Consider the following 71052-nt stretch of genomic DNA (forward strand, 5'->3'; position numbering starts at 1 on the left):
AAACAGAAGGCACTTTCTCGCGGCCGAACCGCGGCTGGCGGTGGGCGGGGCAGCGCCGAACGAGACGGCCACGAGGCCTGGGGCGGGGCAGAGGCGCCCTTCCCGCAGCCCTTTCTGCCTTGGCTGCGCCTTCAGGCCGAGGGCCCGGGTCGGGAGATGCGGGTTCCAGGGCTGGGGCGGGCATGGGCGGAGCCGGCATGCTACCTCCGCTTCTCGGGCGTCCCCTCCCCCCTCCCCGCCTGCCCCCTGCCCGGGCGCACCCGGGCAGGCTCTGTCCCCACCCTCGGTCCCTCGGTGCCCACGCGCTATAGCACGCCCTCCATGAAGGTGGTGTCCAGGTGCTGGATGAGCACGCGCAGAAAAGACATCTCCTTGCGAGTGTTCTCAAAGATGACGCGCGGGTCGTCCGAGCGGCAGCGCAGGCAGTTGGGCGCCATCACCATGGCCAGGTTGCTGACGTCCATCTTGGTGATGGCCACATTGGCGGGCTGCACGAACACCTGCGCGGGGAGCGGGGAGCTGCGGGTGGGCCGGGGCGGGGCGCGGAGGGGCGGGGCGCGGAGGGGCGGCACCGCCTACCTGGAGGAAACGGATGAGGTAGCACAGCACCAGGCGGTTGATGCGGGGCAGCGCGTGCACCACGGCCACGGCGGCCTCGGGGCTCTCGTAGTGCGCGATGCACTGCTCGTAGAACTCGTGGGGGATCAGGGGCTCCTCCAGCTCCCGGTACCACAGCTTCAGCAGCGACGCTGGGGACGCAGCGCGGGGGTTTCGTCTGGGCGGGGTGGTCGGGGACCCGCCCCACCAGCAGCAAGGGGCGAAAGCGGCCGTGTGTGCCGGGAGTGGGGGCGAGGGGCCAGGACCAGACGGGAGGTGTCCACCCAGCCGTGTGGGCTGCGCGGCCGGAGGCCAGCGGGCTCCTCCTGGTCCTGAGGGCCTGGACTGACCCCGAGCGCCGGGAACCAAGAGAGGCTGTGCAGCCACCGTGCGCAGGCAAGCGGAGGGAGGCGCCGCGGAGGCTGTCCAACGGCAGGGGGACGTCTGTGCTGGAAATGGACCAGAGGGCTGTCCCTTCACGACGGAAAGCAGGGAGGGCTGAACCGTCCGAGCTGCTCCTGCTGCTGAGGGGGCTGGGGGCTCACCTGGGACGTGGGGGTCCTCCAGGCCTGTAGGCACCTTCCACTGGTCCACCTGTAGCTTCAGGGCATTCACCTCATCAATGTCCCCAGGGACTCTGCCAAGCACAGGGCAGGTCTCAGGGAGGAGCTGGGCTTGCTCAGGGTCACGGCTGCCTGACCCCTCTCTGCCCAAATGGCCTCTTTCTTACCAGAGGGAGGTGTGGCTGGGGTCCCCTGTCCCAGGCCCCCATCCCTCATCCCTCTGCTGACTGCCTCCATGCAGATCCCTTCCTCAGAATGGTCCCTGAGGCCCAAACCCAGAAGCCTGTTTCCCCACCTGTCCCGGGTCCTGGGTAGGTGAGTCACGACAGCAGGTGACTGGCCATGTGCCACCCTCCATGGGACAGGGCCATCATCTCCACTCACAGGTTGAGAGCCGTTTGCTGGGGGTTGCTGCATCTTTCCAGGCCCTGCCCATGGTTGGCGTCCAAGTACCCTCTGGGCCCCTGCTGGCCATTTCTGCAAGGCCACTGTCCCTGGCTAGCTCTCCTGTCTGGGTTCCAGTGTGCTGGCATTCAGGAGGGACAGCTCTGCTGACCCACCTCCTGAAGATGGGGCCCTCCCCACCCTCCTGGCCGCAGAGCGCCCGGCCCTTCTATTTGCTCCAAGTTGCCCTCCCTGCCTGCATGCTGGCCTCTCAGGGGGCTTCTCTGGCTGCTCTGAGGCAGGGGCCCGGGGCCCAGTGGCCCCCGTCGGCCCAAGACACGTGGTGTAGACACCCAAGCCCCCACCCCCAGGGCGCAGGCTGCAGGGCACCTGAAGATGCCTTCCGTCTGGTCGCCGTTGAGCGCAAGCACCTCCTCCGACAGCCGCGTCTGCACCCAGGGCAGCTGCCGATCAGGGAAGCGCTCCTTCTGCATGCTCATCACCTCCTGCAGCGCACTGCCAAACATGGACGGGCTGAACACGGCGTTCTTGGCATGCCGGATCTCCTCCACGTTGGGCTTCTTCAGCCCCTGCAAAGGCGGCCCAGCTCTCTGTCCCAGTGTGGCCTGGCCCTCCCCCCACACACCCCTGCAAGGCCTGCCCCTGGCTCACCCGCCCTCTTTCCTCCTCTGTCCGCTCGTCCCTGTGAAGCCCAGGCCCGAGCCGGGGACCCCCAACTCCCTGGCCCGAGTCACCAGAGGGGCCTCCTGCTGGGCCACCTACAGCATCAGAAGCTCCAAGTGGCACCCCCCGCACTGTGAGCCGTTAACTGCCCCACCTGCCCCCTCCCCCAACCTGCAGCCCCGCCTCCCGATGGACTCTGTCTGGGCGTCACCGGCACAGGCTGCCCGCCCACCTCTGCCCAGCTGTTCTGGGAGAAGTTCGTACCTTCTTGGCCCCCGTCAGGGCTGCCTTCTGCAGCTTGTGGTAACAGTACTTGGCGTATGTGCTTATTGCCACCCCTGGAAAAGAATGGTGCCAGTTGGCTTGGCATGGATGGGTGCGAGCAGGGGCTGCAGGCCAACCAGTGACTGAGGAGGCAGCAAGAGGGGTGAGGAGAGGCGGCTCCTGCAAGAACCTGGGGCCCAGGCCTGGCCAGCCTCCTGCCTGCTGCATGCCCCGCCCGGGCAGTGGGTCCTTACACTCCTGGGCCGCCCTTCAGAACTACACTCATGTGAAGAGGCGAGGGGGCACTGCCCTCTCCTCCAGAGGAGCCAGGTTGAAGAAGGAAGCCCTCTGCCAGCCTACCCAACCCTCCCCCTGGCCAGGAAGGTCAGGCTGGGGATGAGGGCCATTCCCCCGGCGTAGTCGCAGGCAGGGCCTGGGGAGGCCCGAGAAGGGTAATCTCCATGTGCTGCACGCCTGCAGGCACTCAGCGCCCATCGCCTTGGGCCAGCACTGGAGGAGGGAGCTTGCGGGGAGCTGGACAGCAGGCCCGGCTCTCTTGCAGCCCGGCTTCCAGCCAGAGGCCCTGGGCAGCCCAGGGAGAGGCCTTAGCCCACAGGACCATATGCCTGCTTGGTCAAAGGCTGCCTGGGTGGGGGTCAGGGAGAGGGAGGCCCAGGGCCTGGCTCACTTGGGAAGGGCCTGAGTGTGGAGGGGATGCCCTGCGTCCTGAGCCTGGGTTTCGCTGGGAGGGCAATGCTGGGGAAGGACCACATGGTGACTCTGCCTGAGGGCTGAAGGTGACAGGAGGACTGGTCTTCTTTCTCAAGGGAGGGGGCTTTCTAAAACCTCACCCCTGAAAGCAGAAGTTCTAGCTGGTGGTCATGGAGGGTGGCGGGGCCAGCAATCCCAGGGCAAAGACCTCAGGCCACAGGTCTTTCCAGATACGGTATGCTGAGGTGGGGGGTGGGGGTGGGGGCTGGAGGCAAAGGGAGGAGGGGGGAGAGGGAGGGGGGAGGAGACCCCACCCAGGGAGGGTCTGAAATGTGTGGCGCCATCTTTCCTGGCCCAGGCCAAGGGAAGGAGCGGCAAGACAGGAGCCATCTGGGCGGGGCTGCCCCAGACCATGGTCAGACAGATGGGTCGACCGTGTGCCTCCAGGCTCAGGACAGGCCCGTTTCCTGTAAGGCTCTGCCTCTGCTGGGCCTCCCTGCCTGAGGGGTGCCTCTGGACCCCAGTCTCAAATACAAACAGTCTTTTTTAAAGGAAGCAGCTGTCTGAGGACACAGGGTTCCGTGAGCCTCAGTGTGAAGAACACAAACATGTCTCGTTCGTGAAAACCTTTTCATTTCTAGTTATCACAAAATACTTCTGTCGTTATAACTGGTATGGGGGTTCTGTTTTAGAGTAATCAAAATGAAAACAAACATTTCTTATAGGTGTTTAAACCGTGAAGAATCTGTTTCAGGTCCCTGGGGACCCACAGACCCGAACAGAGAATCCTAGCTGCAGCTACCCATCAGCCAGCTTGGGACACAGCACCTGGAACTTCCGCCACTGGCCCACGTGGGTTCAGCTCTTGGTTCAGGGAGAGTGGACGGTGCTCAAGCAAACGGAACCTGGGCTGCACCCTGAGCACCGGGGGGCCAGGGAGCGCTTGGCGGTACCTGCTCGCTCTCGCCATCCTGGGAGCGTGCCCGCCCCTCCTTTGGGTGACAGCCTCCTGTCCCTGGGCTTGGGGCCCGTGGGCAGACTCGCCCGGACCTCCTGTCACAGGGCTTCCTGGGGCCAAACCGGCCTCTCCAACAGGCTGTGATCTGAATATCCTTGGGCCACCACCTCTCACCTGGTGATTGTGGTGCAGCCTTTCCAGGCCTTATTTCCTGTCAGATAGGGACAGGTGTCCATGAAGGGCTGACCTCAGTCTGGCATGGAGTGAGCACTCAGTTGAGGGCTGCAGCTGCTGGAGTCCGAGCTTTTGTGGGCAGACCAGGGACTGAGGCCTCGTGTGCCTGGAGTCTCAGGGCTGGGGCACCTCTGCTGCCAGGGCACAGCCTCCTGGGCCAAGACTATGGGGTGTCTGCTGAGTGCCCGTGGCCAACCCAGGGAAACCCACCTGGTGCTGTGGGGGACTCTGAGTCCACTGCCCCGTTCTGGCCTTGCCAGGGCATGCTCCCACCAGCGGAGAGACAGCGGCCCCCAGAGCGACTGACAAAGCTGCCCTCCCAGAGCCTCTGCTGCTGTGCCAGGTGCCCAGGCCAAGAGCCTCGAAGGCCGCTGGGTGTGGCCAGGACCTGCCACCTCTTGGCACGGACTCTGCTGGGTCCCGGGGGAACTAGCCCCCTCCTCTGACCCCCTCGGGGCTCTAACCACCTCCGGCCCACAGGAGCCTGCACTCTGTGCCCTCAGCCCCCCCTCACTGCTGCATCAGGACTCCAGTGGATAGGCTCAGGCAGGAGCTCAAAGCTCCTTCCCCAAGGACAGGGGCCCAAGGGCGCCTGGGAAGCCTGGACTGCAGCTGACCCCCTTCTTCTGGTGAGGGTAGCATGTAGCCAGAGAGCTTCCCAGAGGAAGGGTGCCAAGGGTGAGTCTCACAGGAAGACGAGTGGGGCAAGTGTGGATGGCTGGGGCTCCTGGCCAGGAGAGCACAGCCTGGGGCTAACAGGGCTTCTCTGGAGCTTGGGTGGGGGTGGGCTCCTGAGCCAGGGCCCAGGAGAAGAGCAGGGATGGGCTGTGCTGGGGGCCCCAGGGGTGGCCCGGCTGGAGGTCAGGGCTGGGGAGCAGCTGCCCACGGGGCACCCCCTCACTCAGGGGTGCCTCCAGCAGGCCCCGCCCCACTGAGAACCCAGCATGCACGCTGGAAATTGTTCTGAGCACCGTGGAGGAAGGCGCAGGGCACGTGCAGCCTCTCCCAGGAGCCCTGTCGACGACCTGGGCTTCCAGCCCACTCAGGAGGAGACCTGACGGTTAGTGTCCCCCCACTGTCCCCCCAGCCCAGAAGTGGTTAGAGAGAGGAGGCCAGGCGGCCGAGGCCGGAGAGCAGAGCTGTGCAGACGCAGCGCACAGGGGCTGCGGGAGAGGCCCTACCATCCGGCTCCTCAACATAAGGCTTGGGTTTCTTTCTCAACTTGGACTTCTTCTTAGTGTTCCTTTCCAGGAGCGCTTTCATGTGCTGTGTCACTGGGGAGCAAACAAAGGGTGAGGCCACAGAACACAAAGAGGAACCCGTGCCCACACGGTCCCACTCGGGGCTGCCCCTGGGCAGCGGGGAGGGCACTGCCCCAGCCTGCTGGACTCCTTGGAGGGAGACGGGCTGATGTCCCACCAGAGGTGGAGGCGAGTGCTTGGCGGGGGTGGGTGTCTTGCTCAGTCCTGGGCACAGGGGTGGGTGTGCGGGCACACCTGGGTCGTGTGGCTGGGGAGGTGCCAGGAACGTGCCCCTGGGCAGTGGGGAGAGGATGTCGTCAGCTCATGACCCGCTGGCCGATAGAAAAGCAGGGGTAGGGAGCCCCCTGAGAGGGCCGCAGCCCAGCCACCTGGTTCCTACATGGCTGCGCTCCAGGGGCTGAGTGGGTGCTGAGCGAGAGAGGAGGGGCCTGGCTCCCCTCTCTGGCTGATCTGGGCACGACCCCAACACCCCGCACAAAATAACTCAGTGCTGTCAGTGCGGACCCTCCATCCCCCCATCCCGTGCTCTGGAAGGAAGTCGAGGCACACAGCCAACACTGAGGTGGGATTCACACTCCCCTCATGGTGGACCCTCTTACCTACATAAATTATTTGTAATTCTTTTTTCTTTCTTATTTTGGCTGCATTGCGCAGCATTCGGGGATCTTAGTTCCCCAACCAGGGATCAAACCCGCACCCCCTGCAGTGGAAGTGTGGAGTCTTAACCATTGGACCACCAGGGAAGTCCCATATTTGTAATTCTTCGGCATAGAAGAAGTCCCCTAACTCTAACCCTATATCTATCTAATCATCTATATCAGTATGGGCTTAGGGATATGCATTTTACATTGTCAGGTTACAATCCAATATGACTTTATTCTGTTGCTCAAAGTGCTCCAGCTTTGGCCCCGGGGAGCTCTGTGTCCTGTGACCCGTGTCCTGTGACACACCCCATCGTCTCCCTTCTGGCACATCCTCCCTTCTGGCACTGCATCTTGTACGTTCCCTACCCCAGCCTTAGAATCAGCTGTTTCTCCAAAGAGCTCTGGTTCCTTTTAATGGAAAATGGTAGAAACCAAGAGCTGCGGGTCAGGTGTCCTCAATGCTACTGGGGTGTCATTGCTTCTAGGCCCTAGGCTGACAGGGCAAGGAAAGATACACGTGTATACTAGGTTGAAGAGACTCCCTTCTCTTCCAAGTTTTTTTTGTTTTGTTTTGTTTTTGCGGTACGCGGGCCTCTCACTGTTGTGGCCTCTCCCGTTGTGGAGCACAGGCTCCGGACGCGCAGGCTCAGCGGCCATGGCTCACGGGCCCAGCCGCTCCACGGCATGTGGGATCTTCCTGGACCGGGGCACGAACCCGCGTCCCCTGCATCGGCAGGCAGACCCTCAACCACTGCGCCACCAGGGAAGCCCATATGGTTCATTGTTGTCCTATGCTCATGAGAGTACTATCTGTGCTTCTTTTTCAAATTTTTGGTAATGTCCTTTTCTAATTTTGATATAGAGAGAATTGGGAAATATTCCCTCCACTTCAATTTTCTGAGTTAGTTGCTATACAAACAATGAAATATTTGATAGAATTCACTAGTGAAGCCATTTGGGTCTGGAATTTTCTTTGTGGGAAAGTTTCATAAAGTACCAATTTCTTTAACAGATATATGATTTTTCTCGTTATCTATTTTTTATTGAGTGATCTTTGGTAGTTTGTGTCTTTCAAGGAATTTGTCCATTTCCTCTAAATTGTCATATTTACTGGCATAATGTTGTTCATAATATTTCCTTACTATCCTTTTAACATCTGTTGAATCTGTAATGATATTATCTCTCATTCTTGACATTGGTAATTTATGTCTTCTTTGTGTCCTGGTTAGCCTGGCTGGAGGTTTATTAACTTTGTTGATCTTCTCAAGTAATCAGCCTTTTGTTTCCTGTTTTTCCACATTGTTTTTTCTGTTTTCTCTTTCATTGAATCCTACTCTGATTATTATTTCCTTTCTTCTCCTTACTTTTTTTTTTTTTTTTTGCGGTACGCGGGCCTGTGGACTCTCCCGTTGCGGAGCACAGGCTCCAGAAGCGCAGGCTCAGCGGCCATGGCTCACGGGCCCAGCCGCTCCGCGGCATGTGGGATCTTCCCGGACCGGGGCACAAACCCGCGTCCCCTGCATCGGCAGGCGGACTCTCGACCACTGCGCCACCAGGGAAGCCCTGCTGCGCTTTTTAGGGTTTGCTACTTGCTTCGACTTGTCAGCTTCCCCACCACCTGCTTGGGATCCACATTCCTTGGTCTGCCAGGTCAGTTTCCAGCCACTTGTCCGTGTGCTTTTCAGCTTCCAAAGCATAGTTGTTCTTCCTCTTCCATTCTCTTTGTCCTGGTGGGGTTTTAGTATTTTTTATTGTGATAAATTATACGTAACATAAAATCTGCCACCTTAACCATTTTTTTTTTTTTTTTTAGATGTTGGGGGTAGGAGTTTTAGTAATTTATTTATTTATTTATTTATGGCTGTGTTGGGTCTTCGTTTCTGTGCGAGGGCTTTCTCTACTTGTGGCAAGCGGGGGCCACTCTTCATCGCGTTGCGCGGGCCTCTCACTATCACGGCCTCTCTTGTTGCGGAGCACAGGCTCCAGATGCGCACGCTCAGTAGCTGTGGCTCACGGGCCTAGTTGCTCCGTGGCATGTGGGATCCTCCCAGACCAGGGCTCGAACCCGTGTCCCCTGCATTAGCAGGCAGATTCTCAACCACTGCGCCACCAGGGAAGCCCCCATCTTAACCATTTTTAATTGTACAGTTCAGGGTATTAATTACATTCATATTACTGTGCAATCGTCACCACCATCCATCTCCAGCACTTCTTCATCTCCCAAAATGGGAAGTCTGTACGAATCAAACAACTCTCCATTTCTCCCTCCCCGTAACCCATGGCACCCACCATTCTGTATGAATTTGACTACTCTAGGGACCTCATACAGTTATTTGTCTGATTCATGCAGTATTTCTCTTTTTGGGTCTGTCTTATTTCACTCAGCATGTTTTCAGGATTCATCTATGTTGTAGCCTGTGCCAGAATTTCCTTCCCTATTAGGCTGAATAATTCCATTATGTGTACAGATGACATTTTATTTATCTATTCATCCATCAACGGACACCTGGGCTGCTTTCTACCTCTTGGCTATTGTGAATATGCTGCTATGAACATGGGTGTACAAATAGCTGTTCATGTTCCTGCTTTCAATTATTTTGGGTATATACCCACAAGTAGAATTGCTGAGTCCTATGATAATTCTATTTTTAATCTTTTGAGGAACTGCCATTCTGTTTTCCATAGTGGCTGCAGCATTTTACATTTCCTTGTGAGGTTTCTTTTTCTGCCTTTAAAAAAATTCCTTCACTGTTCTTTTATCATGAGTTCAAGGTGGAATGCAAGTAAATGCACATGTTCATCCTGCCATCTTCACCTGGAAGGCAGTGTCTTGCTACGAAGGCACATGTATCCCTCAGGGTCTGCAGCCTTCCAGTGTGCTCGTTGTGCAGCATCCCTGCGATGCCTGTGCTGATAGCATGCTTAGGGAAGTCCAGGGCAGAAAAGCTGTGGAGTCATCTGGGGGTGTGGCTGGTACAAAGGTGTGACCACGTGCGAGCCGAGGCTAAGCCAGGGGCTGGGGTCATGTGAATTGGGGTTCACTGTGTGGTACCTTGTTCCCTCAGAGTGGTGACCACACAGCAGATGTCACACACATGCCGGCAGATGAATCAAAAGCTTCTGAGGCCAAGGCAGGCAGTGTGGTTCAGGGTGAGGCCCCACACATGGGCGACAGCTCAGCTCTGCCCCCGCTGGTGCTCCCAGGATGGACTGCATTTCCTTTTTCTAAGCACAGGCTAGGTCCTTCTGGGCTGATGGGGCCTGCGGTCCTGACTGGCAGCCAGTACCCATGTTCTTGACAAGGGCCAGTGGGAGGGAGATCGAGGGCTCTCCTCTGGGCTCAGGGACGAGCAGGGCCTGGCAGAAGACGCCCACCCAGGAGTGGGCCTCAGGGCTGGAGACAGGGCTTTGGCTGGAGGGCAACCCTGTGCCACGGATGTGAGACCAGATCCCACACACACAGAACCCTGCTAGCGGGACCACACAGACCCAGCGTGGTCTGGGAGCAGAGACCACTGGGGCCTCAAAACCACGACTGCCAGGCTGAAGCTCGGTTGTCTCAATCTGGCTCCTATGGCACAGACACTAGGGCAAAAGGGCACCAACCTCCGCGCAAAACCGCAACGTCCTGCTGAACAACGTCCAGCTCTCCACGGACGCCCCAGCCAGAGAGGGCACAGCCTGGAGCCTCTGGCCTCTGTCCACTGCCCACTCACCTTTCACTCAGCAAGCACTCCTGGGGCCCCCGAGGGCTGCGTGCTGAGCAGCGGACACACACTTCCAAACCTCCAGCTCACGGCAGGGACGTTTCAAGACCTTTTTGGAAGAGGCTGAGGTGAACCATGAAGCCACTGGGGGCCCACCTGCTCCTGGGAAGGTCTGAGAAGACAGAGGCAGATCCAGGCTGCCCGCTTCATCCAGGGAGCCACCTGGGGAGACCCGTCTGCAGTGTTCGGTGATCCTGCTTCAAAAACTGCATGCCTGAGCAAAAATTTCATGGCTTCCAAGATCTGCCCCTAAACGGCTGGTGTGCTGGATGGTGCCTATGCTTCACACACCTCCCCCGGGCCCCCCACTGCCCTGCAGCCCTCGTCACTCTGTGCACAGGCCTCAGCCCCCCACACCTGGGCTGGGGCAAAGTCCTGGCTAGACCAGCATGGATGGCCACTCCCACTGAGCAACCTTTGGCACGGCAGACACTCACAAACACGGGGTGGCAGACGGCCCGCTGCACTGGTAGGTGCTGCCTGCGGCTCCACCCCCACGCTCACTCTGCCCAGCCCAAGGCGAGCACCGCCTGGCTGGCAGGACCGTGGGCCAGAGTCCTCCCCAAGGAAGGCCAAGCCAGGGCCCACATAGACCTGACACATGGCCTTCAGGAACCCCAAGCAGATGCGGCTCTGCGCTCGGCCCCAGGCAGCCGTCAGCAGGCTGCTGTCCATGATGGTCCCGACCTCTGAACGCCTGAGGCGGCTCAGGCCAGCTCCGCTCACAGCACCTCCACAGCCTGCTGGTCACCTCAGACCCAGCACTGGGCCAGGGCGCCCACGTTCCTCACCGCCCTTGGAAGCCCCCCTGCGATGGCCACAAGGCACAGTGTGAGCCTGGCCAGGGCGAATGCGCTAAGTGCACACAGGCTGACTGGCCTCCCTGCCCTCGTCAGGCAGGGTGACCGGGACGGTAGCCTCAGACTGGAGTGGATGCCGGCTGGCGGAGACATGGGTGCAATGGGTCCACAAGAAGACCCCCACCTGTCAGCCCGTGGCCAGGGAGGGACCCTGTGCCACAATTGCCTGTGGCTCTTCTCAGGGCCTCAGTGCCGAGAAGGGGCTGCCTGAGGACCCCACATCCCAGTGGAGGCCAAGGATGTGCCCCTCCGGGAGACGCTGTGTTTGTGTACCTGCTGCTGCCAGGTGCCCCCCAGCACAGACGGAAGCTCTAGCCGCAGCCTGTACTTGAGCTGGTGGCAGAGCCCAGGGGTCCTGTCTGGGTCTTACCTTTGGTGTCATTGACGGGGTCCATGTGCCGGTAGATGTAGCCCTCCAGGTAGGAGTGGAACTTGGGCGTGGGTGGGAAGAAGGCCAGGCAGATGGCCATGAGCTCCCAGCCGCGGGCCAGGCTCTCGAGGCGAAAGTTCTCGGTGGTCTGCCGGCAGAGCTGGATGTAGAGCTCGTCCCGCAGGCCCTGCACGCTCCAGCCCTTGGTGGCGATCTCCAGGGCCACGTGCAACGGGTCAGCCTTGGCGCGCCGGTCGCCCATGTACATCTGGATCAGCTTGAAGACCTCACAGGCCTCCTTCTTCACATGGCGGTCGCTGGTCACGATCATGGGCTTCTTGATGGACTCGCTGCTCCACGCCAGCATGTTGGCAATGGACACCTTCCGCCGGAAGAGGCCTTGTGTGTGTTTGTTGAAGTGCTTGGAGGCCCAGTTCTCGATGTCGGTCTCCGAGGATGGCTTGCGAAGCGTGAAGGTGGGGAACACACAGCTGGCACTGGGCATCACGCTCCGGGTCTGCCGGCTGCTCTCGAACTGGGCGCAGGTGCCGAGGTCCTCAGACTGGGGAGGACAGGGGGGCTGTGAGGGGGTGGGGCCCCCCGTGACCCAGCCAGGGGAGAGGTGTGGCCCCCCTACCCAAGCGGGCCCTGAAGCTGCGGGAGGAGAGAGGCCTGGGCGGGGTGGGGTGGGGTGAGGCCGGGCCTGGGCTTCCAGCTCTGCGCCTTGTACTGGTCTAACAGGGACCCAGAGAAGCCCTCCCTCTGACCTTTACCCTGCGGGCTTGGCCTCCGGGAGGTGCCTGCCCTGGTCCGGAGACCGAGGTTTGGGGGTGGCCAGCACAGGTCTGGGGGCAGGAGGGAGCCGCGCATGTGTCTCGTCAGCTTCTTGGGCTGCCTTAGCCCCGGGTGGGAGAGGGCCTGGGGACGCTGCCTCCCCAGGGCTCGCAGGGCTCTCCCCAGGCCGGGAGCTGGAGCGCGCGTGGATGCAGGAAGATGCTGCCTCCTACTGGCCTTGCTGCGGCCGTTTGGCTTCTGCTGGTTCAGATGGGAGGGGCAGCCCCACGAAGCAGCAGGAACCCCCAGAGGCGACATTTGACAGAGAAACACAGACGTCTCCGGGCCACAACGGCTGCACCCTTTTCCCCAACAAAGACAGCGTTCGTACTCTCAGGCATCGGGAAGAGTGATGCCATGCAGAGGGGCAGGGCCAGGCCTGAGAGGGCCGTGGGCTGCCGCCCTCCGCTCCCGTGATGCTGGGAAGGGAGGGCGTGGCCCCAAGCTGCACCCCCCACCCCCGCCACCAACAGCCTCCATGTACCTGCACTCAGATAACAGCCCCGCACCCAATACTCTTTGGGGGCTCCTGTCCCCTCTGTCTGGGAGGTGGGCTCTTGTCCCCAAACCCGTGCTGGCCTCCCCAACCCTTGGTCTTGAAAGCAGGGAAGGCACCTCCCTGGGCAGCGCCAGGAGTGGACCTCGGTCAGGCCCTTGGGAGCCCACGCGTCCTGCTGTCCAGGTCACATGCTGGGAGCCGGGTGCCCCAGGACGCAGCTGTTCACACTCCACTTACAACCTGCCCCCCCCGCCTCTTCCCATCTGTCCTGATGTCCTCCCGTGTGACAAGCCACAGACAGAGACGCCGCTCTGAGCTCTCCAGTCTGGAGGGACACTAAGTGCCCCGGGGGATGCTGGCCACCTAAGATGCCGTAGTTCTTGAGCATGTTTTCCCCACCAGGACTGGGGGTGGACATGAGGATCCTGACCCCGGGAGGCCCTGTGGCCGCTGCCAGCTCTGAGCAGAGGCCAGGGCAGACCCTCAGCCTTGGCTTCAGGCAGCAGACTGGTGTGAAAGGTCAGGGACCAGGAGGTGAGAACCAGGACACTAGGCCACACCAAGCCCTGGGCACCATGCTCCTTGCACGCAACCGGGACGGAAGGTGCACATGGATCCCGAGGGCCTGATGGATGTCCACGCCCAGCACTGAGCAGAGGAGACACCGCAGGCTGGGCTTCTGCTCTGGCTCCAGCTGCAGCGTGGGGTTCTGGGAGCCACCTGGGGCTTGCGGAATGTGTCCCGGCCCCAGGTTCTGAGCCACCCAAGGAGCGCCTGGCGCTCTACCTGCACAGCTCCTCACCTGAGAGCCATTCACAGGGGGAAGAACAGAGGCTCAGGGCTCAGTGGGCAGGTGGCGGCCTCTGTGGCCTGGAATCAGGACGTGGTCTCTAGCCCCCTGGTGACCTGGCAGCACTGCTGGGCCTTGCCAGCACCCGAGGTAAGAGACCCCCGTGCTGGCAGAGACCCGGGGGGCATCTACCGTCGGTCCCCATGCCTGCTGGGAACCGCGAAGCCACACCACCCCTGCCCGGGGACCCACCCGCGGCCTTGCCCCTACCTGAGAGGGGTGGAGGTAGGGCTCCGGGGAGGCCAGGCTGGTCTGCACGGAGACGCTCTTCTCGAGCAGGGCCTGGGGGAAGGCGAGCCTCTCCAAGGCGCCCCTCGGCCAGCGCCTGCTCTCCTGCTGGGCCAGCGCCTCATCCTCGCTGAAGGCGCGCACCACAGGCCCAGGCATGGGCAGCGGCACGGCCCCGTCGCTCTCGTAGCCCGAGCCGTCCTGCTGTGAGTCCCAGCTGCCCCTCTGCTTCATGTGCAAGTGGGCCTGCTGTGCCTCCCAGGCCAGCCGGGCCTGAGCCAGGAAGGGCTCGGCCTCGCCCCGGGTCCCGTCCCCCTCACGCGCCTCGCCCTCCGCACGCTTTGTGGGCGCCAGGCCGGGGCCGCACAGGGGCCGCTCCTCGGTCAGGGGCTGCTGGCTGAGCGGGTCGCGGTCCCCGGGGCCCTCGGTGGGCAGGGCGCTGGGGGTGTGGCACGCAGAGGGGTTCCTGCTCTTCCTCTTGCGTGTGCTGGGGGAGCAGCCCGTCGAGGACATGGTGTCCTGCTGGCTGGACCAGGACATGGCATCGTCCTGGGCCTGGGGCAGTGGCATGGGCGGCTGGGCGGACCGCAGCTCGGGCCCCTCCATGCTGCTGTAGTCCCCGGACGTGACCCCCAGGCGCTGGTCGCGCAGCAGGCAGGGGCTGGGCTGCAGGGAGAGGGAGCCGCCGCCGGGGTGGGGCGAGTACTTGTGCCTCGGGCCCGCGCGCAGCTTGGGGCTGGAGCCGGCCTGCTCCACGTACACCAGCTGGCGGACATACTCCTTGCCAGCCGGGCTGTACTCCAGGCTCAGGTAGCGCTCGGGGCACTTCTGCCTGGTGAGCACCAGCTGCTGGTAGGGCGACGCGGAGGCCTGCTTGGGTGGCTTGCGGCTGGGAGACCGCCGAGGCGAGCCGGCCTGATAGCCTCCGCCGGCCTCAAACTGCACATCCATGGGCGGCTCGTCATAGATGGGGGCCTGGTACTCCACGGGGGGCTCTTCGTAGAGCGGGGGCTCGTAGGCGTAACGCGGGGAGGACGGCTGCGAGTCGGCGGCGGGCTTGCGGGGCTGGGCCAGCAGTGGGGAGCAGCTCCCTAGCTCAGCCCTCTTCGGGAAGGGCGACGGCCTCCGCTCTGAGAAGAAGACAGGGCCGTCCTCGTCGGGGGTGAAGGTCTGTAGGCTGGGCGAGTGCTGTCCCCCGGAGGGTCTGCGGGAGCGACCCCTGGGCTGGCTGTCCAGGGGGTAGCCGTTGCCCTGGGGGGAGAGGAAGCTGGGCTCCCTGTCGGCAACTTTGATGAGCATGCGCTCCTTGGTGCCCGAGTTCCAGCGGAGCGAGGAGGTCCTGGTGGGGGCGGGGGGGGGGGCGGTGCAGCACAGGTTACCTGGGGAGGTCCTGGGGGGGCGCAGGTTACCTGGGGGAAGTCCTCGGGGGAACAGCTTACCGAGGAGGGGTGGAAATCTGACCCCTTTGCCAGCCTGGACCCGTTACCCACCTGCTGACCTCGTGCGTGTCTGAGGTCGGGGCACAGACGGACTGGTCACTTCTCACTGTCCTCTCCACACCCGCCCCCCGGGGGCTGCAGGCTGTGGGGGCCTGGTGCCTACTGGGGCTCCCAGTAGTGAGCTGTGCACTCTTCATTGCTGAGGCCCTGACCTCTGGTCAGTGCAGCCTGGAGTAAGCTGCCCTGCTGTCCTGGGAACTCCCCTCACACATTTCCCTGCAGCCTTCCCCTCTGGGGGCTCTCCTGATCCGGGAGCTTCCCCCAGACCCCAGCTGCTGCCCACGGCAACACTCCCTGCCAGGGCCCCTGTGAGTGTCTCTGCTCTGGTCCCACGCTAGAACCAGGCACAGAACCATTTCTGTAAGGAAGAGCCGGGAGGGGGACCCCCCAGAGCCTTCTCTGGCTTTGGAATCTATGAGTACTGCCCTGCAGGCCTCACTCCCGGGCTCAGCACCTGCCCGTGTTCCTAGCAGGGGTGGCCAACACATCCCTTGTGCACCAGCATCTCAGGCCCTGGATTGCAACCACAGAGGCTCCTGTGAACTCCAGAAAGGCTAACTGCCCTCCTCCGACTGCCCCCGCCCCACAGTCGCCACTCTGCACCTGGACAGAGATGATAAAACTGTCCCCCAGTTCCTGGGAAAGCCTGCATCAGGCTAAGGGAGAGCTGGGGAGCTGTGGGGCCCAAATCATGGCCCTGCCACCGAGCGTGGGGGGCCACCCAAGACGCTCAGCCTCTTCTGAGCCTCACTTGCCGGTGACATGAGTGACACTGCCCCTGGGGATACACGGACTTGACCACATGCCACATCTGCCCGCTGAAGGTCTGCACCACGTCCCACAGCTGTACCAGCCACAACGGGCTGGACCAAGTCCCAGAGAGATGAGTGGGGCTCACCTCTGCCACCTGCTCCCCCACCCCAAGAGACTCCTGGTTGCTTTAAAGATTTTCCTTTTACATTTTAAAATTATTTATTTATTTATTTATTTGTTGGCCGCATTGGGTCTTCGTTGCTGTGCGCGGGCTTTCTCTAGTTGCAGCGAGCCGGGGCTACTCTTCGTTGTGGTGTGTGGGCTTCTCGTTGTGGTGGCTTCTCTTGTTGCAGAGCACGGGCTCTAGGCACGCGGGCTTGGTAGTTGTGGCTCGTGGGCTCAGTAGCTGTGGCTCATGGGCTCTAGAGCGCAGGCTCAGTAGTTGTGGTGCACGGGCTTAGCTGCTCCGTGGCATGTGGGATCTTCCCGGACCAGGGCTCGAACCCATGTCCCCTGCATTGGCAGGAAGATTCTTAACCGCTGTGCCACCGGGGAAGTCTCTTTTTACATTTAGTATTTGGAACATGTGCTTCAGTGTTTGGGATTCACAGCACTTTTTCAATCTGTGGCCTGACGTCTTTTATGATTTTTGGAAACTCTTGACCGTATCGTTTCAATATTACTTTTATCCCCTTTCCTCTCTCTCCCTTCCTGGGAATCAACTGCAGTCCTCTTCACTGTGTTCCATATGGTTTCAGGCTGTATTCTGTATTTTCCATCCCCTGGCCTCTCCACACAGATGTGTTCTTCTGATCTACCTTCTAATTTACTAATTTTCATTATTTTTAAACATTTTAAAATAAGTTTTATTTATTTATTTATTTTTGGCTGCGTCCGGTCTTTGTTGCTGCGCGCAGACTTTCTCTAATTCCCTCGAGAGGGGGTTACTCTTCGTTGCTGTGCGCGGGCTTCTCATTGCTATGGCTTCTCTTGTTGTGGAGCACAGGCTCTAGGCGCGTGGGCTTCAGTTGTTGTGGCATGTGGGCTCAGTAGTTGTGGCTCATGGGCTCTAGAGCGGCAGGCTCAGTAGTTGTGGCGCACGGGCTTAGTTGCTCCGTGGCATGTGGGACCTTCCCGGACCAGGGCTCGAACCCGTGTCCCCCTCATTGGCAGGCGGATTCTCAACCACTGCACCACCAGGGACGCCCCTCATTTACTCATTTTCTATTCAGCTGTGTTTAAACTGTTCTTACACCCATCTACTGAGTTCTTAGTTTTTATTACTATATTTTTCAGTTCTAGAATATCTAATTCTTTTTTTTTACTGGTTCACAGCAAAACTGAGCAGAAAAGTGCAGAGATTTCCCAGGTATCCCCTGCCCCAACTCATGCACAGCCTCCCCAGTTATCAACGTCTCGCCATCGATGGTGTATTTGTTGTAACTGATGGACCAACACTGACACATTATAATCGACCACTTAGTTTACCTTAGGGTTCACTCTTGGTGTTGTACATTCTATGGGTTTGGACAAATGGATAATGACTTGTACCAACCATTATAGTATCATACAGAGCATTTTCATCACCCTAAAATCCCCTGTGCCCTGTCTGTTCATCTCTCCCCCCAACTCCCGCCCCATCCCTGGCAACCACTTATCTTTTTGTTGTCTCCATAGAAGCCAAATCTGAAGCCAAATCAATGAGCAAATCTTTGGCCTCTAAATAAGCCAATCTGAAAAGGCTACACACTACGATTCCAGAATGTCAGAGTCAGAATCACGCAATGTGCAGCCTTTTCAGGTTGGCTTTAGTTGATGTGCATTTAAGGTTCCTCCATGTCTTTCCATGGCTGATAGCTCACTTCTTTTTAGTGCTGAGTAACCCCTTGTCTGGATGGACCACAGTTTATTTCTCTGTTCACCTACTGAAGGACATCTTGGCTGCCTCCAAGTTTTGGCAACTGTGAATAAAGATGCTGTAAACATCTGTGGACAGGATTTGATGTGAACATAACATTTCAACTCCTTTCGGTAAATACCAAGGAGCACAACTGCCCAATCATTGGAGTATATTCCGTTTTATGAGAAACTGCCTGTCTTCCACAGTGGCTGCTCCGTCCTGCCTTCCCACCAGCAACGGACGCGAGTTCCTGCTGCTCCACACCCTCACCTGCGTCTGGCGTCCTAAGTGTCTGGAATAGGTGTGGAGTGGTATCTCGCTGTTGTTTTACTTTGCAGTTCCCTGATGACAGATGATATGGAGCAGCTTTCATATGCGTTATGTGCCATCGGTATATGTTCTCTGGTGAGGTGTCTGTTCAGGTGTTTGGCCTATTTTATTTTGATAAATGTATTTATTTATTTATGGCTGCATGGGCCCATTTTATTTATTTATTCATTCATTCATTCATTCATTTATGGCTGCGATGGCCCGTTTTATTTTATCTATTTATTTATTTATGGCTGCATTGGGTCTTCACTGCTGCATGCGAGCTTTCTCTAGTTGCAGCAGGCAGGGGCTACTCTCTTCACTGCAGTGCGCAGGCTGCTCATTGTGGTGGCTTCTCTTGTTGTGGAGCATGGGCTCTAGGCACCCGGGCTCAGTAGTTGTGGCTCGCGGGCTCTAGAACACAGGCTCAGTAATTGTGGCACACGGGCTTAGTTGTTCTGCGGCATGTGGGATCTTCCTGGACCAGGGCTTGAACCCATGTCCCCTGCACTGGCAGGTGGATTCTTAACCACTGCGCCACCAGGGAAGTCCCTTTGGCCCATTTTAAAATCAGGTTGTTTCCTTACTGCTGGGTTTTAAGAGTTCTTTGTATATTTCAGATAACAGTCCTTTATCATTTGTATCTTTTGCAAACATTTCCTCCCAGTCTATGGCTTGTCTGCTCATTCGCTTGACACTGTCTTTCGCAGAGCAGAAATTTTTAATTTTAATGAAGTCCGGCTTATCAATTGCTTCTTTCATGAATCATGCCTTGGATGTTGTACCTAAAAAGTCACTGCCAAACCCAAGGTCATCTGGGTTTTCTCCTCTGTTACCTTCTAGGAGTTAGTTTTGTGTTTTACATTTAGGTCTGTGATCCATTTTGAGTTAATTTCCATGAAGGGTGTAAGGAATGTGTCCAGATTCATTTTCTTGCCTGTGAACGTTCAGTTGTTCCAGCACCATCTGTTGAAGAGACCATCTTTGCTCCGTTGCATTGCCTTTGCCCCTTTGTCAAAGATTACTTGACTATATTTATGGGGGGGTCTATTGGTTGTTTCTCCAGTCTATTCTATTTATCTGTCTATTCTTTTACCAATACCACACTGTCTTTATAATGGTAGCTTTATAGTAAGTCTTGAACTCGGGTAGCACTATTCCTCCAACTTTGTTCTCCTTGAATATTGTGTTGGCTGTTCTGGATCTTTTGCCTCTCCATAGAAATGTTTTTTAACATCTTTATTGGAGTATAATTGCTTTACAATGGTGTGTTTTCCATAGAAATTTTATTATCACTTTGTCAATATCCACAGAATAACCTGATGGGATGCTGACTGAGATTGCACTGAATACATAGATCAAGTTGGGAAGAAGTGACATCTTACTCCATTTATTTAGTTCTTCCTTGATATCTTTCATCAGAATTTTATAGTTTTTCTCACATAGATTTTTCACATATTTTGTTAGATTTATACTTCTTTCATTTTGGGGGATCCTAATGTAAATGCTATTGATTTTAACTTCAAATTCCACTTGTTCATTGCTAGTATATAGGAAAGCAATTGACTTTTGTATATTTAGCTTATATCCTACAACCTTGCTATAATCACTTAGTTCTAGGAGTTTGTCAATTCTTTAGGATTTTCTACATAGATGATCATGTCATCTGTAGACAAAGACAGTTTTATTTTTTCCTTCCCAATCTGTATACCTTTTCTTTCTTTTTCTTGTGTTACTGCATTAGCAAGGACTTCCAATACGATGCTGAAAAGCAGAGGTCAGAAGGGAAACCCTTGTCTTGCTCCTGGTCTTAGTGGGAAAGCTTTGACTTCTCACTAAGTATGATGTTAGCTGTAAATTTTTTATAGATGTTCTTCAGCAGGTTAAGGAAGTTCCTCTCTAGTTCCTAGCTTACTGAGGGTTTTTTTTTTTTTTAATCATGAATGGGTGTTGGATTTTTGCCAAATGCTTTTTCTGCATCAGCTGATACGATCATGGATTTTTCTTCTTTGGCCTATTGATGTAATGGAGTATACTGATTCTCAAATGTTGAACCAACCTTGCATACCTAGGATAAATCCCATTTGGTCATGGTGTGTAATTCTTTCTATACAGTGGTGGATTTGATTTGCTAACATTTTGTTGAGGATTTTTATATCCATGTTCATGAGAGAGACTGGTCTGTAATTTTCTTTTCTTGTAATGTGTTTTTCTGATTTTGATATTAGGGTAATACTGACCTCATAGAATGAGTTAGGATGTATTCCCTCTGCTTCTACCCTTTGAAAGAGACTGCAGAGAACTGGTATAATTTCTTCCATAAATGTTTGGTAGAACTCACCAGTGAACCCCTCTGGGCCTGGTCCTTTCTGTTTTGGAAGATTATTAATTATTGATTCAACTTCTTTAACAGATGTAGACCTATTCAGATTGTCTATTTCTTGTTATATGAGTTTTGGCAGATTGTGTCTTTTAAAGAATTGGTTTATTTCACCTAGGTTATCAAGTCTGTGTGCACAGAGTTGTTCACAGCATCCCTGTATTTTCTTTCTTTTTTTTTGACCACGCAGCTTGCAGGATCCTAGTTCCCTGACCAAGGATCGAACCTGGGGCCCTCAGCAGTGAAGGCACGGAGTCCCAACCACTGGACCGCCAGTGAATTCCCTGTAGTTTCTGTTTAACGTCCAAGGAATCTGTAGTGATATCGCTTCTTTCATTCCTGATATTAATAATTTGTGTCCTTTCTCTCTTTTTCTTAGACTGGCTAGTGCTTATTGGTTTTATTCATCATTTCAAAGAACCAGGTTTTCATTTCATTGATTTTTTCCCATTAATTTCCTATTTCAATTTCATTGATTTCTGCTTTAATTTTTAATATCTATCTTTTCTTCTGCTTACTTTGTACTTACTTTGCTCATCTCCTAGTTTCCGAGAATGAAAACTTGGATGATTGATTTTAGATCTTTCTTCTTTTCTAATATATGCACTCACTGATATAAATTTCCCTCTAAGTACTGCCTTTATCACACCCCACAAATTTTAAGTTGTATTTTCATTTCTATTCAGTTCAAAATAGTTTAAAATTTCTCTTGGGATTTCTTCTTTGACCCATGTGTTATTCAGAAGTGTGTTGTTTAACCTGCAAGTATTTGGGGGTTTTCCAGCTATCTTTCTGTTACTGATTTCTAGTTTAATTCCATTGTGGTCTGAGAGCAGATACTGTATTATTTCTTTTCTTTTAAATTTGTTAAGCTGTGTTTTGTGGCCTAGAATGTGATCTATCTTGATGAAATTATTTGATTTGGAAAAACTGCCATTTAATATCTTGTACAAATGAATCATATTTATTAAAGTGAGTGTCTGATAACCCCAAAATATAGATCTCCAGTGGGTCTGTCTCTACTATCTGTTTTTGTTTCTAAGCAGTTCTGGCAATTTTAGACTGAAATTCTGGTGACTGTGTATGAAAAACTGTAGAGATAACTTGAGGCTCTGGTTTACTTTTGTTTCTAGCAGGCAGCTGGGATAAGGGCAGATCACCTGAATCCCATCTGGGACTGAGCTGACTGGAATTCGGGTGTCTATTCGAGGACTGGTCTACTTATGGCTCACCCTATGCCTTCGTGTAGCCTTTCAGGAGTCCCAGTAGAAACATGGAATGCTGCCAAGGTCCCCTCTGTGGTTCCTGAGGTGGTGACACGTATGCTGGGCTGCACTGACTCCCAGACCTTGGCCACACGTCCTGGCTCCTCGGATGCCTGCAGGAATATTTGGTCTATTTTGTTCTTGTTGTACAGGCTGGTCTCAGTTAACTGAATCCACCATCACAGAAAGGAGAAATCCCAAGCGTCTTGAGAAACCAGTTGTGTAGTCTGGTCCTCCGCCTTTGTCCTCTGACTGAGGCTGGGGCTTTCTGGATAAGGCCATGAGTCCTAATTACTGGGCGTGCGTGAGGCAGGACTTAGAGAACCCGGGTCAGCATGTGCGATCAGGGTGAGAGTGAGAGGCCTCGGGCCGGGCAGCCTGCTCCAGCATGACCAGGACCAAACCCTGCAGTCTGACCTCATTACCCAGGGGAGAAGTCAGACTGCAGCAGGGCTCCACTCCTGGTTGCTGGAGGCTGCTCCCAGCCTGCCCCCCAGGCCAAGCAGGCAGAGCCGAGGGCCAAGGGCAGCAGTTAGTGTGCCCGGGGCCAGCAGACCCAGAGAGCCAGCTCTGGAGTCGGAGAGATCTGTGGCTGAACTCCAGGCCTTTGTTCCCTGGCTGCAGCTGTGGGAAATCACCTCCCGGCTCCGTCCTGGTGTCCTCATCCGTTCCTATGAGGATTAAACAACACGATGTGCAGATGTGCATACGATAAAGTCCTTAGCTCAGTACTGGCACACAGGAAACACTCAGCAACTGGCAAGTGTTATTTTGCACATCTTTTCACCCCTCAGCAGGAGGGACCCCGCCCCTCTGCGGGGAGAGTGGCGGGGCTGTGGCTGCGGGATGAGGAGTGTGGGAGAGTGTGTCGTGTCGGCGGAGTCCAGAGCACAGTCTACTCCCGGGCCCAGAGCGCTTCCATCGAGTCAGGGCAGAGGCGGGAACTGGGCAGCAGGAAGGAAGGTGCCAGCAGACGGCACCCCTGGCTGGGGGCGGGTCACCCGCACAGGAGCCTCTGACTCCATCCCCAAGGCAGGCCCCAGGGTCACGGGCTCCCTGTCTTACCGGGAAACGTGGGCTGCCTGGGTCACAGAGCAGACACCGGCCTCAACCACCCACCCCGCGCAAGTGGCCTCACTTCCCGCCCCACAGGCCGGCCCCTCGCAGCCCCGCAGGGCCCCCCACCGCGCCCCCTCTAGCCTCCCGCCCGCCCGCCGGCCCCTCCATCTCCTCATGGCTCCTCAGACCAGGAGTCCCATGCTTCTCCCTCGACCCCTAATGCCCTGTGGGCTCTGCTCGGGCGGAGGCACCCAGGCGAGAGACACCGCCCCACGCCCTTGTTCCGAGAAGGCTTCCAGCCCCCGAGGGGAGAGGCGGCCTCCCATGACCAACCGGGGAAGTGCGGGAGCGGGCGGGCGGGGCCTCCGCTCAGCTCAGGGCGTCGCCTGTTCTCCAAGGAAGAAGGAGACGCCTCCTCAGGGAAGCGCTGCTCCAGCTGCTCCACATGCGGCACCCAGAACCGGGAAGGAGCAGCAGGGACGCGGGGCTGGGACGGCTGCCGCGTGGGTCTGGAGGGAAGCCTCTGCCCGAGACACGGGCGCAGCTCACGCGCAACGAGAAGAGACGTCAGAAAACCGGAGCCACGTGGTCCTCTGACCGCCCAGCAAACCGCAGGCCCCCGACATGCCCTGCGCCGGGCTGCACGGCCGCCTCCTCAACTGTCTCCCTGTCCTTCCCGCTCCGTCTGGCTGAGGGAGCTGCTCTCACACCCGGCCCAGGTGGCACCGGGATGGCAGGGCCAGGGCAGTGCCGGGCCACCACAGAGCAGGGGGCATGTGCATCCCGCAGGGCCCAAGGCCGTGACGCGCAGCCAGCAGGAGCAGGACCCACTGCACGGGAAGAAACGCGTCCGGGGACCTGCTCTGCCCCGGAGCTGGGGGTGAGGCCCTGCCCGTCAGCCACCGCACCCCTTTAACAAGGAAAACATGGGAGGCCACAAAACACATCTGTGGACACCACCACACCGCTGGCCCCACGCAGGCTCAGATCCCTTCCCACGTCAACGAGCCCGGTCACCACGTGCAAGCTCAATCTCTCAACTGAGCAAACTGCCAAAGGCCCCTCGCACCTTCAAATCCCCCCACAATGCACACTAATACTGCTGGCCTGTGCTGGGGGCACCCAGGCCACCAGGGGCCTAGCACCTGGCCCGGCCCCCCTCGGCTGCAGGGGAGGTGCTTCCTCCAGCCTGGACACACGAGCTGACCAAGGGATGGCCCCTGCCCAGACCGACGGCTGCTGTGCCCAGGGTCCTGAGGGTCGTATCCAGAAACCCCAACGCCCTGCGAGGCCAACCCAGGGCCGAGGGAGGCGAGCCTCCTCCCTTCCCTTCAGCTGGCACCAGTCTTCCCCATGTGGCCTGGGAAACACTCCGATGTGTGGCCCAGAGCTCCCAGGGAGACCACATGCTGAAGAGCCCCCGAGGGGTCTGGGGCCACTTTGCCCCGGCGCTGGTGGCCCTGACGACCTCTCCTCACGTTCTACTGGCTGGGGCAGGGCCCTGCGTGCTGTGCACGTCCAGCTTGCTGCTTCCTGCTGAGCCAGACTCTCTTCCAGCTCACCGAAGAGCTGCCAGGAAAACCACCCCCGGGTCAGGAGACAGGGCCAGGCCTGAGGCAGGGGCCCTACCTGCAGTGGAGAAGGTGGCCATCCGCACCGTAATCCTGGTAAATCTCATAGTCCTTCTCAAGAAGACCTCCTGACGGCGAGGAACTGAAACGCAGCAAAATGAAAAGGAGACGTGAACAAAAGTGCAACCATTTAGAAACACGATACATCAAAAATAACACGCCTTTCACTTTTCAGAATGTGGGTGCTGTCCTTTTAGTTTCCCATCCACAGCTCCTGCCCACAAAGTCGTCCCCTTCATCTGGTCTGAGTATTTCTTGTGCCCTCACCACCCCTCCTCGGTGCCTGGAACGTGGCCCGGATTGAATGGACTGGAGGCCCACCGCCCTCCTACAGGACAGCCCACTATGGCCCAAGTCCACCTCAGAGCTGGGGCTCTGGCCGATGAGCTGCGGCTGGGCCTGGGCCGGGGCTGGAACCCGAGGCAGGTGAGGCAGACACACTTCTGCTCACACAGGGCTCACACTCCGGGTGCAGTCCACTGCAGAACGAACCAGAACCTCAGGCCACTGTAGGACCAGACCAGAAACAGCTCCAGGGATGGCTCTCGGGCGGGGTGCATCTGAGCTGTGGACAGGAAAGAGGGCCGGCAAGGGGGCCGCGCTGGGCATAGCCTGGGAACAGGAAGTGGCCACTGTGCTGAGACGCAGAGGGTGGTGAGGAAGGGGACACGGAGGGGCTCGGGCCAGGCCACCAGGCCCCATGGGCTGGCCAGGCCAGGAAGCCTGCACGCCCCTTCAGGTCAGGGGGCAGCTAACTACAGCCTGTGGGCCACGTCCAGCCTGCTGCCTGTTTTTGTATAGCAGGTGAGCTAAGAATGGTTTCTATATTAAAATTGTTTTGTGTGTGAAATGTGAAAACTACATGAGATTCAAATCCCAGTGTCCGTCAGGAACACGACGTGGGAACACAGTCCCATTCGCTCATCTGCAACCGTGACGTGTGTGGCCACGGCAGAGACCACAGGAGGTGCCTGCATCACTCAGCGTGGCGCAGGCCCAGTGATGCAGCTGCACCTCATCGGCCTGAGCGCCACACGCACGGCCGACCCCTGACATTTCACCGATGCTTTTGCCACCCCACCTACCCACAATGCCACACCATGAAGAGAGCGGGCCTGTACTGTGATGCCTTTCAGGCGCGGTGGCACGCGGGCTCTTGGCTGCTGGGTCGGTAGGACACACAGCCCTGCTGGAAGCACTGCAATGTCCCAATGTGCCCAACAGTCAGAGTTCGAAATGGAAATCTCATCGCAGCAGAACTGCTTCACAAAATGAAAATGAAAAGGACCCTTACACCAAGTAAGCTCCCAAGTGGCTCATTTGTTAGCCAAGCAAGGAAAGCAAGGAATGCTGTTCACCAATGATGAGTTTATTAAACTGTGTTGACTGCAGCAGCTAAAGTTATGTGTCCAGAGAAAAGAAACCTGCTTCAGACTATCAGCCTCTCGGCACGGACAGAGTCAAGGACAGTGAGAGCAGCACCTGCGGCCAAGGACCAGAGGGTCCCTGGGATCGTGACGGCCGCACGTTCCTGACACCGCTCTGCAGCTGCTACTTCACGCAAGCAGTCAACACTGAGTTTGAAGTGACTGAGGAATTGACGTCTATGAATCATCTCTGTGGAGCAATTGCAGCTGAAATTACTGCCAAAGAAGCTGAGAAAACACCGAATTCAGTCCAACCTGAAGTGGAATCTGCTAAGATGTGTTAACAACTGATCATGCTAAAACACGCGTGTCAGAAGAGGCTGAGCTGAGAACCCACAGGCCCGCACAGGTGGGTGTTCACGGGTGCGCACCGCGCCCCTCAGCGGCAGGTGCCCTGCAGGACGCACCAAACGCGTCACGAGTCACGAGACAGCAGCATCGGCCGCGAACGTCCTCTGCTCTCCTGGACTTTGCCATCACCAGTTCCATGGGTTTCTGTCAGAAACAGAAGCGAAACATCCCAACTTGACCTACTACACAACAGTTTAACAGCTTGAAAGGGGAAAGTTTTACTGCAGTTTTTAAAAAAACTCACGACCTAGACTGAAATCTTCTGTTTGAGAAAAACCTCTACTCGACCACTATCATCCAACATTGAATATGAGGGTTTCTTTCAGATTTGAGAATGTTTCTCAATGAATTCAACCTAAAATTACAAGGCAAACAGAGCTTATATGAGATACCGAGACTGCAGTAGAGTCATCTTGACGACAGTGAATGTCTGAGTCACAAATAATATCAGCAGCTGTTTTATCATCTCCTTCCCATGCCACAAAAATTAAAACAAGAAGCAAGATCTCCGTTCCCACACAGTTTCGCAGCAGATATATTTTCTGAGCTCAAACCACTGGTGACCCTCAGAGGTACTGCAGGTTTAGTCCCAGACCACTACAGTAAAGCCAGTCACATGAATGTTCTGCTATCTCAGTGCAAACAAAAGTTACGTTTAGGGGCTTCCCTGGTGGCACAGTGGTTGGGAGTCCGCCTGCCGATGCAGGGGACACAGGTTCGTGCCCCGGTCCGGGAAGATCCCACATGCCGTGGAGCGGCTGGGCCCGTGAGCCATGGCCACTGAGCCTGCGCGTCCGGAGCCTGTGCTCCGCAACGGGAGAGGCCACAAGTGAGAGGCCCGCGTACTGCAAAAAAAAAAAAAAAAAAAAAAAAAAAGTTATGTTTACACTATACTGTAGTCCACGCAATAGCCCCCTGGGTTTTCTGACGAATCTGAACTCTAGGACTTAGATGATGGAAGAAAAGCCCACAACTAGCTGAGATGCTCTTAAATACAAAGAGGAGACAGGGCCGCTTCCGAGCACACACGAGGCTCGGGTGGTGCCGCAAGAGCAGGCTGACGGCGCTGCAGGGAGAGAAGGGGGCGTGTGGCGCGGGCGGACCGGGAGGAGATGGAACGAGGATCCTTCTGGCCACACACGAAGGTGGCGCCAGGCCGACCTAGGCCTCCACGTGGAAGAGAAAACTATAAAGTTAACACAAGACATATAAGCAAGTACCTCTGGGCCTAGGCCAAGAAAGAACTTTCTAAGCAAAACATTAAAAACAAACCACGGGCTTCCCTGGTGGCGCAGTGGTTGAGAGTCCGCCTGCCAATGCAGGGGACACGGGTTCAAGCCCTGGTCCAGGAAGATCCCACATGCCGCGGAGCAACTAAGCCCGTGCGCCACAACTACTGAGCCTGCGCTCTAGAGCCCGCGAGCCACAACTACTGAGCCCGCACTCTAGAGCCCACGAGCCACAACTACTGAGCCGGCACTCTAGAGCCCACGAGCCACAACTACTGAGCCTGCACGCCTAGAGCCCACGAGCCACAAGTACTGAGCCTGCATACTGCAACTCTGAAGCCCGCGTGCCTAGAGCCCGTGCTCCGCAACAAGAGAAGCCACTGCAACAAGAAGCCCACGCACCGCAACGAAGAGTAGTCCCTGCTCACCTCGCCGCAACCTGAGAAACCCGTGCACAGCAACAAAGACCCAACGCAGCCAAAAATAAACAAACAAATTTATTATAAAAAAAAGAAAAAGAAAACAAACCATAAGGCGAAAATAATGGCAAATCTGGTTGCGTCACAATCAAGGACACCAGGGACCAGTCAGCAGGCATGCGGGGGCGCTGCTCTGAGGAGCGAGCCCTGGGGTCCATGAGGGCTCCTGCACACTGAACAGTCAGCCAGCAGCTCCAGAAGAAAGTGTGCAAAAGGCACAAGCAGCCGATTCACATCTGCGAGATTCTGCCTGACCAGATCTGCTGGGTAAGCCCGGTCCCGGGCCGCCCTGCCGGTCACTCACCCCAAACGCTCCCACCTGGGCCCCGGGCACAGAGGACGAGGTGCAGGGCTGCCCCGGGCTGCAGGGTGCGCGCAGCTTAAGAGCAGTGTCCTGCGGCGGGGAGCATAGCCCACAGCCCACAGCCCCCCGGGCACAGGAACACGCTGGGCGGTGGATGCCCGCATGGAGCAGTTTGGGGACGAGGCAGGAAGAAGGATGACAGGAAGAGCCTGGGCCTGGAGGATACGAGGATGGTAAACCACATCCTCTCGCCGTATCAGGGATCCCCAGGAAGCACCCCCGCAGCCATCCCGCCAGACCAAGGACAGGTGCTGGAACGGGTGAAGCATGACCCTAACCCTACAGGTTACTGATGAGAAACACACCTAAAGCACATGGGAAAGGACTGCCGTTCAGAGGCAAATACTAACCATGGGGAAACTGGCCGACGCTGGTTCCAACGTACACTTCAAGGCAAAAAACATCAGCAGGTAAACAACGTAACGACAAAGGAAAAATGCATCAGGACACCTAACTGCAAATCTATATACAGCCGATCCACAGCTTCCACATACAGGCAGCAGCAATGCGAGACAGGAAGGAGGGACAGACCAAATCCACCGTCTGGGGAGACTTTACCTCTCGGAATGGATAGATCGGGTAGACAAAAAATGAGTAAGAAACTCAACTGACACAATTAACAGATCGGACCTAACAAACACACAGAGAACCCTGGACCTAACAGAGAACAGAAATTTCTGAAGTAGTCCTGAAATCATTTATAAAAATTCAGGATTTAGGCTACAAAGCAAGTCTCAAAAAAAAAAAATCATGCTTTCTGGCCAAAATGAAATTAAGTTCACAATCAAGAACAAGAATGGAGAGTGACTTACAGTTTTGGAAATTAAGACGTTTTCTAAATTACAAATGTGTCAAAAAAGCAATCATAATGAAAAGCAGAAAATATTTAAAATTGAACAATGAAAATTCTACATACCAAGAGTCGTGTAATAAAACTAAAGTAGTAATGCTGAGGGAAGCGTGACTTCAAAAGTTCATTTCAGAAGAAACAGTGAAAATAGATGAGTTGAGTTTCCAACAGTAAGTTAGTAAAAGGCTGAAAAAAAAATGTCCAATAAATAGAAGAGCAGTGACACAGAAGAGGCTCTTGAGAGCCGGAGCGGGGTCTCTGAGAGGACTGAGCACGTGGAGACCCTCCAGGAACCTGCACAAGGCCCGGCAGCAGGAGCAAAGGGCCTGTGTGGACAGACGTCCACGAAGGAAGGGGCACCAGGGCAGCCTAGGCCAGTGTGTCTGTGACTTAGGTCAGCAGGCCTCCATAAACTAGGATTTCAGACAGTAAATGCCTGGACATTCCTGCAAGCAGTAAAGAAAAGGAATCCACACAGGTCACAGGCCTGGCTGGTGAGCAAGTGCTCTTTGCCAGACACTCTAGGAACAGACAGTGTTTCAGAGGAAACACTCCCACTGTTGATAAAAAACCAGGACACACAGAACAAGGAGAAAAGTATAGGCCATTTTCACTTATCAACATGGAAAAAAAAGCCTAAATAAAATATCCGCAACCTGAATCTATTTGAAAAATTACACAGAGTATCCCAGGAACACATGAAATAGATGATTGTTTAAAAATGCTGATTGTAGTAGTGCCTGGGGCTGCTGAAACCAGCACCACAAAGTGGGCATCTTAGAAGAACAGACATTCACTCTCTCACGGTCCTGGAGGCTGGGAGCCCAGGATCAAGGTGCCAACAGGGCCGGCGCCTCCTGGATGCTTGGAGGTAATCTGTCCAGGCCCCCATCCAGCTTCCGGTGGGGCCAGCCATCCTTGGCGTCCCTCGGCTTGCGGCCACAGGGCTCCAGCCTCTGCCTCGGCCGTCAGGGTACTGTCCTGTGCATCTGTCTTCTTGCAAGGACGCCAGTCCTGCGGGACTAGGGCCCTGCCCACTCAGGGTGGCCCCATCTCAGCTTAACTTATGATGTCTGCAGCAGCCCTATTTCTCAGTAAGGCCACATTCACAGGTGCTGAGAATTAGGACTTCAGCATATCTTCTGGGGGACAAAATTCAACCCACAATAGACTAAGAAAATGTACTGGCTAAGGTTCCGCATCCATTCATGCTAAAAAGCCTAATAATAGAAAGGGATGCGGGGCTTCCCTGGTGGCACAGTGGTTGAGAGTCCGCCTGCCGATGCAGGGGACACGGGTTCGTGCCCCGGTCCGGGAAAATCCCACATGCCGCAGAGCGGCTGGGCCCATGAGCCACGGCCACTGGGCCTGCGCGTCCGGAGCCTGTGCTCCGCAACGGGAGAGGCCACAACAGTGAGAGGCCTGCGTACCGCAAAAAAAACAAAAAAAAACCCAAAACAAACAAACAAAAAAATAGAAAGGGATGCGGCAGCCCGATGGACAGTGTCACAGTGTCACACGGACAACAGGCCAGCAGCCTGAGCACAGGGACAAGCCCTCCCTGGTTCATCCTCACTGTGAAAGTGCTGACCAGCCTGGGACAGCTGGCCGGCGTCACCGCCAACCCAGGAGACAGACGGTGAAGTCTACTGAAACTAACAAGAGCTCAACAAAAGTGTGAAAACAGGACAAATAAAGATTCACGTCTGTAAACCAGTAACGATCACATGACTTTATACGGTACCTAAAAATAAACCTTAAAAAAACATGCAAGTCCTTGTGCAAAAAAGTGTAAAATGCACCACCTTCATCTATGGGATAAGGTGACATAATCAAGGTGCCTACTCCCCACAGATCCAACACAATTCTAACCCATGTCCGAACAGGGCTTCTTGTGGGAACCCGATCCCAAGCCGACCCCATGATCCGAGTCACCACGCTGCATCCAGGACACTTTTGGAAAGAAGACACTCCCACCCACAGAGAGCGGGCATGGGTGCTGGACACGGTGGTCAACAGAATCCTAGAGTCCAGTCCCTTCACCTGACTGCAGGATGAGCCAGCACCCATCACAACCCAAGGCAAACGGGAGGGTATCTGAGCCCAAACGCTGTCGGATCTGCTGGACAGGAGGAAGCAGCCAGCCTGAGCTCCATGAGGACACCAGAAGGGCCGAAGGCTGCTTTTAACTCGTTTGCTTCCTCCTTGGGGTTCATCCCGGGCTCCGGCTCCTGAGGACAACTCCCAAACTGCCTATCAGCCCACTCAGGCCCACCTGCCCAGGCCTCAGGCTCTGGCCCGAGCCCAGTGTGTGTCCAGCACCCACGCTGACCTGCCCCCACGCGTGTCCGGCTCCCCATGCTGTGCAGCAGCAGCACAGCCAGTCTCGAGTCCCAGAGCATCCGACCCTGCCCGTCTGCCCCCCGCACCCTCAGCACACGACGCCGCCGTCCCTGGCCTGGCACGTCATTCTCCAAGGAGCAAATGGACCCACCGTGTAAGTCGGCTTTCGACTGCTTTGTGATTTCCACTGTCCCCAAGTGAAACCCAGCCTGCCCGGCCCCTTTCCCACCACCCTGTCCCTGCCCAGCCTCCAATTCCAGATCCCCCCTGGTTTCTTTCTGGTAACTTCCAGCCTGTTTGGTTTTCTCCAGGCACATGTCATCCAGCCATTCCTTCTGGACTTGGTCCCTTGAGTGCTGGACCCTGGGGTCGACTCTGGTGCCTGGGACAGGGTCTGCTCAGTGCCAGCTCTGGGGTACAGGCACTCAGGGTGCAGCCTCTGGGGAATGGATACTTGGGGTTCAGGCCCTGGGGTATGGGCACTCGGGGTGGGCCACGAGAACTGGGGGAGACGTCCAGATGTGCGAGGCCAGCAGGAGGTGGGAGCCCTCACTGTTCGCCAGTCCCGGAGGGAAAACGGTCACCTCTGCACACAGCCACGGCGGCCGCGGGACAGGGCAGACACTTCCTGGGCTCTGCGTCGCTGCCGACCACCTCAGTCCTTCCTTTGTAAAACGGGGGGGAACCCCTCTCCTCCCTCCCAAGATGCGGGCGAGATCTGTCAAGCTTGGGCAGGGGTGCTCGGTGACAGATGGTACGGATCCCCACGGATCTGCGTCCCGGGAACGACAGGCTGGTCGGCCTCGGGGAGGCACCCCCTCCTCACACGTACTCTGCGGGGCCGGCTCTGGGGGCCCGAAGCCACGCTCGCACTTCCCCCAGCGGAAAGAACCAAGCAATTTTACAAGTAGCCAGGAAACCTCCAGCCCCAGGCAACAGGTCCGGAGAGCAGAGAACAGCCTCGCTGCCGGGCTCCGCCGCCGGCGGGGACGGGGAGCGCGGCCCTTCCTCCCCGCACAGGGTCCCACCCCGAGGAGGCAGGCTGCTGCAGCCCCCGCGGCCCCCGCACCCCCTGCGCCCGGCCCGGCCTCACCTGCCGCTCTCCTCCTTCACCGCCCCGAGCACGGCCTGCCGGCTGGCTCGCCCCACAGTCTCCTGCACCTTGTCGCCGGCGTCCAGCTCGGGCTCCAGGGACGAGCTGGTGCTGCCGTCATGGCTGACGCTGCTGCCCCTCCCAGGGCTGTTCTCAGCCGAGGCTCTGGGGGACTCGGTGTTCTGCTTCAGGGTCTGCAGCTTGGCCAGGGGGATGATGTCGCAGTCCTGCGGCCGGTGCCACACCGTGCGCTGCGTGGTGGCGTTGTAGTAGTAGAAGCGCGACGTGTTGGGGTCGAAGAGCTCCCACCACTGGTTCTCGCTGGTGCGCTTGATGCGCACGCCGGCCGGCGGATCCCACACGCACTCGCCCGTGACCAGGTTGGCGTACATGCGCTCGCGCGTGCGCGGCTCGATGATCTCCACCCACTCCAGCCTGGGGAGAGGGACGGCAGCGTTAGGGTGCGGATATCCTGCCCATCGGGCCACCCGCCCTGCGTCCCGTGTCTGCAGAATGGCTCATCCAGCACCAGACCCGTCCTCGTATCTGCCAGCCTCAAAAGCAAGAAATCTTGTCACTTATAAAACCGACGCATACCTAAATTCCATCCACTTCTGATTTTCTATATGCTCATTAGGGCCCAGCCCTGGAAGTGGTGGGGATCTTCCAACTGGCCCCTCTCTGCTGGTCCCACATTAGGGATGCCCTGGGTTCTGGCTCCCTGTCCTCAGAGGCCCTGGACCACGTGCACTGCACACACTCCTCCCAGCCAGGGGCCAGGTCCCTACAGGATGCCCTGGCTGCTCTTAGCAGCAGCCACTGCAGGCCACCACCACCCATCCACCTGCAGCAGAAGCGGACTCCACCATCACTGTGACGCCCCAGTCAAAAGCGGAGATGGTTCCCCCCCAGAGGCCCCCCGAGCACCCCCCACCCCAAGGAGAGGACTTCCATCCACGTAAGGCCTTTTTTTTTAAGAGTGTAAATTAAAGCTATTCAGAACAAGGCAATTATAATGCCGATGTGCTTGATATCAGGGTGTGCTCCAGCTGACAAGGAGCATTTTTTTTTTTTTTTTTTTTTTTGCAGTACGCGGGTCTCTCACTGTTGTGGCCTCTCCCGTTGTGGAGCACAGGCTCCGGACGCGCAGGCTCAGTGGCCATGGCTCACGGGCCCAGCCGCTCCACGGCATGTGGGATCTTCCCGGACCGGGTAACGAACCAGCGTCCCCTGCATCGGCAGGCGGACTCTCAACCACTGCGCCACCAGGGAAGCCCGACAAGGAGCATCTTTTATTCTGCTTCCAAGTTTCAGCAAACAACAATCTTTTAAATGCCATGGACTGCTCTGCAGTGTGGATGCACCGTGTCCACTGTTCCTGGACTCTGTGATGGGCCTGGTCCTCACCACCACTGGGATGGTCAGGAGCTTCCAGGGGTTCGGAGAGAAGGGGAGGCACCCTGCTCCTTGAGTGTTTCACTTGGGAGCATGGGTGGGCTTTGGCAGAGGGCTGAGGGGGCAGCCCTTCTCTGAGGACCTCAGAGAACCTTCTCTGAGGACCTCATCCTTCTACGGGGACCTCATCCCTACACTTTGAGGCCAGACGTGCTCGGGGTGGGGAGGAGAGAAGGCACAGTCCTGCAGGCGATGAGCCCGATCACTTAGTATACACACACACACACACACACACACACACACACCCCACCCCCACCCCCACCGCCCCTGCCCCGCAGCAGCCCTGCAGGTCTGGGTCCACAGTCATTTCTGGAAGCCGGCTGAGCCAAGGCAGGTTAGCATGGTGGGCAGGGCACAGCAGCTGGATAGTGTGGAGCCACAGAGAGGGCAGGAGATGAGAAGGGAGCAGGAAAGAGGGAGAGCCCCGAGGATCCTCAGGGCTGGAGGATGAAATGCGAAGTGGGACCGGCCTGTGGGGCTTGGCCACGTCTGAGCGGCCTCCCCCGCCCCGGTCATCCAGCCAGCGAGCCCCCTCTCTCTCCGAGCTGCACCCCTCCCGTCTCCCTCCACCTGCGGTCGGTCACACTGGGCAGCTCTCGGTGGGGGAGGGCGCTGGGGCTCCGTGCTTGCCCACGTGGGACCACTGCCTAACCTGTCATCCTGTAGAGGGGGGAACAGGGCTGGGTGGGCATCCCGGGACCAGACGGCTCGAGGGACAGAGGCCGTGAGACGGTGTCCTAGACGTAGAGGACAGGAGGCAGACCTGCCAGCCGTGCTGTAGGGCTGCAGCATCTCTGGGCTCCTCAGGCCTCACGTGGCCGCTGATCATAGCAACCCTGCAAGGCCAGCTTCTGCAGAAGGTGGGGCTGGAGCCCTGGCGTGTGCCCGCTGTCATCATCTGTCCCCAGACGCCCCTCCTGGGCCCAGCCTTCGCCGCCATCAACCTGCTGCTGGCGCCAAAATCTGCTCCCCAGCCACCTCGCGGCACTGAGTGGACCAGCCCCTGCCCTGCTTCTCTGCCTGGTGGGAGTGTGTGGCCCTCTCACCCCCTCCTGTCCTCTCGCCCCCTCCTGCCTGGATCCCCACGGCTGCCAGCTGGCCATTGTCCACACAGAAGACGGAGCAAACGTCTAACTTTGGGAACTGGGTACTTTTTGTGTGTGTGTGTGTGGTACGCGGGCCTCTCACTGCTGTGGCCTCTCCCGTTGCGGAGCACAGGCTCCGGACGCGCAGACTCAGCGGCCATGGCTCACGGGCCCCGCCGCTCCGCGGCATGTGGGATCCTCCCAGACCAGGGCACGAACCCGTGTCCCCTGCATCGGCAGGCGGACTCTCAACCACTGCGCCACCAGGGAAGCCCGGGAACTGGGTACTTTTAACCAGGAAGCTGAGGCCGCCTGCACTGCCCTAGGATGGAAGGCACCGCCAGCGCAGCTCAGCAGGCGCCCCGCATTCAGCCAGAGGATACAGGTGCCACCAGGCTTGGAGGCTGGTGGGCACTGCCCGAGGGCGCCCCCCACCCAGGGATGAAGGCGCCTGGAGACCAGGCCAGGAGCTGGGGGTCTTGCTCCCGTGAGGAAGGAAGCCCCAAGGTTCCAAGATTGCCCTCAGCTGACCGCCTGCTCTCCCCTCGGGCCGCGGCATGGGATCGGCTGGGACAAAAGGCAGACGCTACCCAAGGAAGGGCTGACCCAGCAGAGATGCTCAGAAAGCACTGGACCGAACACTCTGAGCCCCAGGGAAGCAATAACAATGCTTATTTTTGCTCTAAATACACTTTCAAATGAATTTAACGGCGATGATTCTCTCTGAATAAAGAACAGCATTTGTTCCCTTCTCAGCGCATCCCTGTGTGCAGGTGGGCAGGACCCCCCCTTTTCAGGAGAATGTCCTGGGCGCTCCCTACGGCACTGAGCCAAGTCCCCCGGGGACCCAGGGGCAGAGAATGTGCTGGAACCTGGAGCCTGGGGAGGGCCGGGAGCCCACACCTAGCACCCAGTCAGTGGGGGCTGCAGAGCCTAAGGATGCTTGGTCCCCGGGCGCGTGATGGAGGAATGGTGCTGAAACCACTCTGGGGCTTCCCTGCCAGTAGGAAGGGTCGGGACCTGTGGGTGACAGACTGATCACAGTGACCCACCCACACCATCGGAATGCAGTTCGAGGGAGATGTATTTGGCGACGATGTCTAACAGGAATTGGGTAGGAAAGAATGAGCCATTTGGGGAAAGAGCCGGAAGATTCAAGATGACAGCGGTTTCCTGGGTGTGACACCGGCCGCGGCCTCTCCCCGTGTGCCGGGCACGCTGCGCGACGACCTGCCTCTTTCCTCCAAGTCGTGGAGATGTTTGCTCGCAGACAATGGCCTGTTCAAATACTTACTTCCCGGAAGAGCCTCACGAGTGCCAAGTATGTCCCAGGCAATCTGCCAGGGGAAAGGGAGGCGAGTGTGACCAAGCACGGCCCCTGCACTGGGGATCCTGCAACAGGAGGGGCAGGACCGCTGACCAGGGAAGGGGCAGCCTCTCCAGCAGACGGTGCTGGGAGCTGAGGCCTCCGGGCAGGAGGGGGACGCCGGCCCCTAGCTCGCGCCACACACAGGAAGCTCACCCCTAGCAGTGACTAAGAACCCAGAGGCACTAAAAAAAGATCAGTAAATTGTAAAGTAAAAAAGAGTTGGTTTCTTTGGACACATCTGGTGAGAATATTAAATATTTGCAATATAAATTACAGATAAAAGGTTCATATACTTAATACATAAATTTTAACAAGAAAAAAACAAATATACTATAGGAAAATGGGCAAAAGATAAGAATAGACAATTGTTAAAGTGTGAAATGTCCCACTTCACCTGGCATCAGACATAAAACCCACGCCACACTGAGGCCCCCGGCCCCCGGGCACCACATCCAGGCCCGAGCTTCGTCCTGCGGGAGGCTGTGGGCAGACGGGGGCAGCATGCGGGGCCCCATGGAGGGCACGTGAGGGCACAACATCTCCAGCCCAGCAACCCCTACTCCAATTTCCCTGAAGACACACCACCAAGAAAACAAAATGACACAAGCACCAGGCTGTCACTGCAGCATCACTCCTAACTGCACACTAACTGGAAGCACGTACACTGAACATGGGACTGGTGGGCCACCACACCCAGGAGGCTGCAAAGGGGGCCACCTCTGGGGCCCGAGGTCCAGGGCACCCTTCCAAACAGAAACATAGGAGATAAACCAGAAAACCTCCTGCAAGAGGTAGGTGGGGGCACGGAGAAGGTCTGGGGGGTCCTTCTCTGAATATAAATACCTTTTGAATAGTTTTGTCTTTTGAAAGCATGTTAAGGGTCTACATGTTCAAAAAACAAAATTAGGGACTTCCCTGGCAGTCCAGGGGTTAAGACTCAGTGCTTGCACTGCCGGGGGCCCAGGTTCAATCCCTGGTTGGGGAACTAAGATCCCATAAGCCGAGTGGGCACAGCCAAAAACACCAAACCAAAACAAACCAAAACAAAATTAAATCAATAGGAATGGAAAGGGAGAGGAAAAAACCCTCAAACTGAAACAAATGGACGCAACTGTGTTTTGATGAACATCATAACCACAAGAGGGAAAAGAAAGCTAACCCAGCGTGCACACAGGACCAGGCTCCATTCCTGCTCCTGGGTGGAGGGTGCGTGTGGGCGTGCAAGTAAGTCCTGAACGTTTTTCTAGTATGCGTATGTATACACACACACACACACACACACACACACACACACACACACAACTCTGTAGCAGAATGGGCAAGCGACTTTGAAACCATCTTGGACATATTGTCAGCTGAACAAACGAGTCGCTGCCCTGCGGCTCTTGGAAACAGGGCTCTCCTGGAGGAGGAGAGGACTGTGGTACAGAAGGCGGCAAGAAGAAGCCCCAGAAAAGGGCTGGGACCGGAGATGTCCACGCAAACTCAGCATTTCTAGTCCTTCTGCTTAAAGGGTCAAGAAACACACACGTCGCAGGAGCCACGAGCACACGCGCTGGTCCTTAGGCCCTAGTCTTCCCTTGGGGAACAGGGCCCCTCAGAGAAACAGCTGACGGGGGTAAGGGGGAGGCAGCACGGGATGCACCTGGAGCCCGGGGAAGCCACCAGGAGTCACAGGGGCCAGCCTGCAGGAGTCTCACCGGCCCATGTGGTACAGCAGAGCTCCAAGTCATTAAGTGCGGGATGAACGACAAACCACGTAAAGCAGAACGGAAGTTGTGATTCCACAAGTGAGCACGGCGATGGGGAGGAGGGGCTCTTGCTCCCGAGGGACGGGGGGCACCGGCCGGCCGGTGTGGACCGGGTGCCGTGGCTGGGAAGCCACCCAGCTCCGCACCCACCCCAGGAAGGCCCAGGTCAAGGAAGAAACGGTGGAAGCCCCGAAACTGGCGAGGAGCACGGCAGCGAGGCCAACAGCCGTTGTCCCGAGAGCAGGTGGGCAGCAGGTGGGCAGCAGTGGCCGTGAACCTGCAGAAGGACGCACTCTGCTCAGAAATCATCAGAAAAACCAAACCGAGTGCTCCATCTTAACAAGGGGGACTTCCCTGGAAAAGTGTCTATGTCACAAAAGGCAGAGAAAGGAGGTGGAAATCTTCCAGCTTACAAAACACAAAGGAGACGTGCAGCAGACTCGGGGTGAGCGGTGCTGGAGGGGCCGGAAGCGCCACGAAGGACGGCAGGGAGCCAGCGGCCGAAGCCGGACCAGGTGGCACAGGAGGCGGGTGCTTCTCCTCGCACAGATTTACGCACGGCGCCTCCTGTCCTGGGAGATGTGAGCAAACACGGGGCTGGATGTGTGTGTCCCCCCAGATGACTCAGAACAGTGCTGTTTGTGGAAGGAGCAGCGGCCGCACGGCGGCACAGAGCCTGAATCTGGGTAAGGGGACCTGATGCTCAGAGCACTCCTCCTGTTCGTGCAACTTGTGGAATTATTCCCAAATAAAGCCATAAATTAGAAAAACGCAAGTGATCATCTGTGGCCGCCTGCCTCGGCGCAGATGCCCAGAGGGCGCCTAAGGGGCTGGGCCCAGCTGAGGGCTGGCAGGGCATCCACTGCCCGAGGAGAAGCCCTCCCTGCTCTGCAGCCCATTGGCGACAGGAGGTGGGGCTCCCCGGGGATGCCAGACTCAGAAGGCAGCACACAGTTCCTCGTGGAGGAGAGTGGGGCCAGGCCGCGTAAGCAGGCAGGACAGCACTGACAGGCCGAGGAAAAGTCTCCTGCTTCGCTGGCCCCCGGTGAGTCAGCCTCCTTACCTCGTGCTAGATCCTGAAATCCGAGACTCCTGCAGGCCAGCATGATGGCTCTCGCATTCGTAGTCCTGTGTCTGGGACATCGCAGCCTTCTCCTGAGGACCCAGGTGGACGGATGTCAGCAGGTCGGTGGGATGCCCTCAGCATCAGTCGGGAAGGCACCGCCCTGAGAGAGAGCAGAAGCCACATTATTACGCCTTTGGGTTTGGGGAAACAGTAACTCCCAGCCTAGCCCCTCATGGCCCAGGTCACCGGCGAGAATGAGGCACACTCATGCCTCAGCTGGTTTCTGAGCTTCCTGCGCCCAACCCTGAACCCCAGCCGGGATCCAGCCCCTGCCCAGCCTCCGCGGAGGGCATCCAGACCCCCTCGCCAGCTGGCCCTAGGCAAGCTGCCTGCCCCCTCTGAGAGCAGTGTTCTTGCCTGGTAAACAGGGACAGCACTACCCACCTGGTGCTACCGTGTCCACAAGTGAGAGGCACATGGCACGCCCTCGACTGGGCAACACTCAAGGGTGACGACCTATGCACACGCAAGGCCCCCAGATTTAGGACAGAGGGGGCTGTTCAAAAACAGTGCTGCATTGACACGATTTACACATGGGAAACAATGAACGTTGACCCCTACCTCATCCAATACATTAAACTCAATTCTAGGTAAACCGATGCTCTGAACATTAAAAGTAAGACAGTAAGACTTTTAGAAAAAATGGAGAAAATCTTTGTGGTTTTAGAGTAGGTGCACATAATCAGACACAAAAAGCCACTAACCACAAAAGAAACATTAACAAATTGGACTATAATATTAAGAACCTCTGCTTATAAATTTTTACCATTATGAATATTACTCAGCCATAAAAAAGAATGAAATAATGCCATTTGCAGCAACATGGATAGACCTAGAGGCTTTCATACTAAGCGAAGTAAGTCAGAAAGAGAAAGACAAATACCATATGATATTACTTGTATGTGGAATCTAAAATACGACACAAATGAACTTATTTACGACACAGAAACAGACTCACAGACGTAGAGAACAGACTTGTGTTGGCAAAGGGGGGGTGGGGGAGGGAAGGACTGGGAGTTTGGGATGAGCAGATGCAAACTAGTATATAATGAATGGACAAACAACGAGGTCCTACTGTAGAGCACAGGGAACTCTATTCAATATCCTGTGATAAACTGTAATGGAAAAGAATATGAAAAAGAATATATATATGTATAACTGAATCACTTTGCTGTACAGCAGAAATTAACACAACATTGTAAATCAACTAGACTTCGATAAAATTTTTTTTTTTTTTTTTTGTGGTACACAGGCCTCTCACTGCTGTGGCCTCTCCCGTTGCGGAGCACAGGCTCCGGACGCGCAGGCTCAGTGGCCATGGCTCATGGGCCCAGCCGCTCCACGGCATGTGGGATCTTCCCGGACTGGGGCACAAACCCGTGTCCCCTGCATCGGCAGGCGGACTCTCAACCACTGCGCCACCAGGGAAGCCCGATAAAATTTTTAAAAATAAATTTTTTCAAAAAAAATAAAAATAAATAAAAAAATTTTTTTTCCATTACAAGAAAAAAGACAAATCCAGGGTAGGAGATACCTGATGCATAGAATATGTATAATACATTACATAAATGTGTGTACATTATCTGATCTGACAAAGGACTATTTCCAGAACACATAAAAGATTCCTAGAGATAAATAAGAAAAAAACATAATCAATAGAAAAAAGGACAAAAAACTTGAAAGCACACTTAACAACAACAAAAATCTAAATGACTAATAAACACACAGAAGTGTGCTCCACCTCATCGGTCATCCGGAAATGCTAATTAAAAGCATAAACGGGACACGCGCGTGCCCACCGGAATGGCTAGCGTGGAACAGAAAACCTAGCCCACGCTGGCAAGAGTGTGGAGGCTCACCGGCTGCAGGACGCAGGTTAACACCCTCCAGCCGGGTTAGCAGCACCTCCTAGGCTGCACGTACCCCGAGGCCCTGTCATCCAGGGCTGCCACTTCCAGCGATAGGGGCCAGCAGAGGCCACATGTCCGCTCACCAAGACCTGCACATGGCATTTCCAGAAGCCGCAACGGGAAACTGCCAAATGTCCATCACAGCAGAAATGGCACACAGGAGTTGCCCCCGACAACCTGGGTGTGGCTCCCGGGGGGTGAGAGACAGGAGCCTGACACACTGGAGTCACCAGCACGATCCTCTTACGTTAAGTTCAACATCAGGCACACGAGCCTCTGAGGGCATGCATCAGAAGCAGCCACCTCTATGCCGGGTAGTGACAGGTGGGCCCAAGGGGCAGGGCCACTGTTGAGCAAGTGTTGGTTTATAAAAGCTCTCAGAGGGACTTCCCTGGTGGTCCAGTGGTAAAGAATCTGCCTTCCAATGCAGGGGATGCAGGTTCGATTCCTGGTCGGAGAACTAAGATCCCACATGCCATGGGGCAACTAAGCTCGCACGCCTCAACTAGAGAGCCTGCATGCTGCAAACTACAGAGCCCACGCACTCTGGAACCCACGTGCCACAACTACAGAGCCCACATGCCCTGGAGCCCACGTGCCACAACTAGAGAAGAGAAAAACCTGCATGCCACAACTAGAGAAGAGAGAAGCCTGTGCTCCACAACGAAAGATCCCGCATGCCGCAACTAAGACCTGATGCAGCCAAAAATAAATAAATAAAAGAAAAGAAAAAAAAGCTCTCGGAGTTCCATGCCATCGCTTTCACACCTTCTTGTACACAAGCCTCACTTCAGTAAAACGTCTGAAGAACTGCGGAGCAGCAGCAGCACCGCAGGGGACACCTGCCCCTTGTTCCCTGTCCTCATCCCAGCCGCTATCGGGACGAGGCCCTCTCTGGAAGAGGCCGGTCCACAGATCCTATCTGTGCTGATCAAGGCGGGGAGAAAACAGGTTCAGGGCAAGAGATGGGAACACAGCCAGCCAGGGGCCCAGGGGCAAGGGACGCTGCAGGCCAATCAGACACTTTCTCTAAGGCCCAGAAGGACTGTGACGCCCCATGTCCCACTCGACTCCACTCAGTTCCTGGGCTGGAGAACAGGCTCCCAGCCGCCTCCTTCCTACCACTGGAATGTCCACACAACTACCAGGAATGCTTAAGACCGGCAGGAATGCCATCTTAAAAAAATGAAACAAGTCTTTCTAATTGTCTAAGAGAAAATAGGTGACCTTCTTGTATGGCTTCAACATTAAAAACACAAAACTAAAACAGCACTGTTAGTGAAATTTTGGAAAAAGTAAAAGGTACCTACCATAACCTGAGAGCAACTCAAATCAATGTCTTCAACCTGTGCACCTCCTTTCACTCACCTGCCATCCTTCCCGGCTGGTCCACAGCAGCAAGCCTACCACCTCCAGTGCATCTGGCTGCCCTCCTCGTTTCAGTGCCAGCTAAGGCATCACCTCCTCCAGAAAGCCTTCTCCAATCTGGGATAGACACCTCATCTCGGTGACCCAAATGCCCTGGGTCTGAAATCAGGTAGTGTTGGCCCTCCAACTTTGCTCTTCATTTTTGAAGTTGTTTTAATTATTCTAGGCCCTCTGCATTTCCATATGAATTTCAGAATCAGCTTCTCAGTTTCTCCAGAATAGGCTGCTATGATTTTGCTTGCAGTTGCATTGAATCTACCCATCAACATGAAGAAAACTAACATCGTAACAATTCTGAGTCTTCAAATCTGTGAACAGGGCATATCTCTCCATTAGTTATTAGTTTCTCTCAGCAGTGTTTTGTAGTTTTTTTTTTAGTGCAGAGATCCTGTACATATTTAGTCAAATTTACCTGTATTTCATATTTTTGACACTAACAAAATATAAAACAATTTCCAGTTGTTCGTTACTAGTACAGAAGTATATCATTTGGTTTTGCATATTGGTAACCTTGCTAAACTCACTCATTAGCTCTAATTGCGCCCTCCCTTTCAAAAATTTCATTAGAATTTCTCTATATATGATCATGTCAATGGTGAACACAGACAATTTTACTTCTTCCTTTCCAATACGGATCGTTTTCTTTTTCTTCCTTCCCTGCCCTGGCTAGAACCTCCACCAAGATGCTGACTAGGATGGGTAAGAGCAGACACAGTTGCCTCATTCCTGATCTCAGGGGAAGCAGCCAGTGTATCACTATTAAGTATGATGTTGGACTTCCCCGGTGGCGCAGTGATTAAGAATCCGCCTGCCAATGCAGAGGGCATGGGCTCTAGCCGTGCTCTGGGAAGATCCCACATGCCGCGGAGCAGCTAAGCCCATGTGCCACAACTACTGAGCCTGTGCTCTAGAGCCCGTGTGCCACAACTACTGAAGCCCGCACACCTAGAGCCCGTGCTCCGCAACAAGAGAAGCCACCACAATGAGAAGCCCGCACACAGCAACTAAGAGTAGCCCCCACTCACCGCAACTAGAGAAAAGCCCACGTGCAGCAATGACGACCCAACGCAGCCAAAAATAAAACTTAATTAATTAATTTAATTTATTTTTTAAAAAGTGTGATGTTAACTGCAGATGTTTCATGAATGTCCTGTGTTGGGTTGAAGAAATTTCCTTGAATTCCTACTTTGCGGAGTTTTTTAAAAATCAGAAATGGATGTTGGATTTTGTAAATCGTTTTTACCATGTCTATTGAAATGATCACATGATTTTTCTTTTTTGGTTTCAGAATAGTTGAATTCCATTGATTAACTTTCTAATGTTAAACCAACCCTGTATTCCTTGGACAAATCCCAATTGGTCAGGATATATTATCACTTTTATGTACTGTTGTATCACGTATATATATTGTATATATTACATATTGTTAACAAAATAAAATTTTGTTAAGAATTTCTGCGCCTATGTTCATATAGAAGATTAGTCCGTACTTTATTCTTCTTGTGATGTCTGTCTGGTTTTGGTATCAAGATAATACTGGCAAAATAAAATGATTTGAGAAATATTCCCTCCTCTCAGTTTTCTGGGAGAGTCTGTGCAGAACTGTTATTATTTCTTCCTCAAATGTTTGGTAGAACACACCAGTGAAGCCATCTGGGCATGCATTTTTTTGAGTGAGCTTTAGTGGGTTTTGTCCTTCAACGAATTTGCCCCCTTCATACAAGCTGTCGAATGTATTGGCATAAAGTCGCTATAGTGTTTCCTATGTTATTTCCTATGTTCTCTTTTCAAGATCAATAGAATCTGCAGTGATGCCACCCTCTTTTGTTCCTGATATAGGCGATTTAGGTCTTTTCACTCTTTTACCTGATCAGTATGGTCAAAAGTTTGTCAATTTTATTGACCTTGTTTAAAAAAAGACAGTTTTTCACTTTATCAGTTTTCTCTATTATTTTTCTGCTTTGTTTGATTAATTTCTGCTTCGATCTGTTACTGCCTTTCTTTGCATTCGTTTGGATTCAATTTGCTCTTTTTCTAATTTAAGGTAGAAGTTGAGTTCAGTGATTTGCGACCTTTTAAAATTTTAATCCAATTTAGGCATTTAGTGTTATAAAATTTCCTTTAGAGTACAGCTATCACGATATCCCACAAATTTTGATATGCTATATTTTCATTTTCACCCAGTTCAAAAGCTCATTTCCCTTTTGACTTCTCCTTTGACTCGTGGATTATACAGAAGTATGTTATTTACTTTCCCAATAGCTGGTGATTTTCCAGATTTTTTTTTTAATATTTATTTATTTGGTTGCGCTGGGTCTTAGTTGCAGCAGGCAGGCTCCTTAGTGTGGCACACGAACTCTTAGTTGCGGCATGCATGTGGGATCTAGTTCCCTGACCAGGGATCGAACCCAGGCCCCCTACATTGGGAGTGCGGAGTCTTATCCACTGTGCCACCAGGGAAGTCCCAGATATTTTTATAATTTCTAATTTAATACCGTTTTTGTCAAAAAAGTTATGGTGCAGAAAAATGGTCTATCTTGGTAAATATTTCATATGCACTGGAAAAACCATGTTGTTGGGTGGAATGCTCTATATATGTCAATCAGGTCAAGTTGATTGATTGTGCCAACACTAATTTTCTGTCTACCTGTTCATCAGTTACTGAGGAAAGGGTACTGAGAGCTCCAACTATAATTGTGGCTTTGCCTATTTCTTTTTGCAGTTCTCTAAGTTTTTGCTTCACATGTTTCATAGCTCTGTTATTAAGTACACAAAATTTATAGTATCTTCTTGAGGAATTAACCTCCTTATCATTATGAAATATCTTTACCTGGTAGTTTTCTTTGCTCTGGAATGAGTACATTTGATATTATTACAGCAGGTCCAGCTTTCTTTCCATTAGCATTAGAATTGTATCTCTTTTGTCTTTCTTTTACTAACCTATTTGTCTCTTGATATTTAAAGTGGGTTTATTGGGTAAGCCAGCATATAATTGGGTCATGCTTTTTTATGCAATCTGACAATTTCTGTTGTTTAATTGGGGTGTTTAAACCATCTATATTTGTGATTGCTGACAAGGTTATGTTGAAATCTACCGTTTCCTGTTTTTGATTTCTCCCATCTGTTCTTTGTTCCCCCTTTTCCTCTTTTTCTGCCTTCTTTTGAATTATTTTATGTGATTCAATTTTATCTCCACTGTTGACTTATCAGCTGTATGTAGTTCATTGTCTTGCTATTTTAGTAGCTGCTTTTGGGCTTGTAGCATCCATATTTAATTGATCGTAGTCTGCCTTCAAGTGAAATTACATTTCCTCAAGCATGAGTTTTGCCGTTTCTCCTGGCCTTTGTGCCATTTTTGTCATACATTTTATTCTATTTATGTTACAATCCCCCAACTCTGCTAAATTGTTATTATTTTTAGTTAAATAATTGTTTTAAAGAGATGCCGTTTAAAGAGAATTAAATAATAAGAAAGTGTCATATATTTAGTCATGTAGGTACGTTTCCAGGACTCTCCATTCTTTCACATAGATCCAGATTTCCATCTGGTTTCATTTTCCTGCAGCCTGAAGAATTTCCTATAACATTTCTTGCTGTGAAAGTCTTCAGCTTTTGTATGTTTGAAGTATCTTTATTTCATCTTCATTTTAGAGATACTTGCCCTGGTGTTGGCTCCTAGGCTGACAGTTTTCATTCAGCACTTGCACACGGTGCTCCACTGTCTCCTCATTTGCACTGTTTCCAAAGAGAAATCTGCCATCGTCCATATCTTTGTTCCTCTGTGTGTAATTATGTCTTTTTTTCTGGCTGCTTTTAAGACCTTTCTCTCCATCTCTGACTTGGAGCAATTTGACTATGATGTGTCTGGGCATGTTCCTTGTGCTCAGAGTTTAAGATTGTTTGATCTAGGTTTATAGTTTTCATAAAATTTGGAGGTTTTTCAGCTATCATTTCTTCAAGTAGTTTTTGTCCCTCCCTCCCTCTTTGGGAACTCCAATTACACAAATCTTAGCCTCTGCCCACTGCCCCACAGCTCAGTCATGCTCGTTTTTTTTGCATTGCTTACTTAAGAGTACTTTTCCTCTCCTTGTTTTAGTTTGGATAGTTCTTACTGCTTTGTCTTCAGGTTCACTAATCTTTTCTTCTGCAACATCTAAACTGCTGTTAATCCCATCCAGTGTGTTTTGCATTCAGACATTTTAATGTCAAACCTAGAAGTTTAATTTGGATCTTTAGTTCAGTGTCTTTACTTCACCAGGTCTCTACTTAAGGTCTCAAGTATTTCCTTGAGCTTTCTGAACATACAGAATGTAGTTATAATAACTGCTTTAATGACCTTGTCTGCTAAATCTAACATCTGAGTCAGTTTTGCATCCGTTTCAACTGAATTTTCACTGCCTAATGAGTTGTATTTTCCTGTTTCTTTCTATGCCTGGTAATTTTGATTGGATGCCAGACACTGTGAATTTTACCCTTTTGTAAGCTGTATATTTTTGTATTCCTATAAATATTTTTGAGCTTTGTTTGGGGATACAGTTACTTGGAAACAGTGTGAAACTTTTGGTTCTTGTTTCTAAGATTATTCAGGGGCACATAGCAGCATTTATTCCAGGGCTAGCTGTTCTCCACTGAGTAGTCTGCCCAGTGCCCTGTGAATTATGAAGGTTTTCAGTCTGCCTGATGACAAGGCACTCTTCACAGTGTTGTGACAGCTCTGGGTACTGTTCCCTTTAATCCTTCTGAGTGACTCTTTCCCTGGCCTCTGGTGGTTTCCCCACACCCACACACTGATCGACACTCTGCTGGAAACTAAGAGAGACCCTCTGCGCATCTCCAAGTTCTCTCTGTTTGCTGCTCTCTGCTCTCTGGCGCTCTTGCCTGCAAACTCTAGTCCCCTTGGTTGCCCTGGACTCTAAGCTCCAGCTCCTTTACGGAGGGAATCTGCCAGGCTCTGCATCCTTACACCTCCCTGAATGCCGTAAGAGCTGCAGAAACCATCAGGCTCATCTTGTTTGATTCTCATCCCGTAAGCATCACTGTACTTTGTTGCCTCATACCCAAAGTTTAGAAAACCAAGGTTTCACAACTATTGCCCAGCTTTTTATTAGTTTCGAGTGGGAGGGCTAATCTGATCCCTGTTACTCCATCTTGTGTGTAGGTGGACTGTAGTACAGTCACACACGTAAGTCATTATAACTGTGATATGCCATCTGTCTCCCCACTAGAGGGTGAGGGTAAGCCCCTTGAGGGCAGAGATGATGGTTTGTTTTCTTATATCCTTGATACATAGTAACCAATCAAACATTTACTGAATAAACACACTCCTTAATCACCTGGAATTTATTTTGGCATACTGTACAATTAAGGACCTCAAATGTTTGTTCTGTTACATACTGTATGACTCCAAGTATTAAGACAGTTTGGACAAGGCAAAACTATATTGCTGGTAAAAAGATCATGGATGCCAGTGGTCCAGGAGGGAGGATGGTTGAATGGGGGAACACAGGGGATTTTCTACGGTGGCGAAACGGTTCTGTGTAACACTGCCATTGCGGATACCTGACAATATGCACTTCTCAAACCCAAAGAACTTTACAGCAAAAAGACTGAACCTTAATGTACACAAATTTAAAAGAAAATAATTCAGGAAGTCAGAAGTTCTCAGGGTGGGGCTTCCCTGGTGGCGCAGTAGGTAAGAATCTGGCTGCCAATGCAGGGGAACACAGGTTCGAGCCCTGGTCCGGGAAGATGCCACAAGCCGCGGAGCAACTAAGCCTGTGCACCACAACTACTGAGCCTGAGCTCTGGAGCCTGCAAGCCACAACTACTGAGACCACGTGCCACAACTACTGAAGCCCGCACACCTAGAGCCCGTGCTCCGCAACAAGAGAAGCCACCGCAATGAGAAGCCCGCGCACAGCAACGAAGTGTAGCCCCCGCTTGCCGCAAGTAGAGAAAGCCTACGCACAGCAACGAAGACCCAATGCAGCCAAAAATAAATAAATTAAATAAATAACTTAAAAAAAACAGATCCTGGAGGATCTCGTAGAGTCAGAAAGTAAGGAAGACTTAAGACAAAAACAAAACCCCACGATGAAGTGGTCTGCCAAAGGGACAATGGTGCTCAATAAAAGAGCTCCGAATGACCTAAAGCTGGAACATTTTGAGGGAAAAAAAAAAAGTCATTCCGATTATACTTTATAACTTTTATAAAGTAGAAAAGGATATCCCTAAGTCCATACTGATATAAACAAATGAGCACATAAGGAAGTAAAATGGGGAGAAGAGACAAATATCCCCTGAAACCACTGATCTATGCGGACGCTCAGCCCTTACGGAGCCTCCTCCCGTGGGTGCCCCGGCCCGGCCCGGCCCCAGGGGCTCCCGGAGGGCCCCCCTCACCCGCCTGTGCACAGCCCCCCCCAGCCTGAGCAGAGGGCGGCGGTCCACGCTGTACAGAGGGTTCCGTTTGGGCACCAGGTCCTGGGCCGTGCTGCCCAATTCTTCCCAAACGTGACTCTCAAGGTGCAAAGCCAGCCCCTCCACCCCAGGGGGTCTCGTGCCCCCCAGGACGCCCCGCTGCCCGGCGCCTCGCGGTGCCTCTCTGACCCTCGTCCAACTGCCTTCCGTCTGCCCCTCTCCGTGCCGCACGGCATGTTCTCTGCAAGCAGCTGTCCTGGGGACTTGCTCTTCCCGCTGTCTGCCGTTACTCGTGGGGCTCTCACGTCTGTCACAGCCCTTGTCCCCCAGCTCCTTTCTCAGCTCTGCCAGCGCCCTCTCCCCGCATCCTGTCCCCTGGAGCCCCCTCCTCCTGTGCATAGCTGAGCTCCGCTGCTGCACCCGGGGCTGCCTTCTCCTCCTTTCGGTGTCTACGTGAGGGTCCCATGCTGGCTCCTGATCACTGCTTGTCTATAAACGAGGGCGGGGACAGGACTGAGCCGGGGAGCTCCCACCAGCTGTGTTGCTCCAGAATGCTCGACTGCCAAGTTTCCTTACAGGTTCTGCTCTGGAAATGAGTTTCTGGTCTTAGGACATTTTTTGGTTGCAAGTGACAGAAACCCAACTCAAACTTAAGACGAGCAGCCGGCACCCGTGCCCAGTAGGGCTGTCCGGTTTCTAGGAAGCCCCGGACCGCTCTCCCCTATACTCTGCTCAGGCTGGCTCTCTCAAGAGCCACCAGCGACACCCCCAAACACGGCCAGAAGTTTCTTCCCTCTGGCTCCAGCAAGAGCCTCCTGGCTTCTGAGTGAGCACGGGGACCTCAGTCTTGACTGCTGCTGCGAGGGGGCAGGTGGGAAGGCGGCTCCATGGGCATCCGAAGGCCCTCCTACAAAAGCTCCTTCGGGTGCCTGTCTGCCTGCCTGCCAGGTGACTCACTGGGAAGCCTCTTAGCCCCCACAGTACGGGGGACACGGCCCAAGGCACTGCCAGAGGCCGGCATGTCCACAGGGAGCGCCGTTTCCCCTCTCTTCTTCCCCATCTCACCGCTAAAGAGTCTGGATCTTGTAGAAAATGCAGCTGGAGCACCTGGGCCTTCCTCCTTCAGCTCCTCTCTCACCGGATGCCCACCCACATCCGGTTTACCCCAAGGCCCACCCAAACCACAGACCCCATTCTGCCAAGTAAATGTTGTCAACGGTGCCCCCAAAATCCTCTTTGTTGGGCGAAAACTCAGCCCTGCTCAAGGCTCTGGCTTTCGCGCCTCTTCCCTGTCTGGCCGACATCCCCCTCTGGCTGTGGCTATTCCTTAGATTCACTGTAGATGAAATCCTGTTCCCTATCTTTCATTCTCTTTGTCCATTTCAGTGAGTTTTAGGGAGGAAAGAAGAATAAACAAGCCTCCACTCAGCCCTCATTTCCAGAAGGCCTACGTTCCATTCTCCATGCTGTTTTTAATACGTTTTCCAAGTTCTCAACAATGAGCCCATCTCAGTTTCGTGTGGGCTGGCAGCACAAGGCCCCGCTCTCCCAGCTCAGCCAACAGGCCGGGCTGGCATTTCCGCCTCCACACCTCCCTCTGCAGCTGTTCTCACTGACCTCCACCACCCCCCAAATGCACGGGCCACGCTGTTATGCTGAAAATTGTGGCCCAACCCGTCAGCAGGTCATGGAATCAACCTGTAGGTCAGAAGCAGCTTTTCAGACCTTTCTGGGAAAGGATGTCGGACCGTACCCCACGCAGGAAGGACACTGCTGTTTGGAGTCAACTGGGCGCAACGCAAAGCGAATCTCGGAGGCTGGTGCTGCCACTCTGGGGACAGCACGTGGCTTCTGCCTGGCCAAGGGGTCGCATGACAGGCAATCAGGACACACAGACCCTGCTCTGCTCGCCCGCGGTGTGCGTCCCCAACCCCTCACCTTCTCGGGCTTTCCTCACCAACAAAACCGCACCACAGCCCCCGCAGGACCGTTTAGAGAGAACAAAATCTCTGTCACATGTTCACGAGCCAAGGCGGGGACACAAGCTGGCCTGTGACAGGAACAGCCCGACACCAGCGTCCTGTTCGGGTTCCCCAAACCTTCCAGGCGCACAGCGCCCTGGCTCCCAGAGGAGGACGGCGCGACAGGGCTGTCGTTCTGCACGACGCCAACGCCAGCCCTCCCGTCACCACCAACGCCCACGGGGCAGCCAGTCCCGACCCCTCCCAGGCTGAGCCCCCAGCCCCCAGCTGCCTCAGCCCCACAAGACGACGCGGGGGCTTCGGCGAGGGGGCGGGGGTGCAGGGCAGGGACGGGGCTTCCAGGCAGAGGATGTTTCCTTATCACTTCAACCTCCTGTGACTGTTTAAAAACACACCGAATTAGAACAGTGCCTTCTGCTCCTCAGCCCAGCACCCAGACCTCTGCTCCGGGAATCAACAGCGCTCAGGCAGTGAAAGGCCTGGCTCCTTCAAATGCAAGTCGGTGGAAGCGTGGACTCTTCTCACACTCACTCCGGGGGCCACGTGGGGCCGTGCGCAGCCCCGCCCAGGAGAAGACAGAGCGTCCCTGAGGAAAAGGAAACTCCTGAAAACGCTGTGGGACGGCTGGAAGCACAGAGAAGACCCGGCAACAGGCCGTCTGCCCAGGACTCGGTGGTTTCCTAGGGTGCTTCTCACCCACCCGGCGGGCCAAGGTGGCGCCGGGGCAGGTGGTCAGGCTTCCCGTGGGTCTGCGTGTGGAGACGCGGACGCCTGGCGTTTCCCTGCCCCGCTCTCCTGCTCAGTCTCGCGCTTCGGGCCTTCCCCAGTTACGGATCTGGATGTTTTGCCTGTTCCCACGGGTGATTTAACGGGAGGCTGCGAAAGGAATCTCCCGGCAGGGTCGGCCGGGCCGCCCTCACCCTGTCCTGGCCGGCTCCCCAAAATGCTCCATGCACACCCCTCACCTGAAGGAGGTCTGCTCCCTTGAAAGGCTCCTCAAAGACCCCCGGCGCCCCGCGCCCCCGGCGCCCCCTTCGGTGAGCCGGAGGCCGGCTCTGCCCCGGGGCCCGGCTGCCCTAGCGCAAGAGGACGAGGAGCCCCTGGACCCAGCACCTGGGTTCCGCGGCCCCGCCTCCTGAAGAGCACCTGGCGCAAGGGGAAGTAAAGACTCCGAAAAACTCACAAACGGTTCACTAGGATGTGACGACGGCCGCCCTTTGCCGAGACTGCTGCGCTCTCAGCAGCCGCACCGCCCACCGACCTCACGGCGTGGTCGCTCGGCGCCCTTCACCCGCTGCGCGGGCAGGTCAGCTCGTCCTTGTCCCACAGACCCGGCCGGTGCTGAGGCCGGAGCTGCGGAGGGGCAGCCGGACCGCCGCTCGCTCCTCCCCGCCCCCACTGCAGGAACGCTCCGGTCACACGTGGGCGAGAAGGTTCTTGATTCCAACCTCCTACGCGAGTTCTGGAACAGAAACGCTCTGTGCCGGCTCCTGATGGGGTCTGCTTGGAGCACGAGCCCCAGGAAGCTGCAACCTGCAGGCCGGGGGCCGAGGGGGACGCTCTGCCCGGTGCCACCTGTGTGGCGCGGTGTGTGAGCCTTAGGAGCTGTGAGCACGGCGCCCACCGCCCGCCGGAGCGACAGCCTGAGGCCTGATGGGGCCCGGGACGCCCGCCTCCGTGCTCCCCCGGGGCGCTGAGACGGCAAGGGGCCACGGCAAGGGCAGGATATCCCAAGACCCCTGCAGCCCACAGCCACTGTTGGTACCCTTGGCGGGCAGGGCTGGGCGCTGGGACACTGAACAGCACCCTCCACCCACTGGTGTGTCCAGACAGACAGGAGCCGCCTCCGCCCCGCCCCGCCCCGCCCTGCTGTGCTCCCCACCTCCACGCAAGGTGGTAGGGGCCAGCCAGCCTGCACGACCTCGCGGTCCTGCCTGCCACGGCCTGAGTCGCTCCCATAAGCCGACTGCCTCCCTGAGCACCTCCCCGCCCCCAAGGCTGAAAGGCCAGCAGATATTTCTGGAATGCAAAGCTGGCCAATTCCCACCAGCAGACAGACCACGCGGCTGAACACAGCCCAGCAAAGAGGTGGCCCAGCCAGGAGGTGGAGCCCTTCTCAGGCGGCAGGGGAGGAGGGGGCCTGCGTCCACGGGGAGATGCTGACCGGCAAGGAGTCCCAAGGTCGGCAAGGTCACGTCTCAGGAACAGGAGTAAAATGTGGTTTCCGCCACAGAAGCAACAGCAACACCTCCCTCCCACGACCCAGCAAGCAGGGAGGAGGGAGCGGAGCAGGGGGGAGGGTGATGCGTGGTTCCCAGTCATTCTCATAGCTCTCGGGCCCAGGGGAGCGGAGGCACTGGGTGACCACAGGCTCCGTCAGGACTCACCCAAAGCGTGGGACAAAATATGAACCAAACACAGGGGAAAGGAAAACAAAGTGGAAACCTTTTATCTATCCGACGGAAAACCATCAGGAAACACAGATCTGGGCCCCTGCGCACCTGCAGATGGTGCCAGCAGTCACAGTAACAGACCCCACGGGTTCCACAGGGCCCTGTGCAGGAGGCCTGGGGCAAGCCCTTCTGTCAGACAGCGTCTGAGGGGGCTTCCCCTTCCTGGGGGGGCGGAGGGGGATGTCCCATCCAGTTCCTCGCTGAAGGTTCCAGAAAACCACTGATAAACATGAGGAACATTTCATCAACTCAGACCATCAGAGACTCCTTTCTGCCAAGTGCCAGTAGCAGAAGAGAGACCGTGCCTTCCTGGCAGGGCCAAGCCTGCCAGGCCACTGGGAGAGCTGGGACCCGACCCGTCGCGCAGGGGACACGCCCCCCACCAACACACACACAGGAGGCTTGCCCCAGGACCTACTGGGAGTAAAGACTTCAGAGAACACTGCCATTTCTGTCACAATAATGAAATAGACAGCTTTGACCAACCCTCTTAAGAGAGAACAAACACACTATTATGACAGTTTTAAACTACTGAAAAAAATTTTTAACCCATTGATGAGATAGGAAGAAAGTTCGGAACCTCAGAGGGCAAAAGCTAAGTAAAACCAGCAACAGGGGAAATCAAGGCACCCCTCTGCTGTCTGCATCTGAGGGCCTGGCTGATCTTGAGCACTTGTACTGCTTAGAAGACGCAGGGGAGCGAACAGAAAGCCTTGGATGTGCCCAGGTGTTGACCCTCTCGGAGACACCCCCAAGGCTGAGGCCCCGAAGGCATCAGGTAAACGAGGGCCACTAGGAAACCCAGCCCTCCCACCCTGAGGAAGCAGGAGCTGCGGGGGGAGAGGGAGAGGTCAGCCCATACCTGGGATGGAACTCAATAGACTCATAGTGTTCTAAGAGCACTGGATTGTTTGGAGGAGAGTACAAATATCAATTAATTTAGATTTTGATAAATGAATTCTGTGTGTTAAAATATCCAGGGCAGCCACTATGGAAGCCAAGTGAATGAATTCCAATCTAGTTGAGGAGAAAAAAAGAAATAAAAAAAGATCGACCCAAAAGAAATTAAGGGCTTCCCTGGTAGCGCAGTGTTTAAGAATCCGCCTGCCAGTGCAGGGGACATGGGTTCGAGCCCTGGTCTGGGAAGATCCCACATGCCGCGGAGCAACTAAGCAAGCAAGAACTGTCTTCTCCGATCCCCCCCGCAGCCTAGGCACCCGTCCTCACCGGGCCTGGCCTCTCCAGGCACTCAGCTGCCAGTACACAGAGCTGGGGGAGCCCACAGACGGGCACACGTGGAGCGGGGCGTCCTCCAGGGGCGCTGCAGTGGAGCCGATTAGTATGGAAAGTGAACAGGTGCCTCCAGCCCAGCCGCTAAGGGCAAGCCCAGGATCCCGGCAAACAGAGGCGGCCGGTGGGCACAGGGTGGGCTCGGCGCTCTGCATCTTCCACCCACAGGCAGCCCCGGGGCACCGCCGCTTTGGGACCGCCCTCCCTTCTGTGAGAGCTTTTTCCTGGTTCCCGTTTCTTCTTTTTCCTGAAAAAGGGCAGGTGGGAGCTAAGGTTTTGAAAATGTGTGCGTCTGAAAACGACTTTATCCTACCTGGACAGCTGATGGGCTATCTGGCTGGGTCAGAGTTCACTGCGTCAGGTTTGCAGGTGCCTCCGAGGTCCCCGGCCCCTGCTGGCCAGCAGCCCCTCGGCTCCTCACCCTGATCCTGGGCTGCTGAAGCTCCTGCACCAGCTGCAGCGGCCTCTACCGGTCTTTCTATTTCCTACTGTTTGTGTCTTTCTGTTCTCCTTTTGGATGGTTACCCTCGCTTCTTTCACTGCACCTTTCACTCTGCCCTGCCTCCCGTACTCTGCCCCCATCCCCTGCTGCACAGCACTGCCTGCTCTCTGGGATGTAAGTCCTCTCACCTCAGAGACGTTGATGATGCTTCTCCACTTCCTTCTGGAAGCTCAGCTCCAAATCTGGGCCTGGTCGGGGCGGTACACTGGCCCACTGGATGGGCGCCAGAGTAGGCCTTTCTGGCTGGACTCTCCCCGCCAAAAGCTGGTGCAGAGGGAAAGGCCTGGCCGCCAAAGTCCTGGGCAGGTACCTGCATCCTCACCGGTGCCAGAGTCCCCGCTCCCGTGACCTCTGTCTCCTCTCCCAGGAGGAAAGATTTCACACGCCTCCTGGGACAGGGAGAGGCAGTTGTCAACTCCAGGCAGCGAGGGAGAGGATCTAAGTACACAACTACTTCTCAAACAGCCCTGGGAGAACCTCCATGGTGCCCCACGGGCTTCCTCCCAAGTCTGTCCTAAGTGCCACCAGCATTTGGAACGCTCACCTCAAGTCCTAGGATTCTTCTTCTTTTTTTTTTTTTTAACCTCCTTTCTCCTCTAATAACCAAAAGCAGGTGTGAAGTGCCTCTCTGCCCATCCTACGTTTCCACAGGGCACTCACATGCACCCCACGGCTCCTGGACCACACCATGGCTGCTACTTGAGGCTGAACCTCCTCCAGCGTCCAGTCCCCATGGATCTTCCCCAGCACCCGCACTGCTCTGCGCACACCAGCCTCCACGTGTCCCTCTGGGAGATGGGCAGGCGCCGACCAAGTGAAGCCCTACTGCCCAGGGATGGTCAGCGATTTGCACCCACACCCTTTACCATCCAAGCACAGGCTCCAAACTCAAGGAAAGGTGGGAGCCCCCAGGAAGCCTGCCCTGCCCGTGGCACTGGCTTGAGTGCTGCCTCCCCCATGAGTGTCCCAGGGATGCTCAGCTCTGCCCAGCTCTGAGCTCATGCTGAATCCTGACCTGCAGTGACCAAGACAACAGCACCACGTGGGTGACAAGAGAGCCCCTTGCGAGGCTGTGACCCCATGAAGCCCTGCAAGGCCCCCCTGCCCGAGGCGAGACTGCCAGGGTCATGCAGACATGGGACAGGAGAGTTTGGCCAGTTATAAAAGAAGGGTTTATTCTGGATGATGTGATAGCTGCCAGGGTTCAACCATCAGGAGCATTTGCTAACAGAATAATTCAAAATGTGAAGCATTTAAATTGCACTAGTTTTAAAAGTCGTAAGTGCAACGTGGGCCAGACAGACCTCCCGCAGTCACCACCCCTCACCACTGGGACCGAGGCGCCGGCTCCCACTGTGGCCCACACATAAAGGGCAGCGGTTCCACACTGTGAAGACCAGTCGGGGCCACGTCCAGCACAGGGACCAACACCCCAGATCTTAAGCAGTGTTTCCTCTGCTTGTTCCATATGAACGCCACGGGCAGCACGGCTCTGCCCCTGGTCTTCCCAGAGTGAGGCTTGGAACTGAGCGTCTCGGGCAGGACGCTGTCATGACACAGCCAGAGCAGGTGAAGGCTCGGGCTCCCGCTCCAGGACCACCCTGCACCAGCACAGACCACGTGGCCAAGCCCCTGCGCTGGGGCAGACAGGGCTCGAGACGGGGGCTGCAGCTCCCACGGCAAAAGCCTTGAGGAGAGAGCAAGGGGCCAGGCAGCTGGTGGAATCCACACAGAGGCTGCAGGGCTGTGACACCTCACCAGGCCCCTCGGCACCCGCTGACCCAAGTCCTCTGCGCCGCCGGCCACATGGCTTTCTCTGCCTCAGCGGGCACTACTTCAGGGGCATCACAGGTGAGAAGACCTGATGGTCACATGCATCTCTGTTTTAAGATGCCCACCTGACACTCTCCATCCAGTGATGGAAGGGCATTCAGCAGGCAAAGCTCATGCTGAGGACAACCAGAAAACTGAGTCTAGAAAAAAGGTTTAAAGAAATCTACTTGGAGGCAAGGAAATGCTACACAGTAGCCAGGACCCAAGGGGCCAAGGCCCCGGCTGACCCTGGGGGAAGGGAGCCTACTCTGGGGACCTGGGGGGCGGGGGGGAGGTGCTGAGACTGGGCATCTGGCTGAGGCGGCGGGCAGGCAGGCAGCGAGTGGCAGCATGGCCGGCAGCACCCTAGGGGTCCCTCTGGGCCGGGCCCACAGCGTCCCTGGGACTTCTGCAACAAGGCGTTAACTTCAAATATCCGTGACCAATGGATTCATGAAAACAGACGACAAGACCAAAGAAGTGGAATCCACAGAAAGGGCTCACGTGGAAAACACAAAAACTGAAACTGAGAACTCCACTGTTGGGTTCGTGGACAGATGGACACTGCAGACGCAGCTCGGGGAGCTGGAAAAAGAGCCAACAGATGGTCCAACCGCAACTACAGAGAGGAAAAGGGTGGAAAAACTGAAGAGACAGACACACGGAAACCGTGAGAAGGGGCGCCACGCGTGTTCCCATGGCCAGAAGCAATATGCAAAAAGGTGACGGCCGGGAATGTCCCCAAACTGACCAAAGACATCAAGCGACCAACTCAAGGAGTGCTGCGGGCACCTGAGAGTCTCGGTTACATCGAGACGGCGCTGCCCCACCCACTGCCATTTCCTTAGCTGAGATTTCCAGTCTCCTATTTCTAAGGTGGCCAGTTATCTAGGAAGATGCCAAGTACTGCAGCCGCTCCCAGAACCCACCCTCCCCATCGCCACCTGCCCAGCCCACTGGCACCGTCCCGCCCTGTCCCCATCCCACGTGGACCCACAGCGCCGCCCTGGGTCCCTCTCTCCCACCTCGCCTAACACCTGGTTCTTCACCCAAAATAGAAAGTTACTTTTCTCTCCCCATTACTACCACACCAACCCCAAACCTCCAAAACACCAGCAAATTTGAGTGAAGAATCAGCAGTAGTACCGGGAAAGGGGCGGGAACATGTAAAGGAAACAAGGGAGAAACTGGCAATGAGGTCACCTGGGCGGCTCGAGCTGTTCCCGCCTCTGGGGTGAGGGAGGAGCACAGGAAAAAACCGGTCCGGCCCCTGGCACTCCTAACGTCGCCTGCAATGCAGGTGCCATAATGCAGGTGCCATAATGCTGATGCCTGAAGGCTCCTGAACGGCTGGGGCGGCAACCGCGACGCAGAACTGTGGAAACACGCGGGCGCTCAGCCTCGCCCCGCTCCGGCAAGAGGAACACGCTCCGAGGCAGGGTCCACCGCTGGGCGCTGCCTTCGCCAGGGGCCGCCCTTCACCGCACACAGTAAAGAGCATCCTGGTCGTTTCCAGAACCGGGAGGACAGGGCGCGTCAGTGGGCAGGGCACCACACTGGAGGTCACCTGCCATCGGATCCTGAACTTACTGCTTCCCAGACCTCTAGACTCCAGAACCGCTACTGAGAAGTGCAAAGTCATTCGGATGCTCAATCCTCTGTCTCTCTCTCTCTGAAAGCCCTGCGAGGCTTCCATCTGTCCGAGCCTTCCATCTGTCTGGAGAGCTGCGGAGTGTCGAGTCCCTTCGACAGGGTTCCCAGACTTCAGTACCCTTCTCTGTTCTCCCACCCCAAATCTGGGTCCTGCTTCATCTGCCACCCCTGCTGTTGCTGTGTAGTCTCTCTCTGAACCCTACAAAGTATAATTATTTCATGCAAACACGTTTATTATTTGTTAACCATTCCATTTTGCAACTCGTGCTTTCTCTGATGATTCTTTGTTTCTCTGAAAACAGCATTCCACCCTGCTCTGGGAGACCACCCTGCCGGAGGCCAGCGCCTCGGGTCGCTCCCACCGTCCTCCCGGCGCCGTGACCGCTGAGCAGCGGCAATCGGGGCCCGTCCGCACCCTGGAAGAGCTCTTACTTCTGGGTGCTTTAAACGCTGTCTTGGTCTTTGGTGTTTTGGAGCGTTGCTGTGACGTTTCTCAACACGGACATTATTTATCCTCTTTGAAATAAATGACTTTTCCATCATCACGTCTGTCATTAGTTCCGGCCAACAGCTCTTCCAACGTTGTCTCTTCTCCATTCTAAGCTCGCCTTTGGGGCCAGCATCAAATGTACCTGAAGCTCCTGCATCCTGTCGTCGCCCCTCAATCACCTGCTCCACCATAATTTCCATTCCATTAACTCTTTGTTGTTCTTATTAAACTCCTTTCACCTCGTTCACAAAGCCTCGCTTCAACTGCTTATAATCGAATATTTAGCCTGTTGGTTAGTTTTCAAATTTCAGCTGTCATCTGTTTCTGGAGATTCCATTTGGTTTCTCTCAACTCTTCCCAACCCTTCCTGTCAGCCTCTTGTTTTCTGCTCCTCATTGTGGTTCTCTCTTTGACTTCCTTAAGGTCCCCAGCGCCTCTAAATTGTGAGCCTTCTGAAGATTCTGTGGTGCAAACAGGATTAGTTCTCAGCTCTCCTCGATGGCAGCACAGAGCCTGGCGTTCTCAGATCTGCCAAGTCAGTTATGACGTACCCATCTGCCTCCCAGCTTCCAAAACTTTATTGCTATTGTCTCCCTCTCACTTTACTCAGCCTTGTGAGTTTGACTTTTTTAAACATCACTTTCCTGTTCATTTAGCAGAACGGGAGAGAGTTTGGGAGAGAGTGAAATTGTATACATGTGTTCAATCTGCCATCCGTACCTGAAAACCAGTAAGCTTTCCTTAAAAAATTATCTTCAACATGAAAAACTGGAGTTGGAGTCCAGACATGTTTTGTTTTTTTTTTGCGGTACGCGGGCCTCTCACTGCTGTGACCTCTCCCGTTGCGGAGCACAGGCTCCGGACGCGCAGACTCAGCGGCCATGGCTCACGGGCCCAGCCGCTCCGCGGCATGTGGGATCCTCCCGGACCGGGGCACGCACCCATGTCCCCTGCATCGGCAGGCGGACTCTCAACCACTACGCCACCACGGAAGCCCTCTCACCACTTTTGTATGACATTTTACTGGAGGGCCCAGGCAGTACAAAAGGCAAGAGAAAGAAATAAAAGGCATTAAGATTTGAAAGGAAGAAACAGAACTACCTTTATTCACAGGGAAAATTATTGGATATACAAAAAACCTTAAATATTAATATTTAATACTGGGTATTTTTTTTTTTTTTTTTTTGCCACGCAGCATGCAGGATCTTAGTTCCCTGACCAGGGATCGAACCCGTGCCCCCTGCAGTGGAAGCGTGGAGTCCTAGCCACTGGACCGCCAGGGAAGTCCTGAATATTGGGTAAATTTTAATATTTAGTAAATATCAGGGATAAATTCAGCAAAATATGTACACTGAGTGCTACAAAGTCCTGAGGAGAGACGTTTTACAAGGTCTAAATTGACAGAGCAGTGTGTCAGGTTCATGGTCCGGAAGGCTCAGTAGTGGTCAGGAGTCACACGCCCGCTTGTCCTCTGTCCAGTCCCTCACACTTCACACTCCCCGCAAGTGCTCCCCGGTAAACTTCCCACAAATCTCCATCTTGGAGTCTGCTTCCCAGGGAATCGAACATCAAGAGTAATTAATACTTCATACACTTGTAAAGGAAGGAAAGGAGACAAAAGTGTAGCTATCTAGAAAACGACCAAGATGCTGATCCGGACAATTCGAGTGCGATGAGCGTTACTAGATGAACACAGTGAAGGCTGGGAGGAGAACCACCAGATAACCCCCCATGTGTGCTGTGAAGCTGCTCATCTGAAGAATGCTTTCTTTATACAATACATAAAATCATATGAAATGGTCATTTTTTGGACAGCTTTTACCTACAAAAACTGCAATTTCACGTGGGTTCAACTTTGTATTTCCATTGAGTCCTGTCTTGATCACAACAAAATATCTTTGAGACAAACAAGGGCTTCTTTTTCAATCACCAGCCCTAGGATCTCAGTGCGGAGAGACAAGAATTACCTCTACATCAAAGTTCAAGACCCTAAATGGAGGACATTTTTTAGAATATTTCATGGGGTCTAAACCAAGAGATCAGAGGATTCCAAACAATCTTCTGACAAATCCTCTGGCTTAAATGCTCCACCCACCCCCCGTCACAGCTCACCGCCCACACTCCCACCCTTAACCTGCTTCTCTCACCCCTTCCCCCACTGCCTCTCGAGCTCCACTGTTCAAATGCCCTCCAACTGTGGGACACCGCAAGGCTCTTTTCCCTCTACACCCTATCCTTTGAAACCTTGGTTCTGTTCCCACAGTTCCCGCTACAACCTCTCTGTAACTAAGTCCCAAGTCTCTGCCGACCACCTCTCCCCCAAATGCCAGGTCCACCTCACTTTACAAACGCCAGGCAGGCCTGCCCTGGAGAGGGTTCCCAATGGAACTCCCCTCCAGATGGCTTTCCCAACCACCCCGTGCACTTGCAGTGTATCCACTTCTGCCCACAGCACCACACTGGTCTGGCCCCCAGGCTCAAAGGTGTGGGGTGCTCCTGTGCCCACCCCTGGCCCATGTCCCCACCACTGCCCATCCCATCCATGAAGCTTGGCATTGGCCACTAGCCACCTGCTCTCACAGCCTCACGGCCTCTCATGCCGGCCTCTGGTTAAATAACAGAAGACTCTCCATGCTTTCAGCCTTCCCTCCCCCAACGCATCTCACCCCCACTGTCAGATTCAAGAATCTCCCAAAAGGACAGCCAACATCACCTGACTTTCATCATGATAAACGTTCAACAGTGCCTCCCAAATAAAGGGACACTTCTTATACTAGCATCTTCTGGAACTATGCTTTTCAAAAACAGTTGCCACTTGCTACTGTGGCTACTTAAATTTAAATTAATTAAGATTAAATAACATTCGGGACTTCCCTGGCAGTCCAGTGGTTAAGACTCCGTGCTTCCACTTCAGGGGGCTGTGGTTCGATCCCTGGTCAGGGAACTAAAATCCTGCACGCTGGGCAGCGCAGCCAAAAAGGGAAAAAAAAAAAAAAAAAAAGACTAAATAACATTCAACGTTCAGTCCCACGAGCCACATTTCAGTGCTCGATAGCCATACGTGGCTGGTGGTTGCCGTGGTCCTGGACAGCACAGCTGTATGAGCATGCCCACCTTAACATCTTGGTCCAGACTCATTTCCCACTTCTACTTTGTTCCAACAAAAACAGGTTGCTAATTGTTCCTCAGTTATGCCTCCCGCCTGCCAAGCCCCACTCCACCTGGTGCTCGTTCCCCACCTGTGGGCTCCCCACTCCTCCCTTTCTAAGCAGGCCACCCACCCATTAAGAAGCAGTGTTTAGCGTCACCCACCCCATTGGGCACTCTCACCTCTGGACGTTGTGACACTAACTTCCATCATTCAAATAACTTTAAATTTTAAATTACGTATGGCAGTGGCTGGTAATATCTCTTGCACTCTTGATGGATCTTATTAAAATTTCTCCCACTATTTATTTTTCCCATTTATGCATTCATTAACTCATTCCAAAAATATCTATTTTGTGCTTATGTGTCAGTATCGTGGTTCGCTCTGGTAGACAGTGATGAACAAAACTGACAGCCTCTGTCCGCACACTCTACAGAAGAGAGCGAGAGCGAACAAGCGAACGTGAGCGCACGGTCGTCAGCTCCGGTAAGCGCTCTTGGAAGAGGATAAGGTCTAAGGGGAAGAACAGCAGGGAGGACCTACGTTAAACTGGCTGTGAAACCAGCTCTGAGGAGGAATCACCGAAGCTGAAGCCTCCAAGAGGAGGAAGCAGGGCCCTATGACACCATCAGGAGCCCCGGGGACCACGGACTGAAAGGCGACTGCAGAGTCACAAGGCCTCAAAGAGAGCATTAAGATTTTAAATTCTGTCCTAAGTGTAAGAACCACTAAAGGATTTTAAGCAGGGGACCAACATGATACAATTTAAATTATAAAACAACCTCGCTGTCCAAGGTGAGAGCCAGCAACTGGACAGGGCAGAAAGTCTCTGTCCCGATTTCACCCCAGAGGTGGCGCCGCGCGGGACTGAATGGAGCTCTGGCCTGGCGGTTCCAGCCTTGGCTGCAAGCGGCTGATGAGAGAGGCTGGCAGCAGGTCCACCTCCTCACCTGGGCCTGGGCTGCTGCTGGGCTCTTTCCTACCCACCTCCCTCCAGCCTCCTCACAGCCCCACCGCTGCCGGGCCTCCCCGGGGATTCCTCACCGGGCCTCCCCTTCCCCATCCCGCTCCCGTTCTGAATAATAATCCCCACACCTCTGGGGTTCACTCGCTCAGGAGGATCAAGAAGCAAATGTTAACAGCCCGTCACCCCACAGGGCACTGCACCCAGACTCCCCTTCCGCCTGGTCATCTCAGCCTCCTCAGGCCCTTTTACACCTTCTCTCCCCGAACCTCCAGCATCTCCTCCCATCTCCCTATTCTCAACAGAGAACCTGCTTCCTACTCTAAGAAGCATCAGAGGAGGATGTCCACAGGCCCGCCATGGACTGGCACACACCCTGGCCCTCCTGCCACCCCACTTGCACAGCGACCTCCCAACCTCCGGGAAATCTCCCTCCTACATCATTTCTTCCTCTCTAAGGAGGCAGTCCCATCAGCACATAAACTGTCATTTCCTGCATCTTAAAAGACATGAATAAATAACCCTCCACTGCCCCTTTGCAGCAAACATCCTTGAAAGAGGTGTCTTGTACTCACCACTTCCAATTTCTTCAGTCCATTTTCTCGTAAACCACTCCGAACATGCTTTTGCTCCCCGCCACGCACACACACGAACCCCCGAATCTGCTCTTCCAGACCAGACCTGGGCCCAAAGGCAGTTCCTTGTCCTTGCTTCTATGACCTCCCAGCTCAGGGTACCAAAGACCACACCACCCCCTCCCCACCACCCACCAGGATCACCCCCCTCCCCAGTATCCCCCCACTTGCTCCACCTTCACCCACCCCACCAGGACTCCCCAGGCTGAACACCTGCATTGCATCTCTGCGTCCGTGATTCCCCACCCACCCACTCCTCTCTGACCGCCAGCTCCCAGTGATGTCAGACTCTCAAACGCAGCACACCCGAACTCCTGAGCTGTCCCCTGCAATTCCATCAGGAAATCTTAACGCTTGGCTTCAAAATAGGTCCAGAACCTCGACAAAGAAGATAAAGGAAAATGAAGAAAAAAAAATTAAGAATAAAAACATATATTTCCAGAACTTCCTTGGTGGAGCAGTGGTTAAGAATTCACCTGCCAATGCAGGGGACACAGGTTCGAGCCCTGGTCTGGGAAGATGCCACATGCCGCAGAGCAACTAAGCCCATGTGCCACAACTACTGAGCCTGCACTCTAGAGCCCACGAGCCACAACTACTGAAGCCCGCGCGCCTAGAGGCCGAGCTCCTCAACAAGAGAAGCCACTGCAATGAGAAGCCTGAGCACTGCAAGGAAGAGTAGTCCCCACGTGCTGCAACTAGAGAAAGCCCGCGTGCAGCAACAAAGAAACAATGCAGACAAAAATAAACAAACTAACAAATAAATAAATGTATCTATAGTTCCAGATTCTAAGGCCTATCACCACACCTGTTACCACTGTGGCTGAACCTCTACCCGTCTCACCTAGGTTGCTGCAGTCACCTCCTAACCAGCCTCCTCACCTCCTCCCTCACCCACACGTCTGTTGAGTAGTGGCCCGTGGGATGCTACTGAAGATGGACCAGACGCTGTCACTCCTCTGCCCTGAACTCCCCACAGGCCCCCTCCTCCTCTGCGTACCCCCTCCTGCTCTCCCTCCCTCCACTGGCACCACACACTCTCAGGCCCAGCCCCCCCACCCAGGGCCCCCTGGCCGTCCCTCGAGCACAGCGCGCTCGCTCCAACTCCCGGGCCTCGTGCTGGCTGTTCCTCTGACTGGAACCGTCCTCCCCACAGAAGTTTACCTACTTCGTCTGCTCTAACTCTGCTCAGACTCATCATCTTTGTGAACGGGGCCCACGTAAGTAACCCCCTACTGAGACTTGCACCCCACGTCCCAATCTCCCTGGCCTTCCTCCACTGTTTCTCTGCAGCACTGACACCTCCTGACATACGGCAGAAGTCAGTTTCTGTCACTCTGTGAGGGTGAGGACTGGCCTGTCTTCTTCACTGCTATGTCCCAGCACTGAGAACTCAATAAAAGCATGTTTACACCCTGAGGTCAGGGAGGCCACATGACATGAGACAAGTGTACTCTGGGGCTAAGAGGGAAAGGCCTTGCACCCTGATGCTGCCCCAGCCATGTGACCTGAGCAAGGCCCTTCTGGCTTCAGGGTCTTCATCTATTAGGTGGGACCAAGAGCACGCACCACATGGGCTGTTCAGAGGCATAAATTACAAAAAACACAGAGTGGGTTCAGAACAGTGGGTTCAGGAACATACACACCAGGTCACAACAATGGGAACAGGCACCAGGTAGCTTCAAGATATTTTTCCTAGACTTGACGGACAATAACAACTTCTTAGACAAGGCAACGGTCAGGCCACTGAGCAAGCTGAACAGGCCAGTCAGGTGCATAAGGGAAATCGTGTTTGTAGCCGGTTTTTTTTTTGGTTTTTGGTTTTTGGTTTTTTTGCGGTACGCGGGCCTCACACTGCTGTGGCCTCTCCCGTTGTGGAGCACAGGCTCCGGACGTGCAGGCTCAGCGGCCATGGCTCATGGGCCCAGTCGCTCCGTGGCATGTGGGATCTTCCCGGACCGGGGCACAAACCAGTGTCCCCTGCATCGGCAGGCGGACTCTCAACCACTGCACCACCAGGGAGGCCCTGTAGCCGTTTTTAAGCCTCATCTCAGAATTCAAAAAAGCTAGTGAGTCCTTGGTCCCTGAAAACTGACAAAAACTAGAAGATGGAATAGAAGTTACATTTGTTCACTCCCCATTTTTTTCAGAAAGAATTTTTCATGAATGCACTAAAATTTTTGAAGAGTATAATTTTTATTGCTCATTTAGAACTATCAACCCAATGGGGAAAAAGAGAGCATGCATATGAATTTGCTTATACATGTACTGAATATCCCTGTTAGGACAAACAAGACTCTAAGGTAGCCAGCCACCTCCAGGGAGGAACCTGGATGGCCAAAGGGTAAGGGTGGGAGAAACTTTTCACTCTGCACTCTAATACCTTTTAAATTTTGAACTTTTGTTCAAATAGAAAACAGGAAAAAGTTTTAAAAGACTCATTAGCAATAAAAAGCCTGAAAATGAAATCAGGAAAACAATTCCATTTATAATAATATTGAAAAGAATAAAATATTTAGTAACAAATTTAACAAAAGAAGTGCAAGTACACTGAAAACTACCAAACATTGTTGGAGGAAATTAAAGAAGGCCTAATGGCAAGATATCCCATGTTCATGGAATGTTCATCTTTCTTTTTTTGGGTTTTTTTGGCTGTGTTGGGTCTTCTTTGCTGCGTGCTGCTTTCTCTAGTTGCAGCGAGCAGGAGCTACTCTTTGTTGTGGTGAGCAGGCTTCTCATTGCGGTGTCTTCTCTTGTTGTGGAGCACAGGCTCTAGGTGTGCAGGCTTCAGTAGTTGTGGCACTCGGGCTCGGAGGTTGTGGCTCGCGGGCTCCGCAGCATGTGGGATCCTCCTGGACCAGGGCTTGAAGCTGTGTCCCCTGCATCGGCAGGCTTATTCCCAACCACTGTGCCACCAGGGAAGTCCTGGAATGTTCATCTTAACATTAAGATGACAAACCTTTCCAAATTAATCTACAGATTCAGCAGATCCTTATCAAAATTGACCTTGTTTTTGCAGAAACTGATAGGCTGAATATGAAATTCATGGGACCCAGAAAAGCCAAAACAATCTTGAAAAAGAAGCACAAAGTGGAAGACTCACACTTTCTGCCTTGGAAACTTACTATACAACCACAGTATTCAAGACAGGGTAGTACAGGCATAAGCACAAACACACAGACCAATGGAAGAGTTGCCACTCTGAGTCCATGCGAACTCAGAGTTCGCATGCCACAACTAAAGATCTTGCATGCGGCAATAAAGACCCGGTGCAGCCAGATAAATAAATAAGTAAAAGCACCGCAGCTGTCAACTGCGTGTCTGTTCCCTGCACTGAACTCTAAGCTTCCGGAGGCAAGGGTCTCAACCCTGCATCACCAGCCCCGCACCCCACGAAATCAATGACCAGATGACCAGAGAGGCTCGACTACCTGATCCAAGTGCAACGATGCTGCCGCCAGTAGAACTCACACCCCTCACGTTGGAGCCCGACCACCCACGTGTCTCACACTCAGGAGGAAGCTGGCAGGGTCGCCAAGCATCAGGGCCAAGCTTCTCCCAGTACCCATGGGGCCTCCACATACCAAGCTCATGTCAACTCCAGTTCGTAAATTCCTAACATTAGTACTCTTTAAGGACTACGTAGCTAATGTGGCCGGTGTCATTTCTCGTGCCCCATGAGGGACCCCACGCTGGGCTCACCGGCACCCCGGGTGCGGCAGGCGGGACTGGAGACGAGGGACACTGCCCTTCAGGAGGCCGCCCCAGCCCTCAACTCCACCAACATGCTCGCCGGCTACCTCGCTGATCTCCCACCTGCCCGGCCCTGCTTCACTGGATGCCCCGGCCACGAAGCGCTCTGGAAGCTCATGCACACCGTGCTGTGTCCTGCTCATGCCCACCACCTTCACCTGAGGCATGCTGTTCCTCTGCCTGGTTAACACCCCTGAAGACTTAGTCAGACACCCCTCCTTTCTAGATGAGAAAGCCTACCTGAACTCTGTACCCCCAAGGCTAGGCTAGCGGCCACCGTAGGGGTAGCCCTGAGACTCCACACTCTTCTCCCCAACTGTTGTCCACGTGAGATTATCAGAATCCACACCACAATGTTCCCCACCAGGAGCCTGGTGTATCTCTATCTCTGGTGTATCTCTTCTCTGACTGGCAAGTGGCTGGCACATAGCAGGTGACAGAAGACACCAGGAGCATGGGATGGACGTGGGTGGGCCTGGCAAACAGAAGCAGACATCAAATCCTGCCGAACCAGCCCTGGTCCAGGAAGATCCCACGTGCCACGGAGCAACTAAGCCCGTGCGCCACAGCTACTGAGCCTGCGCTCTAGAGCCCGCAAGCCACAACTACTGAGCCCATGTGCCACAACTACTGAGCCCACGCGCCTAGAGCCTGTACTCTGCAACAAGAGAAGCCACCGCAATGAGAAGCCCTCACACCGCAGAAAAGAGTAGCCCCCACTCGCTGCAACTAGAGAAAGCCCACGTGCAGCAACGAAGACCCAATGCAGCCAAAAATAAATAAATAAATTTATTTTAAAAAAAATAATAAAGGATATATGTAGATGTATAACTCAATCACTTAGCTGTACACCTGAAACTAACACAACGTTGTAAATCAACTATAATATAAAATAAAAATTAAAAAAAAAATCCTGCCAAACCAACAGAGAAGGCTCCACCCCTGAGCAACACCATCCTGGGCCCCAGTGGCCTCAGGCAGGAAGGCCCACACTGTCCCTTGGCAGCCGGCCGCTGGGCTTTCTGCACATCCCTGCAAATGAGGGTCTTTGGGACCCACAGTTTACCCCCTCCCAGGTTTTGGGAACCAGAGGCTACTTCTTGGGCTTCTCAGAGTCAGAAGAAGTAGGAATCCTCATAGTATGGCTGAATTCTGAATACAACATAAAAGGCCAACACCACCAAAATTAAATAGAAAAACAGTATCTAGAGTCCAGAAGCTGCCATGACACGTGCAATCGGATGCACAAACAACCTGAAGTCTGTCGGCTGGGAAATTTGTATTGTACATGCTTCACACAATCCCAATGGCTAGGAAGCACATGCTGGCCACCAGAGAAGTCCCAGGAAACAGCTGAAGGGACTGTAACAGAACCACCAGCAGTGTCTCAGGATGACATTCCTGTGAAGCTCCACACATGAAGGAAGCATCCACATCTCTGGTTCGTGCTGGGCCTCCAGGAACTTTAGGAAGGACCGAGAGAAGCAGCAGAACAGACAGAGGAGTGCAGCGAAGGAGGAAAATAGGCTCGGGCAGTGGGGGCCAGATGAGGGGCTCCCAGGCCTGAGCCCAGCACCCTGGGGCCACGCATGGCTCTGTTCACAATGCAGCCGGTTACACTCGGGTCAACCAGTCTGCAAGAGGACAGAAAACATGCTCTGCTGACTTGGCCTCTTGGTGTTGAAATTACTTTTTTAGAACCCTGTACACGTATAACACTCAGTAATTGACAGAGTCCTCTGAAATTCAGTCACACTTCAGCCTCACAACACACCCTGAGAATAGGCGGGACAGATATAATCTAATCCACAGGTATGAGCCGAGGCTCGGCTGTTCAGCGATTTGATCCATTTACCTGTGATGGACTGCACGCCTCGGGGACTGAGTCAAGGCTGAACTCAAGTCCTCCGCAGAGGGAACAGTGCTGTGTCCACTATACCCAGTATTTCAAAGGCCGATCGGGAGTCACCGTGCTGCCCACTGGACTTCTCACCACAAGCCCAGGACAGAGTCAACACTAAGGCCTTGGGCCCCCCCTTGGAACGCTCCCTTCTTAAAAATCCTAATCACCCTTATTTTTAACAGCTTTATTGAGATGTAATTCACATACCATACAATTTACCCATTTAAAGCATACAATTTTAGAACATTTTAGTATGTTCACAGATATGCTCAGCCTTCACCACAGTCAATTTTAGAATATTTTCATTACCCAAAATGAAACCCCATACGCCTTAGCTGTCATTTCCCAGCCCCTGGCAACCACTAATCTACTTTCTGTCTCTATGGATTTGCCTATTTGGGGCATTTCATATCAATGGAACCGTACAAACCAGACCTTTGTGTCTGGCTCCTTTCACTCAGCATAATGTTCCAAGATTCATCCACATTCTAGCATGAATCAGTACTTCCTTTCTTTTTATTCCCAAATAGTATTCCACTGTATGGGTAGAACACACTTTGTCCGTTCATCTGTTGATGGACATTTTGGTTGTTTCCCCTTTTTGGCTATTATGAGTGATGCTACTGTGAACGTCTGTGGACAAGTTTTTGTGTGGATATGTTTTCCTAGTCACTCCTACCTATAAGAACACATGAAAGGTGAGCCAATTTCCAACTGAGAAACTCACTTAATCTGACCAAACTATACTATTTAAAATACAGACAGATAACTGGGAGAAATAAATGACCCAAGAAAGTACAGTTAAAGACATTAAGAAACAAAAGCAAAACCTGATCTAACAGAATCAACAGTGATTAAACAAAGAGATGTTACTTCTAGGGATGGGCCCCACAGGCACATGTGCACAATGCTGTGCCTGCAGCCTGATTCTAACTGCGCAAAATACGATATCCACCAGCAGGGGCTGGTTGGATAAATTATAGCACCTCTACACAGCCAGACACGACGTAGTCATGAAAAAGAATGAACTGGAAAATGTACTGATATGGAGTGACTTCCCAAACCCAAACACATTTAGTTAAAAAGGCGAGGTTAAGAAAATGTTTTTAAAGAAAAGAGCAGGAAAAAAAGAATACGTATACATGTTTGCGTGCATCGTTACAACAAAGTATCTCTAGAAGGAGATGCAGTGGGCGCCTCCAGGGGACAGGCTTCTGGGGGCAGAGACGGGAAGGAGGCAGCAGACAGCTACACTGTGCACCCTCTGTGCCTGCAAACTCTG

General features: G+C 54.2%; 1 protein-coding gene across 2 annotated transcripts; it reads right to left on the bottom strand.

The window, feature by feature from the left end:
• Window positions 1–305: 305 nt before the first annotated feature.
• Window positions 306–39515, bottom strand: ARHGAP39 (Rho GTPase activating protein 39; the record flags this gene model as incomplete). 2 transcript variants are annotated; one of them, XM_079722357.1, is made up of 11 exons in its annotated part: window positions 306–500; window positions 580–749; window positions 1143–1234; window positions 1935–2134; window positions 2493–2566; window positions 5577–5669; window positions 11299–11860; window positions 13692–15048; window positions 24504–24587; window positions 32642–33076; window positions 39365–39515. In XM_079722357.1, the coding sequence occupies 11 exons, from the start codon at window positions 39442–39444 to the stop codon at window positions 306–308; spliced, it is 3342 nt and encodes a 1113-aa protein (XP_079578483.1). The 2 variants fall into 2 exon arrangements, with proteins under 2 accessions (XP_079578483.1, XP_079578482.1); XM_079722356.1 differs by lacking the exon at window positions 5577–5669 and having other exon boundaries at window positions 39365–39444.
• Window positions 39516–71052: the final 31537 nt, after the last annotated feature.

The sequence above is a fragment of the Hyperoodon ampullatus genome, assembly GCF_949752795.1.
Source record: "Hyperoodon ampullatus genome assembly, chromosome: 17".
NCBI lineage: Eukaryota > Metazoa > Chordata > Mammalia > Artiodactyla > Ziphiidae > Hyperoodon > Hyperoodon ampullatus.